This window comes from Cryptomeria japonica, chromosome 7 (genome assembly GCF_030272615.1).
Source record: "Cryptomeria japonica chromosome 7, Sugi_1.0, whole genome shotgun sequence".
In the NCBI taxonomy this organism is placed as follows: domain Eukaryota; kingdom Viridiplantae; phylum Streptophyta; class Pinopsida; order Cupressales; family Cupressaceae; genus Cryptomeria; species Cryptomeria japonica.
The window spans coordinates 228,605,113-228,677,201 of NC_081411.1; the positions used below are offsets into that span (position 1 = coordinate 228,605,113).

Sequence of the window (72,089 nt, forward strand, 5' to 3'; positions counted from 1 at the left end):
CATGCTTACGAATTCATATTTTGTCCGCCCGGCCGGCGCAACGTCATGCCCGCTGTTTATGAAAGTCGTCAACGAGTCAGGTACTTTTCGAAGCAAAGCAGATTTACAGAACTACAGAAAAGATACGAAACATAGAAATTGGTGTCTTATTTGACGGTTTCGAAGTAATGTAACAAAAGCTTTGGAATTTACGAACAATGGATAAGACAAGCACAAAATGCAAGCAATACGCGTTAACTTGTCAGCAACACATTGCAGAATTCTTGTTCCTTTTAAAGAGCCTTATCAGAGATATTCGAAGTGATATACGTAAAGTTACTTTGCTTTGTCTGTTTATCACCATCGAAGTTCGTTGCGTGTTACATCCACGGTCGGCCACCGTCCAAATGCCCAACAAGATTGAAATGATTGATAAATTTATTGGATGTGTTTTTACGATTTGATGAAGTTATTAAATGGCATAAGTTCATTAAGCATCAAATCTTGTTGAGAGGAAAACTCTCATATCATAAAGGACGAGGTCACAATCATGTCTTAATAAATTTGATAGAATAGCTAATTCGCATTACTTTGCTTTGAGCTGAAGAGGTTTCAACCTAAACGCTTGTGCTCCTATATTGGATAGCTAAAAGTTCTTTGTGAATGATATAAAATCCCCCATCAAAAAAACTTAATCAATTGAATCAAACCAAACAAAATTTATTTCTATCAAATCATTTATTACAAAACATTCTTCATTTGAATATCAAGGCTAGAACTTGTATTGAATGGAGTCTTAATGGGTAAATTTATAAAACTTTATATGTGAATTGTATTTTTACATATTTGCTATAGGAAAGAACTAATTTGGAGCATTCAAAATAATATAATTCTACTATAATTTACATTATAAAATCCCATCTTGTTTCATGGTTTAATGAACAATTAATTATTATTAATGTCAAAATTATTAATTTAGGGCTATATTAATAGGGTTTGATTCTACACACAAGTCTTAATATGTAAGTTAGATTATCTTGCATCTTCTAATACCTAGTAATCCCTCTCTATAGTTGTGCCCAAATCATTGTCCTATTAGTTTATAAGGTGGTCAATCAAGTAGGTCAATTGGAATAGCCATGCATTAGTTGAGGTTTGTACTCATTCCTTAGTAGGGAGCCCTTTATGTTTTGTTTCCCTCAAGGTGTCCTTATCTAGTTAAGGTATGATATGGTGTACATTTGTTATGTTTTTTGTTCCAGTTTGGTTATACTCCCATGGTGCCCTATATGCATATTTCTTAAAAATCCATCATCTAATATTTTTACCCTTTCTTTATGAAAAATCTATATTCTATTTAGCATTAATTTTTAGGTGCTTTACACACATACTTGCCATTTCTGTACTTTATTTCTATTCCTTTCATAACTTTGCATAGATATTAATTGCATAATAAATAGAAAATGTCATTGTCCTTATCACATGGCATAGTTACCATAATTTACTATTATCTATTGCCCAATTAGACCCTTCATTCTAGATCATATTATTGTTACAAATTAAATCCTACTAACCCCCATATAGGTTACATGTTGCTACCACATTTTTAGTGAATACAATGTCTATGATTGTTAACTATATTATTGAGTGTCTTTTGTCATATGTTAGGTACCATCCAAAGATCTCATTTCGCATTTATCACACATGCCCTATTTAGTGGGGCCAATTTTTTATGTTATAGCATGAATTTTGAACATTTACCCATCATCCTTCACATGTATTCACTAACATTTTTTATATACAAGAATCCTCTCCAATATCATCATTGCTATTAGTCTCAAGAATTATTCAAACCCAATAATGCTCATGGCCCACTATAAGAATTTTCAAATGTTCAAATAGTAATTGTTATTGGTTATTTGACTTGTGTAATAATGTTATGTGATTAGTAAAAAACTAGGATGAAACTTTTAACATAATTTTTTTTTATCGGTGATCGCTTTTGACTGGAGCTATGAACCAGTGAGACCACATTGTTGAGGGGCCTCATCCTTAGTCTTGATGGCATTCTAACACCCTTATCTCTCCTTGGTGTCATCCTCAGCCTTATATCTCTGAGACGAATAGTGCACAACCATGACCATGGTAGCCTAGTAGGGATCATGAACCTATAGAGGTAAAAGACCTGTGAGGGCCTGAGATAGAACTGTCAAGCATGAAATACCCATGTGGGTCTAACAAAAGTCCACGAGAAACACACACCAACAAGAAACTGGATCTGCGAGAACATGCCTACGAGGAATAGGATCCGCAATCACACCAACCCAGCAAGGGTTGAGAATAGTCATCCAGTCCACATGTCCACCAGGATCACTTGTACGTGCTCCAAGATCAGCTGCCATCAATTTCTCCTACCAAGGTGGGATCAAACCAGTATATTAACATACCGCTTTGGTCTAGGCGGGGAGTTGAACCTAGGTTGCACACAAACAATGCAACCATTTCACCACTACATTGACAGGTGATCCCTTAAACGTTTAACTTATAAATGATCCCTTACAATACCTAGATATTTTTCTCACCCTTTTTCTAGGCCAATATTCTCTTCAAATTCATTCCTTATCTTGATTTTCTAATTCTCATTTTCATTACATGTTCATATAGCCTTAGTTATCTCTACATAAGTAACGTTAAATTAGTATTAAAGTAAATGGGTTAATCACCAAATAATTAATTAATCATCAATTAATTACTGAAGTCCTCTATTACTCTATTAACCTTAAGATAAACATAAAAAGTTGTCATGATCTGAATTAATCCTCATCGAGGGTTTTTATTTTAGAGTCATTCATTTGTGCATTGTAATCATCAAATTCATTCAACTTAATCTTAATATCAATTTTTTTTTGGATTAATTTTTCTCTCAAAGTTAAGTATCAAAATCATGGATTGTTTCTTTAGATGGATTAGGTTTTTTTGTTGCAAGTGACTGTTGGGACCTTTGTCTTTCACTATCAAATCAAACACTTAACATTGACTTACTAGTTTGCAATCACTCTTCATGGGATTTACTTTTGTTGTAGGTATAAAATATGTTTGTCAATAATATTTAATTATTGTAAGGGGTCATATGTGCTACATGAAGTTCTATCTCCATATAGTTATTATTAAATTTGAATTCACACATAATTCTAGACCTCACTCCTTTCTTGGTTAAGTTGAATGGTTTGTAAATGGATCCACAAATTTATCCTTTACTACTGCAAGCCTTTCCTTAATATTTCTACTTTAGTATAAGCCTCTTACTAATGTTAAAATGATACAATTTGTTTGCATTAATAAACATTACACTCCAAGGTTAACTTGACACCATGTTTGATGAATGAGGGGATATCTCTTGTTGATATAGATGAATGTATAGGTTGAATTTAATGCAAAAGGAAATTGCCTTATAACATATTGGCCATCGATTGAATTCAATGCTTGAATACTATCTTGTATGCCTAGAAGCCTTGGGATATTTGTGATTGACTTGTGATCAGTGGGAGGTATTTACCTTATCCATGGTACATGTTTGTGACCACAAGTAGATCTCCACATTTTTCCAAGTGCAATTTAGTTTGTCTCTATGTGCTAATAATCACTACTAATTATATAACATGATTTCTAATCATGAACTTTGATCTAATTTATGATATATGACCTCAAAACTAAAATTTATACTAAAATATTTATATGTATGAGTCTAAGATATTATTAAAAAATGATTGAACCAATTTAATTATAGATGTAAGTGTATTAAGTTGATTTAGGGCATTAGGTGATGCATGTCAAAATTTATAAGGCTTTGAACATAATTCATAGACAAATAGTAGGTAATTCAAGTAAAGTTTTATTTGCAAATGCATGTCAACATCACATGATATAATGTTTCAAGCAAATCTTTCGCCCTAGCTATTAGTTTTCATTTGTCACACCTAATAGCTTAATTGTAATAAAACCAAATGAATGTATATCAACATTATAATGGATTCAAAATTTCTATGTGATGGTCTTCCCTTGTCCCATGTGAGATTGTATAAACTTGAGATATATTTTTCAACTATTTCCATTTGTAGGTTTCCTTAAAATTGTTTTATTTTCATACATATCCAATTATGTTTCCTTGTGAATTTGTAAATATATTTTTATCATTCTTGTAAACCTTTACTCAATTCCCCAATAGAGTAGGCACTAGTTTAATTGGTTTGAGAGGACAAATACATTTTACTAATATCTTATATATAATTATTTAGATCGGGAGTAAATTAGATTTTTCCATGTCTTTATGATCTATTGATGTAAATAAAACTTACATTATATCTTATTCAATTTTAAATTTGATAAAATATTCAAAGATTAAGGTAGTGTGTTTCTCTCTTGTACGTTTATATGCATGGTTGAGGCATATGACTAAAGTATCAGGTACTGCATATACAATAATATGTTATTTTATTGGAGGTCTTCTAAGTCTATTTCTAGGTAATGCCGACATAAATGTATTCATAATATTGATGATTCATAACACTTATGATATAATTTTAATTGTTCTATAAGAAGATGTCAAGGTAGATACCTAAAAAGAGAGGATTTAACATTATCCAAACATTGTTAATGAGTTCTTGTCTTATCCCCTTGATGATAAATTCTCATATCCTTGAGGATTGATCTTGTTTCTATGTATATGAGAAGCTCACAACATTGAGAGAAAATATAAACTAGGTACGTCTTCTTATTATTTGCTAACATTTCATTATAACATAGATCTAATTCATCAAAGAGCTTAACTAAAAGAACAAGACCCTCACAACCCAATTAAGTTCTCTCAAAGTTCTTTAATCACCAATGGTTTTTATATGTCAATAGGTAGTAGTAATTAGAGAAAAGTATGTTGCCGATCAAATTAAAATGTCGTCTGAAAAGTCATTTTCATATTACTCAGTATTGCTCAAGGACTACATGGATTCAACCCATAACATTTTTTTGTGTTTCCTCAGATTAACTCACTTAGCATAAGAGTTTTCAGATTGTGGTCAATGTGCCAATTACATATGGTGGCTCATGTTGGCCATCGAATGAGCTTATGTATATGATAGTAAACTAAACAACAATCAAAATAAAATGGGCAAAATTGGCTAGCCTTAAACCACAAACATTAAGCAACATATTAAGTCTAGAGATTGTCAATCAACTATGAATGTTTAACACTTTTAAGTCTAAAAACCAAAATTTAATATATGATTTAAGTGGTATGGACAAACCGTTAGTAAAAATATATAAGGGTGTAGCGTAGTGCATAAGCTAATTGACTGGTTTAGATGAGGTCGACTGGTCCATCCTCACGAATGTATATTTTATATAGTCAGGTCGGTTTCGAAGCAATTCAGAAGTAGAGAGCTACCAAGAAGAAACGACAAAGAGAAATTGATGTGTTATTGCTTAAAGAATTAAATATCTGAAAGAGATATGACTTTCTCCAAAGAACCCCTACTTATCACAGCTTTTAAAATCAGATGTACAGAACATATCCAAAAAGGCTCGGCTTACCTTGAATGATGTGATAATTCGTACCAATTTATTATAACTATATAATAAATTATCAAATTTCACTCCTGACCAACTGAACCTAAACTACATTGCATTATTTCATTCAGTAAAATAAATAAGTAATCTATATAAAACGATTCGTTTTTACGTTTGTTAATACTTGTCAATTTATGAACATTACGAAACAAGTTTTGTAAAATAAAATATAAATAATTTGAGATTGAATAGAGAGAATTAAACATCTGGCACTTTGAGATTAACATAACCTGGATCCTTCGTAAATAACCAGGATGTACCAACAATACATCAATATTTCACAGAACTTGCAGTTCAATAAAAAATTTATTTATTGATAGAAAATAATAAATTACTTATCGTTAAACATACGAATGCTATTTTACTTTCCCTACATTTTCCATACGATAAGAGGGGCATCGAACATCGCGACGAGAAAGGAATCCTTTGAACGGGCTAACTCAAACACGGCGAAAGGCGGATTATCCAAGAATTTTCGATAGATTCAAGCGCTTACAGTGGGGTCATATCCATTGTAAGAAAAAATGGCACATTGACATTTTAAATTCTTAAAAGAATTGGGTAACTTCTCCGAAATGATCTACCTGTTAAAGATTATACAAACAATTGCTTTATATAAATTGTTGCGTTACATTTTGTTGTTCTCATTGAATCGGTTACTAAAGCTTTTTTAATGGGCGATCCATCAGAAGTTCCTTCCTCTTCATCTTCATCAGATCACACCGAAAGCCAGCAGCAACTTGACGCGTCCATCAAGCCGTACCATGTTTTCATCAATCATCGCGGACCAGATGTCAAGGACACTTTGGCCAGCGCCATTTACCATTCACTCTATCGCACTGGATTGCATGTGTTCTTCGATAGAACTGCGTTTCAACCGGGACAGGAATTATTCCCCACCATAAAAGAAGCGATTAGAACTGCTTTAATTCATATTGTCATTTTGTCCAAGAGATACGCGGAATCGAGCTGGTGTTTGGAGGAGCTTTGCTTGATACAGAAAACTGGTGCAAAAATTATTCCTGTTTTCTACCACGTTCTTCCGAGAGATCTAATGGTCCTCAGAAATGGGGAAGGAGTATATGCAGAATCATTCGTGAAGTTGCAAAGTAAGATGGATGGTAAGAAAAAGAGATACGATTCTAAACACATTGAGGAATGGCGAGATGCGCTTGGAAATGTTTGCAACATTTCAGGGCTGGTAGATCTGGATCATGGCCACAATGGGTATGGAATTATTCTTTCATAAACTGATTATTTAATTTCATTATTTTATTTACGATACTGTATATTATAATGGCGAAATAGTCAATAATTTTACATATTTAAATTTTGAATGAACTATCTAATCATAAAAAACTATTTATATGATTTTAAATCTGTAAAATTGGGATATATTTTATTTTATGATCATAGACTTCCTTGTGTATTTGATGGAAAAGAAAATAAAGGATTGGAAAACACAGAGCTTATGATAACTTCTTTGTTTACATTAACTTATTTGCAATTCACTATAATGTTATATAGAATGATCAGATGGAAAGGGAGGACTGCACAGAAAATGTGTGAACTAGTAGTATCTGCATATTAGAACCAGCACAATTCTATTCTAATAATATCTCATTGAATAGTGAATTAATAGTGATTTGACATCAAGATGTGATCTAATATTTACTATCATATATTACATCAATAATTAGATCTATAGCTTCATAATTAAAAATATATTAACTTAAAAATTAAAATAATGTCCAATGTACCTGAAACAATTATATAAACATTAAATTATTTTATAGGATGAAATATATTTATTAAACAAAGTAATGAAGCAGAATGCCATTTCATAGCATTTGTCCTAAAGTTAAACTGACATGTAAAAGATTTATAGTATTATCGTCACTGTAATTTTATTATATGAAGCTAAGGGAGGGAGAAAATAGGTGGGTAAATGAGAAAATCAGAGGGATGGTCAGTTTAGAAAAAAGACAGACAAGACTTGAATATCTAGAGTATATATACAAAAATGGAGGGAGTAAACAATAGATAAATGGATGTGCAATCAATTCATTAAAAAGTACTTTTAGATTAGTTTTGTACATAGGTATATTTTCATATAAAAGATTTATAATCTTTAATGTTATATCATAAAAAAGACCTTTTTAACATATAGTTTCTACTCCTGTAATTTCAGCATGTCAAATTTTAATTCATTAAAAAGTACTTTTAGATTAGTTTTGTATATAAGTATATTTTCATATAAAAGATTTATAATCTTTAATGTTATATCTTTAAGAAAAGATCTTTTTTTTTCAAAATTTGGTCACAAAATTTTCTGTGTTATATATTCTATACAATTTAATTTGTAAAGAAGAAGGTTGGAAGGATTTTCTAGGGATCATTTTCTTAGAGTTTTATTATAATTATGTTTCATTTCTTCATATCTAAAATATTATATGTTTTTTCATATTTTTCAACTCTAATAATTATCATGTTTTCTTTTTTGTTTTCATATGCAATAACCTTTTTGTTCCCTAATAATTTTATGTACTCTAAAATTATTACTATGCCTTATAAATGAATAATATAAAATTCATGAATTTTTTCCCCTCTTTTGCATTGTTTATTAGACTAGCCTTTTACTTTGTTTGTAAATTACTAATTTATTTTTCTATATACTATTGTTGTGCACAATTTAACTGTGTGAATAATCATTTAAACAGGTTCATTGAGAATTCTTTTAGATTTCCTACAATTGAAACCATTAGATCTCATTGAAAACCATATGAAGAGTCAACTTTGTCCAGACCAACCAAACCTTTAACTTTGGTTATATAATCTTCCTTTTTCCCGGCATCGCAAACAACACATCAACAAACTACAGTAAGAGGATATATTCATATGGAGGCAAACAAATATCGGGTTATGTTTATTTGGAGGAAACAAAAGCAAATTACGTCTGTGTCTTCTCCGTCTGTTTTACAGCAATATATAGAAACTTGTGCTAAAACACGGCTCTTAGTCATTCTAATAGAGGGCAAAAAGCTCTTTAAATGCAATAAAGATAATGAGTTGAACTGTTGAAAACTAAAGTGTGTTTTGGTTTAAATGGCTATTGAAGGGATGAAGGAAAGCTTGTGGAAACCATAGTCGATCTGGTGAAGGAACATGTGAGAAAGGAGCTGAAAAAGAGTGTGAAAGGCTTGGTGGGTCTGGACGAGGCAGTCGAGGATTTCCACTACTTTCTTTCAGAGCCAACGGATGAAGCTGTTAAGATTGTAGGAATAGTTGGACCAGAAGGGTCTGGTAAAACTACCTTAGCTGAAGAGTTTTACTATCGATACCGAAAACATTTCGATAGATCCAGTCTACTATTTGGTGTCAGAGAAGCCTCCAAACGAAATGGATTAGAAGCCTTGCAGAGACAGTTGCTTAATGACCTCACCAACACCATTTGGGAAATAAACAACAAGAGCGAAGGGCGAGAGATACTTGCAGAACGTTTACAGTGTCTAAGTCGGCAGAGATCGCTCAAGTTTCTCATTGTTATTGATGACGTTGATCATCATGATCAGCTAGATGCTCTACTGCTCGGGGAGAATGTGTTGGGAAATGGAAGTTTGGTTATACTGGCATCCCGTGATAAGGCGATCCTTAAACTTTCAGGAATCTCAATGCATTATGAAATGAAACCTCTGGCTAAGGAGCACGCTCGAGAGCTCTTGTGCATGCACGCCTTCAACCAGGAGAAACCGATTCGGGAATTGGAGAGTGTGGTGGAAACAGCTGTGAGAAAGTTCGGCGGCTTACCGTTGTTTCTGAAGCTTATTGGGAGGCATCTTCGTCTATACGGAGGGAACAATATAGAGTCTTGGAATTGCGAGTTGAGAATGTTTTGTGAACTCAATGATATAATGAAGGCTACATTCAATGCTCTGAGCGAAGAGGAACAACAAATATTCTTAGATATTGCTTGCTTTTTTCTGGGAATGGACAAGGAGTCAGCCATACGAATATGGGATGGATCAGGATGGAGGGGTGCTCGTGGTCTGCAAAAGCTGGAATATGGCTGTCTCGTGGAAATCGACGAGAACAATTGCCTGAAAATGCATGATGTTTTCCGTGATTTTGGGCGACAGAATGCAAAAGAGCAACTGTGCAACAGTCCAGAGCATCCTTGTCGTCTGTGGCTTCCAAATGATGCTGCAAATTTCCTCCAAGGAATATGGTCACTGCCGGTATGTATTGCTTCTCACAAGCTTTTACACATCAAAATACGAGCGATAGCTTCTAGAATCGATGAAAAAATATTATGGATAGGAATTGTGAGAATACTCGAGGACATGCAGACCAATAGCATTTTTTTTAATCTTTTTCTTACGTCTATTTTTCATTTTTAACTTGGCCGTAATCTCCTGGAGCCTGTTAATAATACCCTGACATCAACATCAGAATTTATATTTCGCCAAATTCGACACTGCCAATTAACAGTATGCAATCCCAATAACAAATAAAATGATGAAGACCATGTATATAATATGCATTAAAATTTGTGTGGCAACATGAATTCATTAGTACGGAAAATCAAAGTTAATTTCAATTGCTTGTTTTCCAGGAAAACACAAAAATTAGAGGAAGCACTGATGGCACAAAGGCCACCCATGGACAGAAAAGAAGCTACACCTTTTCTTCTGTGAAAATAGAGCTTCTTGATATCGATGGTGATATATCTGATGCCACAATTAGTGATCGGTCATTAAAACCTATGTGGTTTTGTTGGAAAATTTCTCCGAGTTTAAGCCTTAGCGATCAATTAGCATATTTGGTATGGTTTCGGTGGAGAAATTGCCCTCATGCGATCCTTCCTCCACTTGAAATGAACAACTTACGAGTTTTAGAACTCGTCAATGGAAATTTCAAAATACTTTGTGATCCTGCATTTAAGGTATAGGTCCACAAAATTCTAGGGCTTATGAATTATCTCTGCTCAGCTTTTTAAGATATATACACTGATATAGATATTTCTTTTGTCAATTGACATTTATGCATATAATGTTTTTGTTTAAGATGGATGCATTTATATAGATGATCTTTATATGAGAAGTCATGTATTACACTGGTTAAAATTCCGACATTTATACAGACAATGTTTCTTCAAGATGTTGTTTTAGCTCATGGACTTACTAAATAAATAAGTTTATCCTTGAAAAATGCAGCAAACGTCGCAATTAAGGGAGCTTAATATTATTAAATGCAGACAACTTGTAGCAATTTCCCCAAGCATAGGATCACTAAAACACCTGGAGAAGATGGTACTGAAAGGTGCACTTCATCTGCAAGATTTGCCGGAAGAGTTCTGCAATTTAAATGGCTTAAGGCACCTTGTGCTAAGACAGTGTGAGGACCTCACAAAGTTGCCTAATGATATTGGGCGATTGAAAAACCTGGAACACGTAGATCTTTCAGATTGTCAAATATTGTCAGCATTACCAAGGTCTTTTGGTCAGCTGACAAAACTTAGATATCTCAATCTAAGAAATTGCGTGAATCTGGATATCCATGCACAGATGTTTGAAGAAATCACCAGTCTTGAAGAGTTGATCTTTGAAAACTGTAAGAAGTTACTGAAGCTGCCAGCTCGAACCACTTGCCAAGAGTCTCTAAGAAAACTAAATTTGCTTGGTACGAGCTTGATGGAACTGCCACATGATATTGAGAATTTGGGAAACTTGCAATTTTTTTACTTAGAGAGTCCTTCCATGACCAGTATACCGTCTTCACTAGGCAATTTAGGCTGCTTGAGGGAGCTTGTGTTGTTTAATTGCACGATGCTGATCTCGTATCCTAAATTTGTACGGAGATTGGAACGTATGCATGTTCCTGAGAGACAAAGCAGGGAAGATGAAAGCACTCATAAAGCTTTATATGTTTACAGTTCACGTGGCCAGATCAGCGATTCAGATGTGAGGGACCACATAGGTTTAACATTCGAGATGTCATCTTTATTACCTCGGCAATAATCTCTCAAATTTTGTAAGCAACTTGCTTAGAGAATAAGCACCATAATGCAATGTTTTATTCGTGTCATTTGTGTTTGCTGCCTACTTTATGGCAAATGAGCCATTCCGAAAGGATGACTTAGTATTAGAGATTTTGATGAGAATCATAATCATATGCGAGATGAGAGCTTCCATACTGTATTATTTCAATGTTCATAGTAGATTACAATATAATTTATTTGGTGCTAGCTCACAAAGACTATTTGCACTTGTCCTTCTTGCGGTACATTACTGTTCCCTGCAAAACCTTAGGAATCTTTAATAGGCGAATAATTATAATTTATTAATGAGTATTATAATTAAATTGTGTATGTTAGTAGAGTATATATTTTGTATTTCTAGTTTTTTTTTTTATATTAAGATTGTGGGAAAATAAATAAAAACGTAACAACAGACCCAAGGAGGAGAGACCTCAGCCTGGCAAGTTCAGAGTAGCAGGTAGAGCAGCCAGTGACACATAGCGCAGCACAACATAACATCAAGAAAGAAGCCAAGATACAAAAGGGCAGATAGACAACAACAAAAAGGGCAGTTAAATAGCACGAATTACTGCAGGATGGAGTTGTGATCCTCCAGCCAAGTAGTCCAGCCAGACGGGCCTTCCATCCAAACAATTTTTTTCCTCTCCTGGATTTGGATCAGCATCTCAATCTGTTCATAGGAAGGGCCCCTATTGTCCTTGACTTCCTTAGTATGTTTGTTGAGGGCCTCCTCAAACAAGGAAATGTTCTTAGCACGCCTCATCCACTCATAGCCACACCTCATCTCATAAACAAACATGGAAGCAGACCCATCTTTTAGGAACCGAAAAAACTTGTCTCTCTCAACGTCCATGATAGCAGAGACCTGCACAAGAATGTTATAAAAGATGAGTCTTTTAAAAGACTCAGTAAGGATCCTGGTTCGATCCTGATATCTATCTGCATTCCTAATCTTCCAGATATACCAAAGAATGTTAGCAGAGAGAATAGACCAAAGAAGATTGGCATTCCTTTTAATGCCATGAATAAAACCAATAATAATCTCCATAATAGAAACACGGTGAGGAATCAAGAAACCAAACATTAAACAAATTTCTTTAGCAATAATACATTCAAAGAGAAATATGCCTGGAAGTGTCCAGAACTTTACAAATGGAGCATAGATCGATAGTATCTTTATTATTTCTTAGGGGAAGCCTATCAAGTAATAACAACAATTTAAAGCACTTAATTTTAGGAGAAATGGTAGATTTCCAGAGTCTGTTAAGAGCAGATTGCCAAAATGAGACATCCAAGTCATAATACCAAAGGCGATTAAGATGGTGCATAATAGAGTCATCATAATTGATAATAGTGTAGATACCATAGGCTTTAACTTTGTGGAGAGAAGTCCCCCCATGCCAGCTAAAGGTAAGGAAGCTATGGGAATCAACCATACAACTCTTGGGAAGATCAAGAGCGACACAGGCCATCTGGATGAATTTATAGGTTCTTTTCTGAGAGTGGGGGAGGTTGAACTTGGTGCTGATTTCTTCCCAAGGGACAAGAACATCCTCCTTCAAGATATCCATGAAGGAAGTGATTCCTTTTTGGGCCCAAATCCTAGCCAAGCAACCCCTAGTAAGAGAAAGAGGTTTAGAAGAGTGAAGAAGGTTCCATCATATGGATCTTCCACCATGAATTAGGTCATTGGAAAAAAAATCAGTTTTCATCAAAGACCCCCTAACAAATTCCTAGGCTTTCCATATAGATTAGAACAACGAGGTGCCTTGGATAGAGATAGGGAATTTGCCAACAATGATGTTAGCGAAGGGGAGAGATTTCCAGGTTTTGGCATGCTTCAGGACAACTCTCTCAATAGTGTTCCTAACTAAAATCTTCCAGAGTGCCTGGCCATCAAGGGCATGAAAAATCCATTTAGTAGCAAGGGAGATACCCTACAGTCTGAGCTCTTTAAGCCCAAGACCACCAAGTTTCTTCTCCATCGGGGCACCATTTCCAGTTAACAGCGTGCTTTTTTCCCCCCCCTGCCATCCGACCACAGGAAGCGTCTGATAACCTTCTATATTTCAAGGACTTGATAGTTGCTGAACATCCAAGCTGAGGAGTAGTAGATGCTGTAAGTGGATAGGATCTTTTGGCAAACTTGCACATAACCAGTGAGGTAGAGGAATTTGTTGTTCCATTTGTCTAATTTTTTGTCGATCTTTTCCCTAATCCAAAGCCACATATCTTTGAGGGAAGGGGACATGGAAAATGGTATACCAAGGTATCTAACAACTTTGTTACGGCCACCCCATTGATAGCCAAGGTGCAAGGCCCAATCGAGAGGCTCTTCCTACCACCCAAGAAGGATGGATTTAGTCTAGGAAATCCGAGCACTAGGGATTTCACAAAAGAGTCTAATTTTTTGACTAAGAGGTTCAAAGTTCTGTTTGGTGAGATCAAGGAAGAGAGAGGTATCGTCAGCAAATTGGATGTTTAGAAGTTTAGTGTCATCAAGGAGCCTCGAACCTTTAATGCTAGGGGAGATTGAATCATCCCTCAATAGATAAAAAAGGGAATTCGAAGCAATAACAAAAAGCACAAGAGCAAGGGGGCAGCCTTGCCTGATAGATCGGGTGAGCATGATAGGGGAGGAGAGAGAGTCATTGACTTCAATAAGGGCATATGCATCCTTAAGGAGAAATTTAACAATAACACAAAACTCTTTGGGGAAACCGAAGGCGTCAAGCATCATGAGGATAAAATCCCATTCGACTCTATCATAGGCCTTCTCGTAATCAAGGAGGAACATGGCAGAATTTTGCCCAAAGGTTTTAGCCAATTCCATGGCCTCCTAGCTAGTAATCAATTTTTCAAGAATATACCTACTCTTAATGAACCCAGTTTTAGTAGAGAATATGAATTTGGGGAGGATTGTCTCAAGTCTGAATGCAAGAGCCTTGGCAAGAATCTTGTAGGACACATTGAGGAGAGTAATGGGTCTCCAATTCTTCATGAGAGATTTGTCCCCCATCTTTAAGGATGAGCTTAATGATACCCTGATTAATGTCCTTACCCAAAGTCCCATTAGCAATGGCTTCATTATAGAGTTCATGTAGGTCTTACTGATCTAGCCAATGTGGGCTTTATAGAACTCAATGGGGAGGTCATCCGGTCCAAGGGATTTACCGTCGCTAAGAGAGAAGATAGCTCTCTCCATCTCACTAATGGAGATCCTTTGTCTTAGGAGTAGGGAGTCTTCATCGGAGATCCTAGAGGAGATGATGTCTTTACATTTCAGCCTCAGCCTCTTAGCATCAGCAGAGTCTTCAAAGGTGAAAAGATTCTGAAAGAATGAGAAAAAAGCCTCAGCAATCTCAGGGGTATCCAGAAGTTCTTTATTATCCACAACTAGTCTATCAACTCTCTCCCTAATGTTCTTATGTTTTAGGAGGTTGAAGAAGAATTTTGATCCCTTATTGCCAAATTTAAGCCAGTGATGTCAGGCTCTAACCATAGCCCCTCTAATCTTAACTTGTTCGTGTTACCTAAGAGCGTCCCTTGCCTTATCTAGTTGAGGAATTAGCTCATCGTTATCAGGAGAAAGTTGCATTTTTTCCTCAAGATTAAGAAGATTGCAGGAAAGGGCTTTCTCAAGGAGGCTGAAGTCCATAACCTTTTTTTGGCCAAAGGTTTGGAGGATTTTCTACCATACAGAAATGTTGTGGATCCATCTAGCAGTGGGCGAAAGGAGGTGCTGGTCATTGGACTTAAAGTATCTGATCATGTTGATAGCTGAGAGAACCATTGGATCCTTAAGAAGGGAGGTGTTAAGGAGGAACTTCCTACTTGAGCAAGCAGGGGTAGGGGAGGCATTGGTGATCTTAATCTGGGCAACAATAGGATGGTGATCCGAAATAGTAGTAGGCTGGACACAAAGAAAATTGCCACGATCATCAAGCATAAGGGAAAATAATTTCTTATTAATATAGAAGCGGTTGAGTCTAGAGTAGATTCTATTGACTCCTTTTTGATAATTACACTAGGTGTACCAAACACCATCATGGTTGCTTTTGTTGCCAATAAGAGGGTTGAGTAGGTCCTTGTGTTGAATGAGTCTATCCTAATGAGGTTTTTCAGAAGGTTTCCACTCAAAGGGGTTACCTCCGAACTTATTCTCTTGATGCTCGATCATATTGAAATCACCACCAATTAACCAGGGTACGTCCCTAAGAGATGCAAGATAATCCCAGAGGTTATTCCTATCCTTATAGTCATTGGGGGCATACACATCACATACCCCAAAGCAAAAATTATTAGAAGCGAAGTTGGCCCAAACAACCCTATTACATGGGGAGAGACCACTTTGGGTGAGGTGTTCTCTCCACTTATTATTGATAAGAAGACCAAGGCCACCCCTACCTTTGGGGTGGTCTAAGCAGATTTTAATTGAGTCTTTCCAGATGCAGTCCAAACAAATTTCAAGATTAAAATTAGTAGTTTTAAGCTCTTGCAACATAAAGAAATCAATATTTTTAATCAAGCTAAGATAGTCTCTATGACATACTTCCTGTCTAGGGCTTCCAGACCTCTAACATTCCAAGAGACACACTTCATCATCATAAATGGATAGGGGCTACTTACTGGTAGGATGACCCTTATTCTTGGATCCAATTGGGCATCCAAGTTTCTTGACTAGAGCCTCAGGGGGCTCTTCTCCATCCTCTCTGGAAGCAAGTTCCATTTGTGCTTCCACATGAGTAGGGGGAGTTCTTTTCTCAATGTGCAGGGTACTTGTGAATAGACAAAAGAGTCTTCCTCTATGGCAGGGATGACATGAATGTCAGAGTCATGTTCAATTTCATTAAGCCTATTAAGAATAGGGATCATACTTTGACTAATATTGATTACATTACTAGGGAAGGGATCAACGAGAACACCAAGTGTGGTTCCACATCCATTACAAGTGCAAATCATACTTGGAGGTCTAACTAATCCTTCATCAGTAATGTATCCAATATTAATCAGCTCTGGATTTTCAAAGACTTGAATGATGGTTTTGACCACAGAATTAGAATCAGTTTTGTTCACAGAGGATCAAGTGACCATTGTAAGGTCGACAATAGGCTCATTCTTCTTACTCTTGTTAACCTCAGGTTTTTTGAGTGCATTATTCTTTTGCGCACTTTTCCTTCTGCATTTTTTGACTTGCGAGTAACCATTTCGAATTCATCCTGCTCACTTTCGATTTGCTCCAAGGCTTGGACAATTGGGGAATGAGGAGGAGGGTCGGCATCAAACTTACCAAAATTAGGGTTGAGGTCTAAGTTCTTAGAGGCAGGAACAATGAATTTGGAGGAGGGGTGAATAGTATTAGTGGCATTGGTAGGGAAAGGGTCCATAGGGAAGGCATTATCACGGGAGACGAACAGACCAGAAGGAGTTGAGGCATCAACAGGGGTGGAGTTGATCATCTTAGGTTTGGTGTTTCTCTTGATGATATGACAACTACTTCTCAGGTTCCCTTCCCTTTTGCAGAGAAAAAATGCATTTAATCCCCCAAGAACTTTGATAGGACATGAAAAAACCTCGCCCTCAATGTTAAGATTCAGCACTTTAGGGATGTCTATACCAGGTTTAAGAGAGATCAAGATACAGGCATCTAAGTGTGGGATGAGTCTCAAGGACTCATTGATTCAAATAACCTTTCTAATAGGCTCCATAACTTGCGGGATAAACTTCTAGAGAAATGGTGGAATTTTTTTGAGTAAGACCCACCTAGGGCATGAAAGTGCTAAGACTTCTTCACATATGGCTTGAGGGGTCCATCCAAGGGCACGGAAGGAGGTTTTCCCAACTGCCCAGTATTGTTTTTTAAGAACCTCAGCTTGCATCTCATAGTTACCAAAAAAGATGACAAGCAAGCCTTTCTAAATTTGATGATAGAAAGAGATTTTAAAGCCTAACTTTAAATTCCAATAGTTATGAAACTAGTCATCCATAAATTTCCTTGGGGGACAATTTTCAATATCAACTGAAACAAAGAAAATAGCAGTCTCCTTAAGCCTATTCTTCTCCAACATAATTTCATTAATCATGGAGCTATTAGGAGAAATGAGAATAGCATCAGGCTCACAATCGGGATCCTTACCTTCACGATGGCCCCCTTTGTTGCCGTAGGACGCCACAAATCTGCCATGATCCGCAATTTCCTCAGAAGCCCTAGACATGGTGTCTCTAAATGATGATTTAATGGTAGGATTAGGGTTAGGGAAATCCATATTAGGGGTGGATTGATTGGCCCTAAGGGGTGCAATAAATGCACCATCCGACTTAGGCTCCATTAAGAGCCAGAGGGAGTACAGTTACAGTAAATGAAGTAAGCGGGAGGAAAGTAAACAAAAAAAAAAGGAAGAGTAGGGAGAGTTGTGAAATTAAAACCATGTGGAGGAGGGAGACGTCGTCCACAACACCACTTTGAGTCCTTTGTAGCATCGGGAGGTGATTCAAAGATGCCAGCCGTAAGCGCAGGACCGTCAGGCTCAGGACACCGACCGTCGGGAAAGTGCAGGGAGTTTCAATGAAGAGTTCGCATCTCGATAAATCTTTGTTCGATCAACTCTCCGTATTTCTAGTTTTTAGATTTTACATTGTCATGTTTAGAAAGTACCAATAAGTTGATTGTTATGGACTGTAATAAGAATCTTATGTTTTATCTTATTTTATTGTACAAAATAGAATTATATCCTTATAATAGATGATGTCATTAAATATTTTGTATCTTTAATCACTAATTTTATCATCTAGAATATCACAAGCATGCTGACTTTTCAATACTATACTAGTAGGTGATCCTTTCAAGAGACTGAAATCTCTGAAAGTCAGAAAAATAAAGGTTTCTAGAGAATGCATCAGCATCAACAATATTTTTTCCTTTGACAAACTCAATGTCAAAGTCATATACTTGAAGCGTACTCACCCAATTTTGTTGTCTCTCATTTAATCTTTTTTTTTTCATGAAATACTAGAGGCTATTATGATCATTCCTCACTATAAACTTGCTGCCCACAAGACATTGACGAAACTTTTCAAGTGCATGCATGATTGCCAATATTTCCTTGTCATATGTAGAGAACCTCCTTTCAACCCCATTAAATTATTGGCTCTCATAATAAATTGGATTCTTGTCTTGCATCAAAACAACCCCAATACCAATACTTGTTAATTAGACTCAAGCAGAAAGGGTTTAGATAAATTTTGTAAAGCCAAAATAGGATAGGTACTCAATACCTTCTTAAGATGATCTATGATCTTTTGAGTGTCATCCATCCCAACAAAGTCATCCTTCTTGGTCAAATTTTTCAAAGGAGTGGTTAATCAAGAAAACCCATTCACAAATAGTTTATAGTATATGCATAGATCAATGAAGCCCCATAGATGGGACACATTCTTTAGTGGTGGCCAATCAAGCATCTCTTGAATCTTCAAACCCTAGCCATTCTTACCAAAACACGTAGAAAATTAGAACTAGGTATGCACAACCTATTTCCACGTGTCCTTCTTGTTACTATCTTTATTGAAGCTTAGTACTAAGAAGACACCTTTCTATAGCTAACTCAAATCTAGACTTGACGCTTGAATTTCACCTTCATAAAATGGTCTCCAAACCTAATAAGAAATTTCAACTCAAAAAGTGATGTGCCAGAGAATCATAGACTAAGCCCTTCCACCAAACCCACCCTCCTAACTAGGAGGGCCCCACATGTCTCTCAAAAACTAGGCTACTCAAGGGTTTGAACCCTAAAGCCAAGGATTACAACAATAATAGATAAAATTTTGATAGTATAATGAGCTATTAAAGAACCATAGAATATTATATAATTACACTAGAAAGGATTATTTAACCTTAGCCCTTGATCCATTACCAACTCAATCCAATGCTCCACATTAAAAGCCTAAAAAAGAGCCAATAGACTCCTTGAAAATCCATGTCCTATTGGCCTTTGGTCATATGATAATTAAAATCACTTAAAGTACATATAAATGGGGGCAACTTAAGTCTTTAGGTTAAGAATCACTTGACATTCATTAAAGGACCTACCCATAGCTTAAATCACAAGTTCACTGAAGTTGTATAAAAAGACATGTCCACAACTAAAAAATAGAATATAATACAAGCCAAAGAGTCCACACTTAACAAACAATACTCTACATCCTCCTCCACTTGGGTAATTAGAGGAAAGGACATCAAATACATTGTTAAGCCTCATGGTTTTGAGTTGGCGACATCACAATAGATGATTTTGATTGCCTAAATATTTAGGCAGAGTCTAAGATGATGTGTATAACTCTAGAGAAATAAAATGTATTAGCTTCTTCAGTGCAAGTTATAAAAGAAAATTAAATACCAAAATTAATAATTTCTATTTCTCCATAATAGCTAATGGTGGTTATAGTTAACAAAGTTAAAATAGACTATTAACATCTATGCACATAGTATAAGAACCAAATATCCAATTTTCAATACTCCAATGTTCACACCATTGATTTTGTAAACTCGAAGGCTTCATGCCATTCCTCAACATTAACAAGGAAAAATATTTTCTCTAATACTAAATGATAAAAAGAGAATAATCACAAAATTGGAATGTAAACCATGACTACAAATAATTGAGTGTTATATAAATGTATTTGTAGGGATTTTTCATATCAATATTATATTTCAATACAATGGTTTTTTAAATCCTTATTTTTCCCTATAAAAAGTGGCTATGAAATCAAACTACCTTAAAAACAATAGTAAACCAATTTATTATTATCTAAAAACTAACATATATTTAATATAGTATCCAACATAGGAGCTAGCATGAAGATCATGGAGAGATAAATCTCATCTACCTCATTAATGGGGGCATGGATGCCCTTGTGCTTGATCACCATATTTACATTAGAATATGTAATTTTCATAAAAGTAGTTGTTTTTGGGAGGGGAAGATGTGATTGTGTAGTAACAAGATAAAATTTGATAATTAATGGTATTTCAAGATGTTTAGGGGACTAGACAAGGGACATACAAGAAATGTAGAGATTTAAATATGTGAAATTTAGAGATGCAAGGTTCAGTGCATGATTAGAAATTTGAATATGTTTAAAGTCACATTAAAATCCATAAAATAATGTTAAGGAATTGATGTAAAACATGAGAGAAAGTGAAAGAACTATTTAGAGGATTAGAAATCAATATGAGATGTATGAGTGTGATATTAAATGTTTTGAATTAAAATTAAAATTTGCAAACGAGAAATAACTACAAAATTCCATAGGAACATTTATAGAAATTTTAATCTATGAAATAAGATCTAGGTAGCAATAAAATAGAATAAGTGGAGTGAACGTAAGCTAGGAGTTCTAGAGGTGCAATAGAATTTTGTAGAAGTGGAATGGAAAGATATACAAGAAATGAGAATTGGGAAGGAAAATATATTGGGATGAGAAAGTAATAAATTAAAAATTCAAACAAGCCCTAGAAATCCATGAATGAAGAATAAGTAAAATAAGGAGAAAATCTACCATAGTGGATAGGGCAAAAACATTGGAGACAAATAGCTTAATATATACAAAAAATCTATAAAAATTGAATAGGAAATGAAATAAAAAAGAATGATGGAAATGGTATTATATTTCTATAGAAAAAAATATTTGGTATTCCCTAAAATTTCATAACTTCATAGAAGCACTAGAAAATAACTAAAAGGCACCCCATACATATAATTTCCTTCTCTTTTGGAAATCTTCAACACATGATATGAACTTTATTAATGGGAGGGACAATACTTTGGTTATTCTATCCAAGGCCATAAATTTAAAAGTTTGTTATATCAATTATAATTATGGGTACTCTAGACAAGATGCATGAAAGGTCGTTGTATTTAGAAAATTATACCATTATAAAGGTGAGCTTCAATAAGTACAACATTTTAGGAGATTATTTTAGACCATTCAAGGAACTAATAATTGATTATATTTATCAATTAAGTTCTACAACTATGTCGTATTTAAATCTCCTTCTTTGATTCCTTGTACACAAATTTTATTTTTATATCTTGATGAACCCATAATATTGTATTCCACTTCTAGCCTATGTTGTATATCAATTTTAACCAAACTATAACATTTTATCAGTTATAATAAGAAAACTATTTAGAGGGTGAAGATAATATAAACTTGTAATTTTCAAGATTTTACATGAATATTTCTTATAAATTATTCAAACAGAGATATTTATTTCACAACACTAAAACGTTTTAGAATTAAGATAAATTTATAGTTTGATAAATATTTTTCACTAACATGGATATCTAGTCCATCTATATTTTTATAGTATTTTATTACCAATCTATTAATTTATATTATTTATATTTTATAATATTTTCATTCCATAAGCCATAATTGTTTTGTGTAAAATACTATGTTATGTTAAAACATAATGTTTAGAGTTCATTTCACCTTTTTTAACTTTTCATTGTGCATCTTATATAAACCTTTGCAATTGGTAAGAAAACTTAGATTCTCTTATTCTCAATAGAGAATGAATATTATAATTAGATTATAATTTGTTAATTTATATTATTTATAGTTTAGAATAATTTTATTCCATAAGCTATAATTATTTTTTGTACATGTAAAATATTATTCTATGTTAAAACATAATTTTTAGAGTTTATTTTACATTACATTAACTTTTCATTGTGCATCTTATATAAACCTTTACATTTGGTTAAAAAAAATAGATTCTTTTGAGAATAGAGAATGAATGTTATTATTAAATAAAGTATATATGAACTAATATCTTTTATAAATCTTAATCCTATAAAATATCATGTCATTATGTCTTTGTTTAAGTTCCAATACTTGCTTCAAAAAAATTTTAACACAAAAATAATACTGGTATCTTAATTTGAATTTCACTTTTATAAAAAAATTTAAAAAATCAACTACCTTAATTTGATTATTTGTTATAATATCATGATGAAATCACCTTCAAATTATGTTGCTTCATTTGAAGGTATATGTTAATTCAAATGTGTTTTACACTTTTTTTTTTTACATTGGTCTCATTCATTTTCCCTATCCTACAACAAGGATACACTATTATGGGATCAACCATTCATTTTTTTTTCTATCTTTAAAATAAAATAATTTACTACAGACAATATGAACATGATAGGTGTTACTTGAGAAAAATAGATGAAAGTATCAACAAAGTTTATCCCATTAATGTGAAAATATATTTTTGCAACTAATATTACCCTATAATTATCACCCTATAATTATCTATTAAACTAATTTTTTATTTAACAATTATTGAGAACCAAACTATATTTTTTATTGGATAACTATACAAAGTCCCATTCAACATTGGAGAAAAAATATTTGGTCATTCCCTAAAATTTCACAACTTCATAGAAACACTGGAAAATAACTAAACGACACCCCATACATAGAATTTCCTTCTCTTTTGGAAATCTTCAACGCATTATACGAACTTTATTAATGGGAGGGAGAGTACTTTGGTTATTCTGACTAAGGTCATAAATTTAAAAGTTTGTTATATCAATTATAATTATGGGTACTCTAGACAAGATCCATGAAAAGTCATTATATTTATAAAATTACACCATTATAAAGGTGAGCTTCAATAAGTGTGACATTTTAGGAGATTATTTTAGACCATTCAAGAAGCTAATAATTAATTGTATTTATCAATTAAGTTCTACAACTTTGTTTTATTTAAATCTCCTTCTTTGATTCATCGTACGCAAATTTTATGTTTACGTCTTGATGAACTCATAATATTGTGTTCCACTTCTAGCCTATGTTGTATATTTAACCAAAATATAACATTTTATCACTTATAATCAGAAAACCGTTAAGAGTGTGAAGATAATGTAAACTAGTAATTTTCAAGTTTTTACATTAATATTTCTTATAAATTATTCAAACAGTGATATTTATTTCACAACACTAATAATTTTTAAAATTAAGATAAATTTATAGTTTGATAAATATTTTTGACTAATATGGATATCTAGTCCGTCTATATTTTTCATAGTATTTTATTACCAATTTATTAATTTATACTATTTATATTTTATAATAATTTTATTCCATAAGTCATAATTATTTTGTGTACATGTAAAATACTATGTTATATTAGAACATAATGTTTAGAGTTCATTTCACTTTTTTAACTTTTCATTGTGCATCTTATATAAACCTTTGCATTTGGTAAGAAAACTTAGATTCTCTTGAGAATAGAGGATAAATATTATAATTAAATTCAAATTTAATTTATATTATTTATATTTTAGAATAATTTTATTCCATAAGCCACAATTATTTTGTGTACATGTAAACTATTATTTTATGTTAAAAGATAATTTTTAGAGTTTATTTTACATTACATTAACTTTTCATTGTGAATCTTAATTTAAACCTTTACATTTGGTTAAAAAAATAGAATCTCTTGAGAATAGAGAATGAATGTTATAATTAAATAAAGTATATATAAACCAATATCTTTTATAAATCTTAATCGTATAAAATATCATGTAATTATGTCTTTTAATATGGTCCAATACTTGCTTCAAAGCAAAAAATTTAACACAAAAATAATACAAGTATCTTAATTTGAATTTCACTTCCATAAATTTTTTTAAAAATGAACTATCTTACTTTGATTATTCATTATAATTTAATGATGAAATCACCTTCAATTATGTTGCTTCATTTGAAGGTATATGTTAATTCAAATATGTTTTACACTTTTTTTTTTACCATGGTCTCATTCTTTTTTCCTATCCTACAACAAGGGTACGCTATTATGGGATCAACCATTCATTTTTTTTCTATCTTTAAAATAAAATAATTTACTACAGATAATATGAACATGATAGGTGTTACTTGAGAAAATACTTGAGAAAAATAGATGAAAGTATCAACAAATTTTATCCCATTAATGTGAAAATATCTGTTTGCAACCAATATTACCCTATAATTATCTATTAAACTAATTTTTTATTTAACAATTATTGAGAACCAATCTATATTTTTTATTGGATAACTATACAAAGTCCCATTCAACATTCATTTTATAATGAAGTTAAAATCTCATTCATATACACCATTGTACACTTATAATTATGCATACACCTAACCTACGTCATGATTATATCCTAATCAATGTTATTAACTGATAAAAAATATAGCTCCAATAATTTAGAATATACTTATTTTTTCCTAGTGTGAGTGAACCTCCTTAAGTGATAAGATTGAGGTTTTAACTTCTCTCTTAAACTATCAAAACTACTTGTAATCCCCATAACATGATATAATTTATGATATTTTTGTTCAACCTTCTTTGTCAATTGGGTTAGTTGAACCTCAAATTTCTTCCCATCCTTATCTAGTTACAACATTGTCAATAATTCACTCTAAAAATAATATTTCTCTATAGAACTCTTTGGATTATAAGTTCCCAAATCTTACACCCCTCAATATCAAAACCATAGCTAACAAATCTACATTGCATCATCCTATTATCTACCTTTTATAGCTTGTGCATATGAATTCAAATGTAAATCTATGATTTTTTAATAAAGTTTTTTTTCTTTTCAGTACAGCTCAACAAATAATAGTCATAGTCCTCTCTATTACCATTATATTTATTAATTATGTAAATTGATCTCATTAATGAATTAATTTTCTTTTCTTATGTATTAGTATTGTGATATTTTCAAAATATATCAAAACATAACATTTAAGAAAACTCATCACCATTATTAGTCCTCAAAATATTTATCTTTCCAAAAATATATCTAATGGGAATTCATAATAAAGGAAGCCTCCAAGTCTATCAACCATGCACCTTTTTTATATATGAGTTGCTAATTCCTGTCATGTACATAATGTTTAGAAAACTTTTCAAACTTATCATTTGAGTCACTATTATTTTCGTATTTATCTTTTTTATGGTCTCTATATTTAAGTGCTTAATATTAATTTCCTTGAAACACATAATTCAAGAGATTTCAACCTTCCACATTATTTTGATTTAGATGTTTCTTTCTTCTTCTTCCTTTTCTCCTTTGATCTTCCATGAATATCTAGGGACAAAATAGTATACTTACAATTTATTTGCTAAATTTTCTTTGAATAAAGTAGTCATTATTGCATCCACTTTTATTTTATAGGCAATGCCTCAAATTTTCTTATCCAAGTGGTCCCACAAATCTAGTAATGAACATACAATCATGACAAGCAATGATCATCTTTGATTTTTCTATAAAATAGTCCAACTTGATCATAGTTAAATTAAGAACACTTGAATATGTGAACACTAAAACACCATCGTCAATTTTCAAGGTGTACAACTTCTTTCTAATAGTTTATTTATTAACCAGGGATTTAGTCTAGTATTAGTCACTGAGCTTCTTTGAAGGAGATTTTGCAGTGTCTTAGAAATGTACAATTAACAAAGAAGAATCTTCTAAATAGAACCTAAGAAATCACTTAGTTCTTCTATATAGTAATTCCTATTTATTGTGAACCATTACAATGAATGTAGATGTATATATAAAAACTCATAGATCTCACATATAAGCATATCCTCCATCTTGTGCTTTCGCAACTCAAATTCAATGCTTCTGATCCTCTCCATCCATATCTTTTATGTGATTTCCATGTTCCTACAACAACATATCATTTAATGCAATCTCTCACTCAAAGAAACATTATAACAAAATCTCTTTATACTATCACATAGGATCCATGATGATCAAAATATAACAACAAATTAAAGGGAAATGAAGGTAAAAGTTATTTTTACAACACCAATCTATGAAAACATTATGTGCAAAAATTTAATTGATAATATAATTACATAGAAATAAACATAAAAATAATATAACATGATTTACAAAAAAGAATATTGTTTTGAGAGAAAAACTCTACTCTAAAACAATTCAATTTATGATTCAATAATTATGTAACATTTGTAGAACCTAAACTTTTGACTGAGATTGGACTGCTTAAATCACACACACTAAGCTTTGACTTCTAGACCTAAAGGTGTTAAACACTCAAAATTGATTGATATTCTCGAGACTTAATATATTACCTAATATATGATTTAAGACTGACACCAAGAAACAAAAAAACAATTCTCTCACTATAAACATGTACTTATGTCTATGATTGAAGAATGTGTGTTGATGAATATAATAAAATATTATCAGACGAAATGATTGTTTAATGGAGATAGTTTTATTGTACCATTAGCATATTCCAATAGGTTGTTGCGGGGAAACAAGCTTGAGTCGAGAATTATTCCTTGCAGTTGACGGTATTGGTTAACGACGAAATTATGCACCGGTCCACGAAGTTGAGTCGAGAATTATTTCTACTTTGGATTTTATTTCGATCTTGTTTCGTTTGTAGGCCTGATGGAGGTATTCTGGAAACACCATAGAAGGTGATAAACGGAAAAACCCAGGGTATTCTGGAAGCACCATAGATGGTGATAAACGGAAAAACCCAGGGTATGTTCCTTCGTATCTCTGCATTATCCTGCTTGTATATTGCTTCGATCGCCCTCTCCTGAATGTTTTCTGTGCTTACTCAATTCCAAAGCTCTGGCTATAAAATAAATTGTGAGCCTGCAAGCATACCTGCGTCACTTTCTTTTGCTTCTTCAATACCTTAATTGGCAACATGCGTAAGAGTTTAGTTGCTCAGGAACAAAGTAGGAAAGGAGTCGACTCAGTTGCGCGACAAAACTATGATGTGTTTATTAGTGATGTTGGAAACATGGTTAAGCACTCGTTCGGGTTCATTTTATATCAGAAGCTTCTTCTCATGGGACTACGAGTGTATTTTGACTCAGAAGAGGAGCTACATCTGTGGGATTCTTTACGAATTACTAAACAATACGCTATGCGCAGTTTGTCCGTTCATATTGCTATTTTTTCCAAGAAGTATGCCGAATGCCCTCGATGCCTCATGGAGCTGTCCTTCATGTTGACAATTGGTGCTAAAATTGTTCCTGTCTTCTATGGCGTTTCACCTGCTGACGTGCGGTGGGCGAGGAGAAAAGAAGGGATGTATGCAAAGGCTTTTGCGAATTATTACAGGGCACACACCAACTCAAAGAGATCGAAGGATGGATAAGAGCCTTAAACCAAGTTGGAAATATAAGTGACCGGATCATTTTTGATGGGTAAGGATGCCTTATGACCATTTTAATCGAAATTCGTATTTTTGTAAGTTATTTCTGACTGACAGGTGATGTAATCATTTTGTTGCAGTGATGGGGAGATACTGTTGAAGAGTATTGTGGAGAGAGTAAAGGAGAACGTTTCACTAGAGGTGGCTAAGCATTGCGTCGGACTTGATGAAGCAGTTGAGAACTTTGAAAAAGCTATGAACCAATCTTCATCAGAAAATGTCAAAATACTTGGGATTGTGGGCATGGGTGGCTGTGGTAAGACAACTCTGGCGAAAGAATTATACAACAGGAAAAGATGGGTCTTTGATATGTCCAGTTTTCTTTATGCTGTGGGAGAAGCGGCAAATGAATGTGAATTGCGTACGTTGCAGAGGAAGCTGGCGGATGAGTTGGTGCCTAATGTACTGAAAGATTTCAGACAGCAAAAGGATGTTTTTTCTTATCCTCTGAGATCTAACCGCCTTCTCATTGTTTTAGATGGTATCGATCATGTGGATCAAATACATGCCCTGTTGCCTACGAAGGACAGCGTTGGACCAGGAAGCTTGATTATAATCACAACACGTGACATTTCTGTCACTAAATGTTGTGGAATCCCGTTGATTTATGAAATGGGAAAGCTCGATCGCTCGCATGCCAAACAGCTTTTCTGTTGGCATGCTTTCTCTCAACAAAATTCAGCTCCAGGATTTGAAGATTTGGTTGAACGCTTCTTAGACGCCACCAATCTGATACCTCTTTTTCTTGAACGTTTAGCAGAGCAACTTTGTGGCAAGTCCAAGGATTACTGGGAATCTCATTTAGTTGACATCTCCAGTAATTGGATGACCACATCAAATACAATCTAATGTTAAAGTTTCTCTCACTTAACAAACAAGAGCAAGAGATATTGTCCGATATATCTTTCTTCTTCAACGGAGAGAAGCTAAGTATGGCAATCCAAATATGGGATGCATCAGGTTGGAACGGTCAACGCCATGTACACACATTGCAGAGTAAGTCAATAGTAGAGCTTGACAAGGAAAACAGCATCAGAATGAAGAGGGACCTCATAAATGTTGGGAAAGTAGCAGCATTCCAAAGGAAGCCTTGCCGTTTTTCTCTTCCGGGAGGAAAACAAGAGGCGGTGAGTTCAATACACTTTGACAAATGTTAACTCAATTAATGTGTTCAGAAATAGAAACCAATTTTCTTTTAGATCTTCCTTTGTATTGATATAAAATGCCTAGGTTTCATATATATGATACGTCCTAGTGGATTCCTTGATTCTTTTTGCATCTGTAGAATTACTCAGAAACATCAATCAGTAAGAACTTGAGATTATTGGTCAAGGACGACAGGCAAATTCCAAGGGTGAGCTACCTTACTTTGAAAAGAAAATTTTCAACAGAGGTTTATGTGCAAACAGATTTGCATTTGGGTTTTAAAATTTATTAGTCTGAGTGACAATTATATCTATTGGAAACAGGTACGTGTTCTTAATGGGGAGTTCTCAACTGGCGAAGGCTGGATTCAGACAGGAGACCTACTATGGCTTCGCTGGAACGACTGTCCACATACAACAATTCCACTAGGGATTTCGCTAGAAAAATTGAGAGTTCTCCAGCTTATTAATGGGGTCTTTAGTAAGTTATGGCTTCCTAATGCAAAGGAATAATTCCGTGAATATTCGTATGCAATTATTTTGGTTTCTTGAACTTGAAATGCAATTTGCTTTGTCTTTCCTAATTGCAGCAGCCGACGCAGTTGATAGAGCTGGATATATATGGTGGTATACGGAAGCTTCCAAAATCAATAAGTCATCTTCAACACCTTCAACCAATAGTAGTAGATGGTTGGCCAGACACTAATTTGAAGGCACTACCAGAGGAGTTTTGTGAGCTAAAATCTCTGAGTCACCTTACACTTCGATGGTGTAGGGCATTCACATTGTTACCCAAAGACTTTGGTAATCTGACAAAGTTTCAACATTTAGACCTTTCCTTTTGCAGCCAATTAAAGGAGTTGCCTCACTCTTTCAAGGAATTGGTGCTTCTCCAACATTTGGATTTGCAAGGTTGCATCAACATGGGCATTCCACCTCATTTTCTTGGCAATCTTACAGGTCTCAAGCACCTGAATTTTAAAGATTGTAGAAAGCTTAGAGTCTTGCCAGCTCAACTTGCATTGCAGGTGTCATTGAAGAGCTTATGTTTGGAAGGTACAAGTTTGCAAGAACTACCAAACGAAATGGGGAGGTTAACGAACTTGGAAGTTCTTGAAATAGGAAGCCTTTATCTTAGAATATTACCCCTCTCAATAGGTAATATCAGGAATCTCAAAAAATTGAATCTGGAAGGCTGCACAAGCCTCACATGTCTACCCAGCACCTTGGGGCTCTTGCAGGATTTGTCAATAAACAAGCCACACGTTCTGAAGGAAGCTGTAAAGAAGACAGAGTACATGAACAGATCTGTGTAGGAATATAAGGCAAACAGTCAAGTGGAAGTTCAGCATCAGCCCATGTTTTGTATTGGACAACCATTCGATTTATCTCGTATGCTTGTCGCTGGAATCACAATGTCGAATTTCTTTGTCGACTATGTTATCATGAGGGGAAGATATAATCTGATTTACGTCAAATTCATCTCCACTATTGAAGTTCATTAATAAGCACATAATGTAGCTAAATTTTTCTTGATTTCAGTAAATCTTCTTGTTATCTTTGTCCTAATGAGGAAATACTTTAGGAGAGGGATTAACAATATTTATCGATGCTTCATCTCTTCTAGAGATGTCAATTAAGTGCATGGAAGGTAAAGTAACATTAAGGAAATTGTTTATGACATCATCCTTTTATGTTAAAATATCTTTCATGAAGTCATAATTGAATGTAGGCTATTGTGCTCATATCTAAAATGGTTGAATGCTCTTGGGATCAATTGAAATTGTAAATTATAATGTATTGGATCTTATGAATGATAAAATATTTCTTTATAAGCTATTTTTGAGTTTAGACTAACATTAAAAAGTGAATTAAAAAATAGAGACTAGAATTCAAATTGTTAAGGTTGACAAAATCATTAGCTACAATTTTAAGAAGTTTTGATGGGATGTCTGTTGGGCACCCTAGTCCCACTCAAATATGGCCTCCAAAAAGGAGTCATGAGTGTCAAGTTTTATGATGTTAAATTAGGTCCTCATTTGAGCATTTGATGACAATTAAGTTATGAGATTGATAATTAAATCATTCAGGAAAATAGGGCCCAAATAGGCTTAAAATGATTTAGGAAAAGACACCATAAAGTAAGGACCCAAATAAAGTGTGAATTTGTAAAGTGATTCAATTTATGACACTACACTACCAAATATTTAAAAACTCATTTGAAACATAGTTAAATGAAGGAGGTTATTTTAATGCCAATGCAACTTTTAACCACATTGAAAGTTCTATCATTAGAAATATTTATTAAAAAAAGATAAAAATTAACCTGAACCTTATCTTCTTTTATTAAATAGATGAATTTGTGTAACAAAAGAAACCACTCCTTTACCCTGCAAGGGTTTATAATAGTAAGAAAAGGTGCTAATTTTTAGGTTTGATAATTCTTTAAATGAATAATATGTCTAATGGGGTATTATCTTGTGGGTTCCATTATTTTAATTTTATTGTTTTTGGTTATCATCATGTTTGATAAAACATAGATTTCAAAATTTATCCTCAAGTGAGGAGGGAGAAATATGTTCATCCATTCTTTTCATTATTCTTAAAACTAAGTTATGATTTATTTTATTTAAATTCTAGCTATTTGTTAAATAGTTCTAATATTTTTTTTTTATTTTCATATTTGTATAAGAATACCACGAGTTTTAACTTATTGATATCAATTTATAATTTTAATGCTTTAAATTATTTATAAAATATTTTATTAAATATATTATCTCTCATACTTCAGTTTGATAATATAATAATGGCAACATTTGGAGGAAAATTAAATTTAATGGTTAAAAACTTCAAATAACTAGAATATACACCTCCAAAGATATAATGGAGAAAGAAAAAAAATGATATTTATAGAAAATCCCCTCTAAGATGTAAATTAGGCTTAGGCTAGTATGGTACATGAATATAGTTAAATTAAATATAAGAAATATTAGTTTATTTCTATAATTTGGTTTACGTTTGAGATAGAGATATGGATAATCATTTATAATAATTTAAGGATGTATCCAAAACTAATTACAATTGGGTCATCACTATCTTCTAACTAGTTCTCACTGTAGGTGAGGAAGTTATTTTCTTCAAAATAAATCAATTATTGAGGTATATTTGATTCATTGATATGGTTAAAAATGTATTTCTTAAAACTTCACCATGAAATTATTTATAATTTAATATACAATCATTACTCTATAATGATCAAGTTATTAATTTATCTAAAAACAATCAAATTTTTCCATAAATTAAAAATGGAGCATAGAAAACTATTAAGGATTATTACTCTGCACTCATAGAAAGTAAACTATTCAATTGTGTGGCCGAAGATTTCTACTAGCTACTTTCTATTTGTCGATAGTATCCTCAATTAGGAAATATATCCATGATCTAGATGTATTTTTCAAGAAGATATGTGTTGAAGGCTCATCATATGATATTTGTGGGTTATTATAGCCTATGGATTGATACAACATGAGTGAAAATGATAATGAGCTTAAGCTCATTGTTGTATTTAAGAGTAAAACATCTAGAAGGGTATTTGTCTAGTAAACACCATCCTTCAAATCATTGATATTAGTAGTCACACTTCTTTAATATTGTATTGCACATTGAATTGTAAGTTCTTACTATTATATTATAAAATCGTATTTATATAATCTCTACATTTTAATGAATTGTGCTTTCTAAATACTTTGGAGAATTATTTTATTTAAATTCTTACATAACACCCAAATATTGTATTGTTAGTTATATAAACATGTCTACTTCTATAGCAAATTTGTCATAGACATTAAATATGACATCTCAACAATTAGTCATCTCATAAAACAAGGTGACATTGATTTACAAATCATTTATAAATGAAAATATCATGTATTGTGAGATTTTATATCATATATCTTCCAATTGATAAGACTTATGTGATAAATGAGACTATATCAGTAATTTCAACATCTTATTTTCCTTCGAATATTTAACTCTTGAAACTTAAATAACAAATACATTCATAATTGAAAAAAATTCAAACTGATTAAAATAATTAACAATCAATTATACAAGCACATAATTATTTTTATTAAAAATAAGCAATATTCTTTCATCTCAGTATAGCAACGTCTTTAATAAACCACAACCTTTTCTTAATTACCAAATTTGTTGCTATTCTTTTTCAAAGTTTTAAAAAACGTCCACTTTTATTCTAAGACAGAATTTTGGCATACCTTCCTGCTTAATAAATAGTAAAGCGAATGGTCGTTTGACTAAGTGGATGTAATAGATGCTTTAATAGTTAGAAAAGGCGGAAACACAGACCCACCTTATCTATATATTCTTGTGCCAATTTGACAAGGAACGGTCTTCTTTTACTGTTTTAGGAAAAAAGAGGATAACAGGAAAACTGTTAACGTAATTTCCAGAGATCTCGTTCTCTTCCTTTACAATGGAATTTACACTTTACGTAGCTCAATGGTCATTATGCTTGTAGCAAGATACATACATTTTGTATCTAATTTGAAGCGACACTAATTTTCCACTACCTTTTGAATTTTGGATGTGTAATCATTAGGTTGAGAAATGTTTACTATGGGAGTAAAGTATGAAGTGTTTATGTGACTATGTACATAAAACTCAAGATACTATTATTAATTATTATTAATATATAATAATATATAAATTAAAAATATTCATATATTTTTTAAAATAGAAATAAAATAAAAGAGATCATGCAAAGAATAGTGATTTTTAAAAAATTATTTTTTCTTAGAAAATAATAAGAATATAAATTTTAAAATTTAAAATATGATTTCAATTATTGATAGAATAAAGTTTCATGAATTTTGCTGTGGTTTCAATCTTATTCTTGTTTCATTTACTTTTCTCTTATCATATTATACTTCTTGTAGGAAACTTCCTTTGTCTTTTGTATCGATTTTAAGGGATTTAAAATTGTTGTTCTTATCATTATTTCCTTAGTCATTTAAGTAGCATCAAATATTATTATCCCAATAATTTATGTTTGCTTTAATGGTTTGATGGTTCTCTGTAATGGCTCTAGCAAACAACCATCCCAATAAGTTCATCACCAAGGTGTTCCACAAGAATATACTATAAATGTGGTGTTACCCATAATAGAGTTTTAAAGTGCCTATAAATGGCTATAACATTTATTTCTAATATGATAATTCATTGGGATTGTTCCCACTTAAAGCATGTTTAAATGTTGGATAAAAAATTCTCGTGCTTCTCATGGGGAACACCTTAATGTTTTGTGAAGCCCCAATAAAGGGTTTTTCTTGTTCTATTTCATTGAAGCAAACCATGCTAAAGGTATTGTTATAAAATGCCCTTACCTTTCTTGCTCTTTAAATTTAGACCCAAACACTTATTTACTCTAAAAAAAATGATCTTCATGTCCTTATTTGGGTGATATTCATTTTTTTTTTATATCATTCTAAGATATGATGACCAGTATCATGAAATTTGTTGGTAAATTAGTGTATTTCAATTTGAATAGGTTCTTTCTAATTCATTATAAAAATTTAGCTTGCGTTGAGCTTGACCTCTCCAAATATTTAAAAGAAGCTATAGACATTTATATTGAAGAAAGACATTATAACTAACTTGTCCTTTATCTTAGGCTACCAAACACTTGTTTTAGATGCCAATGATCACAATATCAATTATTGTTTCTTTGTCTCCCTATATAAAAATATTGCTTCTTGTAATTCTATTAAAACCACTCTTTTTTAAAAACAACAAGGGTTTATAATAGTTGAGAATTTTTAAAATAAGTAAGATCCTAGAAATAATAGAGCTCATGCTAGGAGTCTAGGTAATACTAGGAATTAAGTTATTGAGACAATACTTGACACAATTTCAAAGCCTGAGGACAATAAAATAGATCTAGGTCTCTCCAATGGAGGGTTATCTTGTGAGCTAAATAGGCCTAAGTTTACCAAAATACCTCCACTAGTTTTAGTTCTATCTTCTCAACTTAATAATCTTCTCACTCCCATATCTCTTTTCCTCAATGTTTTGTTATCACTCCCATAACCAGCCTAGTTCTTTAAAAGTAGAGGAATATATCCCAATTAAAATAATATTAAGAATCCCTATCCTTTAGTTTAACATTTTTTCACAAGATAATTGATGTATAATCATTACATCACTCTTAAATATTTTAAAAGTGAGGGAATGTCTCTTTGATAGTATTAATTAATTTTACCTCTTGGAATGTTCAAGATCGTTTACTTTTCTTTCTTTCAAAGAAATAAAAATGTTGTTTTTTACTTTCTTATCCTATCTATCTATAAAACCTTTTTGTGTAGAAACAATAATAAACATTATGGAGGAGTCATCACATTTATCTTTCATAGGTAGAATATGCATTTAGTTAATTATTAATGTGTTCCCACTAAGAACACATTTTGCATACTCTTCAATATTGATAATATAGCCTTCAATAATTTTATTAAAGATGGACTCCCTTTCACATAAACTTACTAATTACATTCTTTTCACCATTTTAAATCAATATAAAGATAATAAGATATTTGGGATGGTATCTCATAAAGATGGAAGTCTTCTAATGAACTAGACAATTGATAATAGTGAAGCTTGGTAGTTCAAGCATAACAAATTGGGACAATTTGATACCAAGATATGTCACCATCATAATAATTTACATGATATAGATGGAATAATTCTTTGTGAAGTTCTATGAATGTGTATACAATAGTTTATTGTGCTATGATTTGAGCACAATTATTTTTTTCCGTAAATTAATATTTTTTCCTCTTCAATTAAGCACTTATGAGATGTATTTTCTAGCAATTCTCAAATTCCATTTTATGTTCAATGACACCTTTCTAAATGTAAGGAGAGAAAGAGTTGGTATTTATCAACACATCCTTTTTGAATCATCGATTGATATTGGCTCACATTAAACATGTCTAAAACAAGGATCCTCAACCTAGTCATTAGATAAGTTGGTTTCACTATAGAAATACTACTATCAAATAAAAGTCAAATTTTAGTCAAGTTTATGTATATATTTTCAGTCCCTTACATACAAGAACACCACCATGCATCTTTATCGTGTAAATACTACATCGGAATCCCATCCATTTTCTCTTTCCTTTTCGTTACATATGGTTGAGATTTGTAAAAAGGGAATTAAAGATAGTCATATAACTAAATAGACTTAAATTAAAGCTCATTTACATTGGATCAAAATAAAAAAATTCAGACTCCCAATAGTTTTTCCAATCTACTCATGTTCACCATGCTTCCCAATTTATTACAAAACTAAAATATGGAAATCATAGCCTAATTAAATTATTGAAATTATTTAATATTTTATTTTAGGTTGCAAATAGATATTTCAAGGTAAAGATATTTGTCTTGAATAATATCATGTTTTATAAAAAAATATCAAGGCCATCCTCAATTATCCTTCTCATTCTCAACAAGCTCTTTATGAATAGGTACTTAGTATAGTTGATCTCTATGTAGTTGTATTATTCTATGGCCGATAGAAAATATCAATTTTGATTAATTTACTTGTGAGCTATACAAAAATCAATAAAAATTCTCTAAAGAAGATCTTGTTAAATTATACATTATTATCTTACAATCTAAATCCTTAGGTAAATTTATAAAATAGTGGAAATACTAAGCTCATACCTATTTCTAAGAATGTAATTGATGTCAAGAAGTGGTGAACAAATAATTTTCTTCTTGTCTCCTATAAGATCATTTATAAGACTATCATTGAATCTATATCATATTCTTCTAAAAATTGTATACCCTATATATTCCCATTGTCAGGTCTAAGTTAAATCTGAACGATATAACTATTTTCAAGGAAGGCATTGAATGGGCTCAAAGATTAGAAAATAAAGTTGTGTTCATTAATATTAGCTTTTTAAATTAATTCTAGAATATTGAATGACCTATTATCCAAATATGCTTCATGATTTTAGATTACGCCCCACATTTCGTAATCTATTAGTGTATTTTTTTTATTATTTTCTTATTTCACTATAAAGAAAAATTGATCCAGTTCCTTTGGGATATTTAAATCTATCTAAGAAAATTTTTGACCCCTATTCTTTGGCTATGTTCCTGAATGGAGAATAAAAATTGGATGAATAGTAGCTACATTGTTTTTTGAAATTAGCTAGAGTTAATCCAAGATGAGTAATTTGAGATGTGTATGTTTTAGATTTAAAGTTGTAATTAAAACAATAATTGTAGGAATTTAAATACTAAGTGTTCCCACAAAAGTAGTTTAAATTTATCACTAAAAAATACACAATATATAGTGTATGTGATGTGCCTTTTGATGTATAGAGACACACACACATGTGTGCATGTATGCGCACGTGCACAGACACATAACTCAAAACACACACCCTTTACTATATAACAACCAAATTATTTTTAAAAAATACCTAACACATATGAATATATAGGGGGTACACACTAAACATGATACACATGGGTGTTTCTTTGTGTGATTTCACAATAGTTCTTTCCACTTTTAGACCAATGTGACATGATGAAATAGGCATTGTTAGCTAATAATTTACTTTTTCACACCTATAATAACCAAGCCATTAATAATTCAAAGAATTTGTGAACTATAAATTTTTACAATTTAGTATAATAATTTAAATACTTTATTATTTTATTTTAATAAATGCTTTGGGGATTTCTATCTAACTTTCTATAAGTAAAGTTTTATAGTTAATAATATTTCTGAAAATTAATATTTATACCATAAAACATGACTTTATTTATAGGAAGGATTAAATAATATTTTTAAACTAGATACATGACAATAATATCTAGTGCATATGCTACAGTTTATCTTGTCAATTTGATACCATTTGATGATTCAAAAAGATGCTTGGACCAAAATATTCTAAGGAAAAAATGAGTTATACAGTGTGAGAGGCCATCTAAGGACCGATGTTCAAAGGTCCTTTTGGAAAAGTTATGACCTTCATTTGTTGGTAACTTTATTCATATATACCTTTATTCAAAGATTCCTTTTGGCTATAGATATTTTTTTTTAAATTCATGTCAAAAGACCTTAAAAGAATAACCTCTAGTTATATGTATTTTAAAATTTTGATCAAGAAAAACAATTTATTGATTTAACAAAGTGGAGTGTGAAACAAGGTTGTTAATAAAACAATAAATATTTATAGATAATGCAATACTCATAATCTATAATCAACTAAAACTAAGGCATGCAGATTTAGAGAAACAACATTCAATCTAATTCAAAATATACATTTTAGAGTTGAATTTGTTGGATTCGTAATATTTTAACAATAAATTGATAGCTTCATTCAAAGGTATTATTTTAATGTTTCCAATTCTATCAAATAATGCCTTTAAAATAAGATAATCATTGAATGAAGAAAAGATTCATTTGAACATGTTTGATGTAAAACCTTCAAAGAAAAGTACTTTCATTAAAAAAAATTTCTTTTAAACAAAGTTGTTTCCTACTCTGTATCTCCATCTAAATTGAAAAATATAATATTCAAAGTTTGGAACACAAAATTGTGTATGTATGTATGTATATATGTATGTATGTATGTATTGAATAATATTTTAAAGATCTTTATAAGATAACTAATCCTAAAAATTAAATCACTTATGATATTTATCATATAACTTAGATAAAAATAATTCAATTTTTTTCTTTTTTCTTTGAGCATACAAGGAAGGAATTGTAGATTAATCCTATATAATAAGTTTTCAATTTGGATAACTACATAAACTATTGTAAAAAATTATTACATATGTATTGTAGGATTGCAAATAAACTCTTCAAATAAAACAAATATAAATACCTTAAGAATTTAGAATATGGAAAAATATATTTCGAGAAATATAAGAAATAGATCTTTATTATGGTTGTGGTTTCATAAACTTTTGTTGTAAAACATGATGAGATTGAAGTATGAATTTAGATTGTCCTATTTTATAACTATAATTTCAAGAGAAAAAAGAAATATGTCATACTTAACCTTAGAAATACAAGCATAAGAAGATAGGGATTATTAAAAAGTTGAATTCAAGCCATTAAAATTATATGTACTTTAAAACACATTTGTGCTATATTTTTCAAATCATAAATAGATTTTTCTAAAAATATTCTAGATAGCCACTAATTTGATGACTATTTCCATGCCCCTACTTGTTAATATGCTTTTCCTTTAGATATTTGGATATTTTTAATTTACTTTTATTTCATATAATTTGATCAAATATATTTATTTTTCTAGTTCCTCAACAAAAGTAGTGAATTGGTTTCTTATTGATGAATAATCTTCTACTCAAGTAAAAGAAAAAGATAACACCAAAAAAAATTGTATTGCTTGAGTATTTTTTATAAATTATAGATTGTGACATTTAATTATTACAAAACTAAATTCTATAGATACTATTTCTCATCAAAGCCTCACTATCTTGATTCCTTTTGTTCCAAATGGATTGATCATGGGGAAGTTTTTTAGATTCATTAGAATTTATTTTTCTTTCTAAGATTCCCTATCCTCTCTGTGGCATGTTTTTATCGCTAAAACTCAAAAGAAGATAGTTTACTACATTACCAAGGCCCTCTCTCTAGTATGAAATTTTAGGTGTACTCAAATATCTTGGTGGTTACTTATGCCTAAATCTCTTCCTTCTAGGTTCCTTCTAAAGCATTGTACAATAGGACTAAAATAATTCATAGGGATTTTAGTTGGGCCTCCTCTAAAATTAAATAAAATTTCCATTGTGTGTCTAGGGAATTTTGATATACCCCATGTAGATTTAGAGGGTTTAGTTCTTTTTACTCAATTATAAGGATCAAATTGTTTTTGCAAATGAAATATTTAATATCTTGAAACAAATAAGGCTTGTAAAATGTTGGTGCATCATTGCATCTCTATGGGTTCCCTTGCAAGAAGAAAGATTGGGAGGGGATTATCATTAATACCCTTATTATCATGAAGAATATCATCTTTATTTATGATAATTTTGTGATGAAAATAATTTTGTAGGCTTAGGATGCCATCAAATCCTAGTTATTCTATAATAGTAATAAATTATGCTCAAGGATTTCCATTAATCAAATAGTCAATATAATAGCCTCTAGTCATCTCTTATAAATATAGTCATGTCACTAGGACTCCATGGGTCAATGATTTAATATTTTTCTAGAAGGAAATCAAGATGCTTCAATCTTTTTTCTAGAAAGATGAGGACTTTTTCTTTGTTGGATTAAAGAAAAAATTAAGTATCTATTGTCTAAGGAGAACCTCAAAATATTTAAGATCATTGTGACTATATGTCATGTTATATTACTCAAAGTATTATTTTTTAGTAGCCTCCTCTTTTTCTTCTAAAGGATTTTCACATTTGACTTTTGCAATCAGGACCTCTCAGACAATGAAAATTTTAGTGGCTAATATTCACCAATTAGCTATTTTTTGAAATTTGGGAATCAAAATTTGGCTAATAAGTTCAACTTATAAGGTGACCTAAATCACCACAATTTTATGAATTTTTATTTTAATGTCATTTAAATCACTAGATAATTTATTTTATAAATTTTTTTAACTCAAAGATTCGCCACATTATTTGATACATGATTGGATTAGATTCACCAACTTTTTATAATTTATTGTAGAAATCTAAATTAATTCGCTAATAACTTATCATAATTATTAGTTACTTTAGGGTTGTATCAACAATATTTAGTTGTCACCATTGATTTAAAATATAATCTAATGACCTTCATTGTATTCCATGAGGTAAATTTTACCTACAAGTTGTTATACTTGTGGGAAATGAAATTGCTTTTGAATTGTTGACCTAAATAAAAATCAATGGTCTAAAAGAATTTTTTGGCCCCATGAGTATTACAAATTTTTGGTACATTTTATCTCACAAAATACAAAGAGGGATATTATATTATTTTAAATTAATGGTAGAAACTAAATAAAATAGAGCCTACCACTTAAACTCATTAATGATTTCCACCTTCACCTCTCTACTTTCCTATAAAAAAACTATTTTTTAAATGAAAGGATTTGCAATAGTAAATAATGCATACTCTTATTATTTTACAATATTCACCAATATTTTCTACCCAAAAAAATTCATCAATAAAATTAATATTTTTTATTAAAAAAAAGAAATATTAGCCAATAAAAATTATTATTTTCTTTTAAAAAAATTAAATATTCGCCAAGATTTTATATAATTTTTGGAGAGGGGGTTTCTTAAATTTTTCCTTGCTCTCAGATGACTCAAGACAAGAAGAAAGGGTAGGCTTCTATTGAAGAAGTTGGTCCCTTCATGAAGATAACCCTAACCCTACTGATGTATGGGGTCTTAAGGACGACATAGATCCACCTCCTATGACCATTTCCCTAGCCGCTTAAGTGGTAGTTTTCTGTTTCTTGCTCTCTGGATTTGCACATGTTGTTCATTTGATTCTTGAGGGGTGATCTTGTATCCCCCTACGTTTTTGTGAATAGTGTACTTTATCTCTTTAAATAAAAATAGCTAATATTCATTAAAAATATTAGTTTTTTCTACTTCAATGTTGAGTGGATGTATTCGAAATAATATCCCGACCGACCTTTTTTTAACTACAAGTCTCATATGGGATGTTCTTGTCTCTCTCTACATTTATTGATGGTAACCATTTTTAACTATAAGTTATTTCAAAGCTCTTTGATTTGTTGAAAACGTAAGCTTCACACTACTTGGTCAACTATTCTAGATCTAGAGCTCACTCATTTTCTATAGTGTGGTGTTTTCAAACGACTTCCCATTTACTCCAAATTAAGTAATATTGGGTTCTAGGATCATCAATGCACATTTTGTGGCCTTCAATAAGCTCTTAAAAATATTTAATCTCTTTTTCAAGAGCTTAATCTATGTGGACTTAGATTCATGATATTTTTAGTCCCTTTGGACCTAACTTTCTCTCCTGTTATATTGTTTTATTGGAACACTGGCCTAGAATTCCATCTTGATATACCTAGATTCAACATCCTTTGAAAATGATTTTTTTTTCAACATACAAAAGCATAGTAATTTTTCTTTACTTTTTGGGTGTTTAGTAAATACCATATACTTGATTTACATTTAAGGGATACTTTATTCTACTGTATGGTTACAAATCTACATAGAAGCCAACAAGGTTTTAGTTGAGATTTAACATATTTATGTGCTTTTGGCTCATTATAGTAATGTCATGTACACTATTTCTATGGACTCTTTAACTCTTTCCTCTAGCCAAGGTCATTCTTTACCTTGTGGAAATCATCAAGGGAAAAATGCACTCCTTGTGGCGAACATGATGGTCATAGTCATGCATCTCAACCTCCTAGAAGAAGAGGCAAGGATAATCTAAACTCACCAATCACTACTCTATCTCTCCTTGTGTTCTTGTTCATGAGTTTGGTGGCTAGAAAGATTTTGGAAATGCCATAACATTAATCTTTCATATCACTTGCTCATAACACATGACCTCTTGATGAAGCTAAAAATGATGATAGTGACAATGCTAGTTTGGAAGCCTTTATGGATACTCAAGAGCACACTAATTTTTTTGGTAAATTAAATGCTCAAGACCCTCATCCTACTATTAGTGCATTAGCTCTTGCAATGTACCACCTTGTTCTTTTATTTTCTTCCAAATTTCATTCTCATTTGACCTTCCAAATGTAACTTATTCTACCCAATCTTTTTTCAAAATATATATAATATTATATAAATAATAATAAAGACACTTATTCATAAAAATATAAGAAAAGAGAAAACCAAAATTAAATTAAATTAAATTTTCATAAATAGAATAACTTGAGTAATACTTTTTAGCTATTTAGACATATAAGTGGAGTCGGAAAGCGTGTCATGCCAGCATCGCCGATCATTTTAAAAAGTTTCCCAGCATTATTTTAAAAAAACAAAAAAAAAACTATTTAGACATACATATTTAGTAAATACAGTATCGAATTATATCATTTTAGAGTCCATACCTTTGATAAAAGTTTGTATTGAATCATTTAATTCGCTCCATTGGGTACGTTTTCCAAGCTACATAGAAGAATCGCAGTCCCACATGTTTCCTTGATGCTCTGAGTTGGTTTAAAGCTGTGGGACATCCTCTTTTTCTTTTTAAAAATGAGAATCTACATGATCTGTTTCTTTATCTTTTATAGAAATGAGACTACACGCATTTAGGAAGTGGCATGTGAAACCTATCTTTCGACTTGTTTTGGTTTGTAAGTGATTTCTCTCATTGCCGGAGAAATGTTGCCGAGGTTTTCAAACGATTTCGTAATGGAAATAGTTTCCAAGGTGAAAAAGGCAGAAGAAGCGAGAGATAGTAAAGAGGCATGCATTCTTAAAGTGCCGATGGCCATAGTAGGCGAGAGCACCAAATTCTACCATCCCACCATGGTAACAATTGGCCCTTATCATAATTACTCTCATTCATATCATGGCAAGAAGGCAGAGGAGTCACTCACAGAGAAAGAAAAGGAGCGGCTGAAGCAACTTTGTGGAATGGAATCAAACAAATTATTAGCCACAAGAAGATTTTGAAAGCTTTCCGATGACCAGCTGCACAAGCGAAAGCTTCAGGCGATTGTAGAGGTATGTGAGCGGAAGAATGTAAGTGATAAATACGACACAGATTTATCACAGATCCCGAAAAATAAACTAGCTGAGATGTGCTTTGTATCAGGAAAAAGGAAATTCCTGAAATAAGCGATGAAAGGTATCTTCCGTACGGTGCAGACAAACTTAAAAAAGCCGGAGTAGTGTTCCAAGCAATGGAGAACAGCGGGATCCCTGATATCCATTTCGACAAGCAGACTGGCAAGCTGTTTCTTCCACAGATTGATGTTGGTGTATGGACGGAAGCAATTTTCAGAAACTTATTGGCATATGAGGCATGCTATAAAACTGGAAGCAGTGAGCTTTTGGAGACGAGTAGCGACGAGGATCAGAAATTAGTCACTCGATTCGTTCTGTTCATGTCCCAGTTGGTGGAAACGGAAAAGGATGCAGACGTTTTGAGAGAGGAGAAAATCATTCAGAACAATCTGGGTGACAGCAAAGAGGTGGCCAGGATGTGGAACGATATGAACAGTTCAAGATGGATACCGAAATGTAACCAATTTGATGAGATCACAAGGGAATTGAATGGGTACATCGGCCAACAATGGGTGGTCTGGTTCGCTGAATTATGGGAGCGGTACTGCTCAAAGCCATGGCTCGTCTTTGCCGTCATTGTAGCCGTTATTGTTTTTGCGGAAACCCTCGTAAGTCTCTGGACCACTCTGAAGAGCGACAATTAATTCATACACTAAGAAAAGTAAATAAAGTGTGCATTGTTTGTATTCCTATGTTTGTAAATTCCTTTGGCTATAGTCCACAATTTAATTTCTTTCAGATTTGGTTAGATTAAGTTTCCTATTTTTATTGTATGTTTTGATAACTTTCGATGGAGATTGTATACTAAGATTTATTCACAAGTGTACACATATTTATGAAAATTGAGTGTCAAAAGTATTATTTTTGGTCAAATTTCTTTGATTCAGGTGTGAAGTAAATTTTTTAACTATTCTTTTAAAAATACCTTTTTAATTTTTTTTTTTTAAATTAATAGTATAATACTATCTTTCACTCTTCTCTCTTTAATCTTCTAAATTATGAATGAAAAATTATTGATATATAGAACCGGATAGTGAAACGCTATGTGCATGGTTTGTAATTATAAAATTCTTAAAATAATGATTGTTTAATTCAATGATTACATTATTTGTGTCATCTTGATTAATGAATATATTGCATCTAAAGTATGTTTTTTTTGCATGAATAAATATCTAGTATTTTTAGTACAAAAATATGGTTGTGTAAAGTCTTTTTGATAAATGTGTTAAGATTAGGGAGAATTTTAAACATATAATGAGATTGAATTTTTCTCTTATAGATAAAATATTTTTTTAATGTATTACAAAAATTGATTATAGTAATTCTTACTTATCCAATCAATTAACTATCTCATATGCAACATTTATAGATTCTAAACAATTGCATAAAAAGTATCATTTATGCTTCACAATAAATTATAGAACAATTCAAAGAAAAATAATGATTATACAAATTCTTACTCATCCAATCAATTATCTATCTCATATGAATAATTTATAGATCTAAACAATTGCACAAAAAATATCATTTATGTTTTATAATAAATTATTGGACAATTCAAACATAAATAATTAAAAAATATATATTTATTATATCACGAAGCTAACTATTAACTAAATGATCAACACCCCTATCTATAAAAATGTTAAGATTGAATTATATTGTTATATTTAGCTTGATTATGACAGTGATGGAAAACTTGTTTTTGATTAAAGTAAATGGAGAATGGCCCTAACTAATTACAAATTAGAAAAAGACCATCATGACAACAAGTTCTTGAACAATAAAACAATAGGGTTACCCAAAAAGTAACAAAAAATCAACACAAAAAAGCTTTACCAAAGTGAAACTTTTTGAACCAAAGTAATGGAGATCAAAGTTGGACCTAGAAGTGGTTGAGAGGGATTGACACCATTTCTTATGGCATAGAATAGTCCAAGAAGAAACATTTTTATTGAGAGAACCTAAAGAGTGGTACTAGAGGATCCATCAAAGGAAGTAGATAAGTTTGACAGGTAATCCACCAAACCCAAAGGGGTGATTTGATAGCCTAGGGATAGAGAGTTAGGAACCATAGACAAAATAAGACCTAAACTCAAAGAAGAACCAAATAAATCCATAAGGGGGGGCACATGAGAAGGAACAAATTAATTCATCAAAATAGGGGCCATAGGAGCAGGGGTTGTAGGAGAAAGGATTGGATGAGCTACCAAAGTAGGTACAATATCCAGAAAGGGAGATGCAATGTCCATAAGCTATTCTAACCAAGAGTTTGATTCAACAAAAAAACATGTGAGATGACACCATTCAATGTCCTTCCACTAGGTAGGAGAGGAATGAAGGGGAGAACCATGGTTCTATAAAGAAACTGAATTCCCTATAGAAAATGAATGTATGTATGGGAAATAGATCCCTTTGTATTCCATCATCTATCTCCAAGGTAGCACACATATCTTAATTATAATCTCATTAGGATTCCACTCACAAAATTCCAAATCCACCAAAATCCTAGCATAGGAAGTATGGGAGAAAATACTAGTATCAGGGTAAAATTTCATGTAAAACTTGTTTTCTAGGAGAAAGTAATAAGTTATAAATAGATTAACTAGAAGAATATTGAACCATTACATAACCACAACAAAATAGGAAATGACAAAAACCAAGGGCTCACGAGGATTGAGGGCGAAAGACTACAATTCCTAGTGCCAAAAAAGAAACAAAACCCAGTAGGAATCCAACACCACAAACTAAACCCAAAAGACTAACAAGAAAAACCTTTAGACCAAAAAAATAAAACAAAACACACCCTACTGAAAGTAAACCAATGGCCTACCTGGTGGGGGTCATCAAGTTAGCTTCCAATCCTGACTCATAGCTTTAAATTTATCTAAAAAGGAGATTATCTTGTTAGATCCCTTCCCAAAAGAGATAGTCGGGGAATCCTGGTTTGCCTTTACCTTTGACATAGACGTCTCCAACCTAGTGGCATTGGAGGACTCCAAATGATGCCTATTTTTTTATTTCCTCCTCTTTCTTTCATCTTATATGGCTTGGAGAGTAGCGAAGTTCTTTGCTTTGATCTCCATATACTGAGAAAACATATTCTCCATCTTCCTTTTCATGGACACTTGATTTTCATGCAAAAGCCTCAACCACATTCGCCAAATCCTTGGTATCATTTTTCTACTTTATATTTTCATTGAATACCTTCACAACCTTCTCCAAGCCTTACCACTTGTCAAAAATTTTCAAAAATTTACTAGTAACCATTCAAAATATTTGGTCCTTGTCATACATTTCCCAACTTGAATCTCTTGGATCCACTTCAACGAAGGCCTCAAGTCTAGTTGATGAGTAGTTCATTTTTATTGAAACTCTCATAAATTTCATTAACCTTGGATACAAAGTTAGGGAATTCTTCCTTGTCCAAAAAGATCATAGGTGAAGATGTAGGGGAGACAGGGGGAGAAGGAGGGGTAGGAGGGGTGGCATCATTACTCACAAAGTTTTTAGGGGCCCATTCAAACCCATTGTACCTAGAGTTAGCCATCTCCTTAGAGTCTTGATCAACAATATCTAGCTTTTTAGTAGAACATTCACCAATAGGGGGGGGGGGGCAAAAAGGTTTTTATATTTAGTTGTCCTAGAGGGGTTAATCCAGGACAACTTCCATAATATTGTGGCCTAGCACCCATAGAATTCATAAGCATGTATAAAAGAGGGTGAATATGTGGAGTATATTATATGCAATTTTCATATGGGAGATTTCCCCTATTATAGCATATAATAATTTATTTACCAGCATTTACATTGCCTAAGATGGGTCTATAGATGGTGAAAATGGAATGTTAAACAATTGTAAAACCAACAAAGATCCAACCACATAAAACCCTGATTCTACAACTAATAATACACCATACACCATTGAACAACCTAAAACATGCAAAACATAAAAAATATGAAATATTATACCATTCACATGCTTATTAGTTTTTGATCTCCATTGATCTTGCTTGGTATGATTTCTCTCAGATTTTGTATTGTGTAGAAGAGCTCAACAAAAAAACTGGTTATGGTTGTGTATACGCTTGATTGCTTGATCGCTTGAAAGTGATTAGATGCATTAGTTAGTTATGGAGGAAAATATCCTCTTATATAGAGAACACTTTAGAAATGGAGGGATAGGATTAAGAGGTGAAAAGATAAATGATCAGCTAGGACTAAAGGTTAGATAGAGGAAATAATAAATATTAGAGAGGTGGTTAGAGGCAAATTAAGAGATGAATGACAAGTGTCATGGAGGGAAAAGGCCAATGAATTAATGAAATAAAATATTATTTAATTTAGGGAAAGGATAATTTAAATAAATACAAATATTTATCTAAATGAGGAGAGAGTAGATGAGTATTAATAAATTAATTAAATAAATAAATTAGTTATTTAATTAGGCTAGGACAATTTTAGGTGTCTATAGGGTCAAATGAAGATAATTTATGTTGCTTAATTCTAGATAGTAATTTATTGTAGAATAATTTGTAAGATAAAAAATCTTATGATGGTTTTTCATTCATTCTCTCACAAAATAATTCTTTGTTTAAATGAATTTAGAATCATTAATTTTTTTTTTTCTTATTTTTAGTGAATTAATGTCTGGTAAAATTTTTAACATGACCAGTGATGCTGTCATGACATGCCCTTTGGCTCCACGTGCAATTCTTTTGATCTAGAGATATGAACTATTGAGGCCACAAATGGGGGACCTCATCCCCATACTTCACTTGTTCAAACCCACGAGCATAATGGCATAGCAAAGACACAAGGCGTGCAAGCAGAATGACTCAACAGGGGTTTGAACCTTGGTGGCTACTTCACCAACGAAGTGTTTTACCATGACACTACAAGTCCAAAGATGATTTATAACCATTAATGTTTTTTATTAGGATAAACAAGTTTTGAGGGGAACAGAAACCTCCAGATAGCACAGGGATCCGGAGCCAACAATAGGACACTGCAAGCAAATAGATCAAAGACACCCAACAACCAACACTAAACATAAGCCAACAAGATTATAAAGATAGGACAATATAAACCAAGTTGGTAGATCCAACAGATCTAAAACACCTAGTAGACCATGAAGATAGAGAACAAGGGTTTGTCTGGCACCCACAACTAGTAGAAACATGAGGATTTTGGAAGGATTCCCTAACCTCATCTCTGGGTTTTGAAAAGGCATCGAAAACCACAAAAAAGGGTTTTGTAGTGGCTCCCTCAACCACATTGAGCTGAAATAGAGGCCAAAGCATAACAACATCCAAGCCAACAAGCATCCCAAAAATCCCCACCTCAATAGGGAAAGACATAAAATAACTTGAAAGAAAGGATCCAGCACCCAAAAAATGAACCTCCAAAACCGAAGACATCTAATGCGAAAACCTAGAAATAGACCACCAACAACCAGGGTAATCCATAGTCTTCCTCTTACTCCTTCCAAGACAACCACCAAATAAACCTCCATAGGATAACCATTCTTACCAAACCCCACCATCTCAACCTCAATAAAAGATGTGGCCACCTCAATAGGACTGGAAGGAAACAACCCATCAGGTTGAGATATGAGAGACAGAAGCCAGAACAAGGGGATAGACAATGAAAGACCCACAATAGGGCATACAACTCCCTTTAGAAGAACCAGATCCAAAACCAATGGTACAAGACATCCCAAAGGGAAAACCTAAGATATACCACTAGTGTCCCAGATAAGAGGAACCACCACCACACCCCAAGGGAAAGGAACAAAGGTATCAACAAAGACCTCAACCCCAATGATCAAAGCATAGACAGGTGCAACACCAAACATAGAAATCATGGAGACCTTCCCGCACCACCTCACACTCCCACTAGGACCAATGCTAGGAAGAAAAAAGGAAAACATCGACAAGAAAAAGACTCTGTCGACAACGAAATAGAGGACCAGTAGCCTGCAAAACAACAAATGACCCACAAGGGCCAAACCCCCTCCAAAGATCTTCCATGCAGGAAGAAGCCTCCACAAGACAGCCACAAGAAGCTCCATCTGCAAAAACAAGGGACACAATACTCCAAAATCAAGGATCGACAAGGAGAAAGCGATCCCCACATAGAGGAACCGTCACATCTCTTCTGCAGTAGGAAAAGCCTTCAAGGGCTGTAGGAAGGTAGCATGCCGAAAGGAATCAAAGAAAGAAACCAACCCACAAGGGGAAGAGATCTTCCTCCCCATTGCCATCATCATCTATAGATTCCTATGCCTCCTCTGACAAAACCCTCACTCCGCTCCCGCTCCCGCTCTCACACATCGCTCAAAATTGAATTAAGCTATTTTAATTTGTTAATTGAATACAACTCAAAATATTATTTAGAACCATTGATGTTAACATTTAGATGAAAAATATTTTGTTTTTGTTGGATTGTGTGACACATTTTATTTATGAAGCTGATTTTTTTGGTTTAGTACAAATCATTTATTTACTACACTATTAATTAGTTTTTTAATCTATCTAATAACTATCATTCAATAAAATTTAATATTGATTTCAAGGATTTTAATGTGGAACATATACTTGTAGTGATATGTTAGTGGTGTTTTATATATTCTTCAATTGATTCTCATTGATATTTATGGAGGGGTATACTAATGAAATCTTCATAATTTCACATATATTAAGGTGTTTAGTGTGGAAGGAATTGTTAGATTAGTTCTAGATTAAAAAATATTGGATGTAAAAACAAGAGTCATGATGTCTCTAAAGAAAAGGTATTTTTTGTCAAGGAATTGGTTTAATTTCAGATTGATGATTTAATCTTTCATACTTGAAATATGAATATTCTCAAGAAATGTTTGTTTGGATACTTCACTTTGTTGACATAAGATTGAGAAACTTCTCAAGGGAAAATTGTATAGGGTTTGATGAGATGATTGAATTGGATTTGATTTAATTGAATAGCTACTTAAGATAAGAAAATTAATTAGGTGAATAAGATATTAGGATAATGTTTAAGAGTGATAGTGGTATTGACTTTAAGAAATATTTATTTTAGATTGGATGAAAGGTGATTTGTTACTAAATGAATGTGGATGAGATTGAATAAGATTTTATAATAATGTTTGGGTTTTTAATAGTGAAAAATTAGGGTTTCATCATAAGAATATAGTTGAACCACTAATTTTTTCCTAATTACCATCACATTAGGGAGAGATAGGAATTTGATAGATCTAAGCTTAATAGACCAAGATTCTGATCAAATTCTAGGCCTCCTAAATGGAGCTCTTCTTTCCCTAAGATTAGAATTGTATTTTTGAATTGTAAAGGATTATGATGAAATAGTTAATTATTCAAGAGATCAGGAATAAATAGTGAGCTATAGTCATCGCATGGAGCCACAAACTTGGATTTGAGTAAAGAAATATGATTCAGATTTGCTCGATGAAATTTGGCTTGACTTGTTAGGATAATGGTGGTGGTCACCTTGGTCCTCCTAACTTATTTTTGTACAAAGAGAAAAAATTTCATCTCTATGAATCCTATTGTTCCTTTGGAATGTAGCTTTGTACTTGTTCCTACACATAGTGAAAAGGAGAAAATTGTTGGGAATACAAGTTTTCCTAAGTTAAACCCTGGTTTAGGAATTAACCTTGAATGAATAAATGCAAATAAAAAAATAAATATTGGAAAGATATACCTCAAATTTGCAATTATTAATGATGATTATTTGTTCTTGAATGTAATCACATATGTTGTGTATTAAATGACATGAACATGACAAAACCCTAATAACACATGCTTGCATATGAATGTGTAGTGTCATAAAATTGTGACCCCTACAATTTTAACCATATTTGGGGTACTCACCTTGGTGATAGCATCTCCTTCCTTAACTGAGACCTACTTCTGCATTTCTAATGCTTCTCCTTTTTTTCTTTATGTCTTGTGGCTATTCTGTATCCTGTCTGGGGCCCAAAATAGGGTAGGACAGGGGTGTGGTGCCCTTGTCCCCCCTAGGACAAGGGCGTGGAACCCCTAATGTACTATGACAATGGCATGGCACCCCTGTCCCCACCTCCTAGGGTGGTCCTATTTGTGGGTTTCTCAATCTCCTATGCACTTCTTGTCTCCAGGGTTTGTCATTCCGCTTTGTCGGCCTTCGGTGGTTGAAAGTTAATCCTTGAGGCATGTATAAAACGGAATTCAATATCCTCATTCAAGGGAGGATTGAGGATAGATGGATGGATAGAACATAGATGGATAGAGAGAATAAGGAGAAGATACCAGATTTCAAGGTCATCATCAAGCATTTAAGTCTTCTTCATTCATCCATGGGGAAAACATTCCAACATTCATTTGCAAGCATGTGTATGTATTAGGGTTTTTGTCATGTTACATGCCATTTCATACAACATCCATGGTTACATTCAAGAAGGAAATAAATCATCATCAACAAGTTGTAGATCTACAAGGTATACATCTCCATTGTTTACATTCAAGCATTTGCAATTACTTTCTTTCTAGGTTGATTCCTCAACTGGGGTTTGACTGAGGCAAACCCCTATCCACAACACTCCTTTCTTCTCTTTTCGGTGTGTAGGTTGCAGGTGCACAACTATAATTGCAGGTTTGGGCTTCATTTGCAGAGATGGAATAACCCTTTTTGTTTTGTGGATTTTGTGGCAGACCATGTACATTCCCGCCACAGTCCTGACAAGTTTTCTCCAAATTTGTAGGGAAAATCTGTATCATTTTAATTAGCTCAGATCCAAAGTTATAGCATGACCCCAAACTGGTAGCACCTCATTTCACTCATTTCATCTCTCTTTTCAACATAGTCAAATGTTTCATTTACAAAAGAGGGTAAATCACATTTCAACTACTTGCAATCCACTTAGTGTTCAGATCCTTGCCTCTCTTAGATTTGGATCTAGTGGATTCAACCCCTCTTTTCAATGTAAAGTTTATCCCAGTGAAAATCATCCTACTGGCTTCCTTTCTCTCTCCTAGATGGGGAGTCACTAGGATCTAATTTTCCACTTTAGATTTTGGTGAACCTGACATCTCACACATTAATTCTAATTTTTCATTCTCAGACCTGATTAATTGCAGTTTTAATTTCAAATTTTCATTTTCAAGTTTGATCTATTTGCAAATTTTAGAGCTTAATTGCATAAAAACCCTAATTTTTCATTTTGTGAAAATGAAACTTGTGCAGTGTAAAATTTTCATTGCTTGTTTCAGTTCTGATTTCTATTTCAAAATTGCAATTCAAATCCATCTCTTTATTTTGAAAATTTAGTGGTTAAATCATAAAACCCTAATTCTTAATCTTTTCATTTTTGACCTTTGACTGTATTTTTTACCAAACTAGACATCTCCAAATTGACTATTTTTTTGTATTCTGCATTAAAATCATAATCTCTATCATCCCTGAAAAGTTTGAGAAAAGTTGATCGGACTATGTGCATTCCTGCCACAGTCCTCGGCCTTTTTCTCAAAATTTTGGGAGACAGAATTGACTATGTTTTTCTACTTATATCTAGAAAATCAATGTACTTTACATGTTTTAACACTCTCTAAGGTCAAACACAAATTCAAATCTTAAAATTAAATTTCATAGAAGGTCCTAATTTTAGATCTTCTTTTTCAACAAATTCAGATTTCAATTAAGAGACTTTTAATGACAATTAATAAGTTGGATTTACTTGCTCTTTCACATGTGATTACATTAATTTTTGCATATATTTATCATGTGTCAGAGAATATTTTCTTCCATTTCTTGTTGCTTCTCTTTCTTCATAACACTTGGTCATATTGCATTGTTAGGATTTCTAAATTATTTTCTTTTCAATTAGAGCTCAAAAGTTTCATGTATCATTTATGTTGTGTTATTGTGATGTTGTTAACAAAATGTATTTCCTATGTTAATCATCTTAAAGCTTTTGTTAATCCTAAACCTAGAGATCCTAATCTTTGTACCTCTCCTAAGTATCTTGTGTGAAAGAAATGAGATCTAATGCTTTACTGAATGATCTTTCTACAAGAGAGAAAGTATTGGAAAATATATGGATCCTTCTTCTTCTTCTACACATACCCTTGAGCAAGTGGGGAAATATGACAACATCAACATTCTTACATCTTTAGATCCTCTCTATTCTCCTAGAAACTATGTTCAACACCAAAGTCTATGTAGGGAGGATTATGTCATGCATTTTATTCATGACCTTTCTCCTCACATAGAAATCACTAACAATGAGCTTTTGAATGGTGACTATATTCCTCCCCAATCTTTCAAAAAGGATAATCTTGATAAAGGCAAAGAGATTCTCATTCCACATGATACTCCTCATTCATCTATAAATCCTTTTCTACCTCCTTACACATCAGATTTCAAAGAAATTTATGATCTTGTTCCTCCATCTAGTCAATTGCAACACTCTTATAGTCATGGCTTTCATATAATTACAAAACAAGGTTTTAAAGGACAAGGAACTCAGAAATTTGAGCATGGAATTCGTGTCCCTATAAAACATCCTAAACAAACTACTACAAGAGGCCTAGGAAGTGGTACCCCTCTTTCTATGGATGAATTCCTTAGACTTCAAAACTTTTAATGTTACCTTCAAACACAACAAATCAAGAGAGCCTGTAAGACTTCTTCTTCCTCCAACCATCCTTTTTGTTAATTTCATGAAACTCATGACCATAATGTTGATGATTGCCCTGATTTTCAAAAATCTATTGAAGATGGCATAGATAGTGGCAAAATTAGAATTGTGGATAATGAAACTCCCTCTAACAAACCTTCTTCTTCATGGGAAGATGATATTTACCATCCTGGTAGATTACCTGCAAGAATATATTGGAGATTTAAATATGAGAGGAACATTTTCCTCAAAATAAAAACAAAAATATTAGGCAAGTGAAAGGTATTGAATATTGCATTTTTTATGATTTATATTCACATTGTATTGGAAAATGTTATGCATTTAAGAAATTTGTTCAACTACAATATGATCTTGCACAAAATTGTCTCATGTAAGATCTAGCTGTCTTTCTTGGTAAAAACATCATACCTTAGCACTTCCTTTTCCCTTGATGTTCCTCTTCACCCTATGGAATAATTAGTCCATTTAATGGGGGCTCTTTATCAGTAGTGGTGGTAGTATTCTACTTTAACATACTTTGGGGCAGCAACATCAAGTCCTTTTTCTCTTCTTTCTAAAGACACCTAAAATTGTCCTGTCTAATTAAATAAATATATATATTTATTTAATTATTTAAGCCTAATTTTTCTATTTATTGATTAAATATTTATTTATTTAATTAATTCATTTATCCTCTTCTAGCCTTATTTCTCATTTAAATAAATACTTTTATTTAACTAATTTATCCCACTTCCTCTATTAATTAAATAAAACGTTATTTATTTAATTAATTCATTAACCTTTTCTACTCATGATACATGTTATTCGTCTCTTAATTCCTACACTACCTACCCTCTCATTATTTTCTTATTTCCTCTACCTACCCTCTAATCGTAGTCGACCCTTTTATGTTTTACACCTCTCAATCTTATCCCTTCATTTCTTATAGTGTCTTCTATATAAGGAGATGCTTCCTTCATTATCAATCCTATTCAATCAACTAATCAATCCTTGAAGCATTCTAGCATTCAAACTTTCATATGTGATCTAGCTATCAACCACATTTCCATTCTTTGTTGAGCTCTTGTGCACACATAAAATATGAGAGAAAATATATGAAGCAAGATCAATGGAGATAGGAATAATGGATATTCAAACCCTATTAGACATGTGATGGTGTAGTCTTTGTGATTTTGTTGATTTACATTGTCTTAGGTAATATTCATATGTTATGGTGGATCTTTGTTGTTGTTAGGCTAGGGTTTTATGGTTGAATCTATTCAGTCTTTCAATACTGTTGTTTAAATATTGGGTGTGAAGCACCTGGTGTTGTGGCTACTAATTTTGAATGCAAATATCCTCTAGTGGTGCAAGCATCTCTTGATATCAATAGTCCTAAGAGTGGTTCCAATGAATAATCTATTGAGTGTATCGCCAACCTTCTTGAGAAATCACATAGCTTTACCATTTCATGCAATCATTCCATTTCCACTCCTCTCCCAAACTTGGATCAACAAGAATCACAAAATCCCTTACTAATGGGGGATCAAAAATCAAACTTTGAAAAGAAAAATCTAAAAGTAAAAAATAAAGAAAAGGCCTTTAGTCCAAATCAAAATCAAAAGCTATTGGACTCTGCAAAAGTCAAAGTCAAGGATAAAAATCCTATGAAGGAAAAATAACAAGAGTTGGTCTCCCCTAATATCAAAATAACTGGGGGCAAAAGTTCTATAATTTTAAGTCAAAAATAATACTTGTTGATCCTAAGTCTCCATCATGCCATCATACTTTCACTTCTTTTCACAAGCCTTCATAACCCATCCACTTCTTTCACACATCCATTCCCTTTTGGTATTACATCACATCAGTGGACCTTTAATGGATCTTCCTTGAGGGACTTTGTTATTAGGAATGACCAAACTTCTTTAGGTGACATGCATATGGGCCTACGTAGTATAAACACTAGTAATTTTATCTCAGTTCCTTCATCAAGGAAGATAGTCACTCGAGCTACACATCATTCATTCAAGAAAAAATGTAGCTACAATCATAAGATAAAGCCTCACACATTTGAGGTGGGTGACTTAGTTCTTAGAGAAAATCCTAAGAATCAACAAGACAGACAAAAGAAGGACAAGTTCGAACCAATTGGCTTGGTCTCTACAGCTTCACAATAGTCTATGGATCAGGTGCATATCAACTTCCAACACTAGATGGAGAACCTTTGGAAGATATGATTAACAACATGCACCTTTGTAGGTTTTACACATAGCTCTTCAAAATATCCTAATTCCAAAATTCAAAAATACAAAAAGAAATATCATTAAAAAAAAAAAAAGAAAAAATTAAATAGATACTTTTCTCCAATGGTGAAAACCACTTTGGTGGTGCCCTAGGAAAGTACCATGGTGACAACCAGGTCACCGACACCATGCATAGAGGCATTTCTCATCCCTCCTTCAGGATTCCATTTCATTCCTTTACTTTGCAAACACTCACAACTTATCCATCCATAATAAGACTTACCCATTCCCATCATGCCTTGTTATTGATCTACCTAAGATTGGTTAGCCATTCATAATAATCCTTCCTTTTCACCCCTTTCCATTCATAATAAATCAGCTCCTATCTGTGGCTAAGGAAAATCCCAAGTCTAGTGATGGGTGTGGAACTAAGAGCATCACACATTTTGAGGAGTATAGTTTCTTCCAGTTTTCTTCAGTCTATCTATGCACAATCCACAATAAAGTAACATTTGCATCGCCAATCCGCAATAAAGTTATGTTTTCTCTGCAATAAAGTATCAAATTCATGGATTCAATCAGTTTCAGATGAGACACAGTAGCAGTGGGGTTCAACAAATTAAATATTTCAATAGATTTAGACAACATTATGGTTCAGTGTTATCTATCCTTTTGTGAATGAAAACATTTTGACCACAATCAAATAGAATTATACAAGTGACAAGAGACACTAAACTTGAGGACTCCAGTGGATTTTGGTGTCGAGTCTTGGTTTTCTTTTTCATTTTATCTTTTTGGTGACATGTCTTTTAGCTTTTCCAAGATGTCTCTAACTAGTGATTTTATCTGCAAGATGTCTTTGACTAGAAAGGCGAGGATTGGGTATCATCTCCTATTTTTATTTACTGTATGTGGATTGTCTCTTAGTAATTCTATGACTTGTCCAAGGATATGAGGACACTGTGAGTCTAGTATGAACTGGGGCATTCCTTGTTTGTGACTATTTGATCTTCATGCAAATGGGTACAATGACTTTCTGGGTCGAACATATACCTCAATTTTCATAACCTATTTTCCATAATAAAGCTCAATGATGATAATAGCACAAGAATCTCTTTCACTACCATGTTTGTTGTCTCTCATTTCCCTTTCTTGATTGACCTCCATCGTCCTTCTTGAATCCATGTAGACTTGCTACCACATGACTGAGTATAATCACACACCAAAAAATATCTGCATTTCATGTAGTATTGAACTTGCATTACCACATATTAGCATTTCATACATACATATAGATATCACAATTGCATCATATCCTACACACAACACATGTTAGCACATTTTACATTCTCATCATGTAAATAGTTAGGTACATTATCATATTCATCTTCATTTCATACATTGTACATTATCATATTCATCTTCATTTCATACATTCACATTTACATAACATATTAAAAACATAAAAGAACAAAAAATATATTGTATTTCATCATGTACATATTTGCATCCATATCATAATCATCTATATCATGTGAATTACACACAAAAAGCATCACATAGGTACACATGCATATAGTTGCCATAAGGATGAATCATCTTATATATATAATCATAAGTGTCATGATACAATGATGTCAAAATCATATGGCTACAATCACCCGAAGGTATCATCATACAAAATGGTACAAAAACTGATACATAGGGAGCCCTCTAAGGCAATGTTGAACTCCCTCCCTCGGAGCTAGTGGGCCTTGATGGATTTTGAGCCATGGAAGGACCTGCCCCAGGATCATCTCTCCTGCCCCCTCTATCTAGTGGTGGTGGAGGACCCATAACCCCACCACTAGATGCCTGTCTCCTGTCTATCCCTCTAGTGGTCGTCACACTCCACGATGGTCTTTAGAAGCTCCTAGCCCGCTGATCTGGTGGCACCACTCCATAGTACAGGTCTCTCTAGTAGGCTACCTCCTCCCCTACCCACATAAAATAGGCATATCCGACCCCTGGGTCCTCTTCTTCTTATCACCCTGCCCTTAGTGCTGACTAGCTTGATCCCTCTCCCACTCAGTATGCCTCAATTGTCACTTGAGTCTAGTTGTATCTCACTCTAGATCTTGGAGCTCATCTTCCTATCCCTAAAAGACCTCCCTCTAGGATAGTAGCTCATCCTCCTCCTCTCTCCCCTCACCCTATCCCTATGGTTGCTCTTGTGGCTATCCCCATCCCTATACCTATCTCAAAACCTGTGCTGCTGGCACCTGTAATGACAATCCACCTCTACCCCTCACTACATTCATCTATCTCTCCTCTCTGCCCTCTCTCCTCTAAGCCACTCTCCTCTGTACCAATGCGCCCCACCTCCACTACTGACCTCTACCTCTATCATCTCCATAACCTCCACCATCTCCCTCTATCAGCTCCCTTGGATCCATAAGCCATGGAAATGGATGCTCTCTCCAATATGTAGTATACTCTACATCCATCCTTTCATCCTCTACATCTTCCCATATGTCCTAAGGAATAGGAACTATCTCTAGCCTCTGTGTCACTACTTGATCATACGACAATAATGGCCCTGAATGCACCTAATCCCTCATGGTTCGCGCATACATCCCCGACCCCCATGGAATTTTTTGTATCCTTCCGAACTACCTGCATACCCTATCTATCAACTACCTTTCAATAATATAGGGTATCCTCCCTATCAGATACCTGCTCCTAAATACATAGATAGCTCCACTACATCATCCTCCCACTCCTCATAGTCTAAGTAAGGCCTCCATACTACAGTGTCTATCTCATCAATAATCCAACGCCAATACTCTAGCCTCCCAATTTGTGCTTGAGAAGTAATAATATCATATAGGTGCACATAGCTATGCATATGTCCTCTGCCTCTAAAGTGCATCAGATGTGTAACTAGCAGATGCTCATATGCCCATACCTGCAATAGTGTCACTCTGCATCCCAATCCTGTTTATCCATAATATACAAACTGATGCAGCTCATAATACAAGTGTGCTAGCAGATACGACCCCCATGAAAACCTTGTGTGCTCAGTCACCAATGTCTCCAGAGTCCTCCCCCATCCCACTGCCAACTCTCATGTCGCCCTATCCAAATAGAGGAACCCATTGATCATGCCTACCAGGATCATCGATAGTGCCAAACCTGTTGTTGTCATGGTGTCCCATGCCACATGTCCTGCCCTCATCTCTAGTCTTGGATCCTAAAACACTCATCTCAGTGCATCCCTATCTCCATCTCGATCATAAGGAACTAACTCCCCAATGATTGGTATCCTCAATATCCTATATATCCTCTAAGGTGACTACCATCTCACCCATCGGCAAATGAAAAGTGCAAGTCTCTGAGTGCCATCTCTCAACTAATGCATTCAACAATCTTTTGTTTGCTTGAAACTCGGGCACATACATAATGTCACAATCCCATAGCCTAAACTCTTGCTCTATCCTTGAGTGTCAGCTCTGGTTGTAAACTCCAAGTCAAAGAGAATCTCTCCCGTGACTCCATCATAGGTAGGTCCTCCTATAGTCAAGCAAATCAACTGTGTCAATCCTAGTGGTACTCCCTATTCATCACAAAGTGATGCTTTTTATCCTAGTAGTACTCCCTTTTCATCATAGAGTGTTTCTTTTTATCCTAGTAGTACTCCTTGTTCATCACAAAGTGCCTCTTTTTATCCTAGTAGTACTCCATGTTCATCACAAAGTGCTTCTTTTTATCCTAGTAGTACTCCCTGCTCATCATAAAGTGTTTCTTTTTATCCTAGTAGTACTCCCTATTCATCAGAAAGTGTTGCTTTTTATCCTAGTCGTACTCCCTGTTTATCACAAAGTGCTACTTTGATCCTATCTTTTAGGGAACCTACTTGAGTGTATCCTCTTGAGTAGCTTATCCAATTAACAATGTATGTTCTATTACAAAATTGTCAATTTTAGCCTAATCCAATTGGCAACGTATGTTCTATCACAGAATTGTCAATTTCTTTGGTACTCCCTATTCATCACAAAGTGCCTTGATATATTCTGTCCTAGGGCCTTTGGTTGGTGTATCCTCTTGAGTATTTTCTTGATTGGAAATGTATGTTCTATCACAGAATTGTCAATCCTAGCCCTATCTATTATCCTAGTCTTCCCTAGAGGAACTGCTTGAGTGTATCCTCTCAGTAGCTTATCCAATCGAGAGCGTATGTTTATCACAAAACTATCGATTCGACCCCGAAGACACAAATGCGCCTATCCTACCCAGACGTGCATGGCACCAACGCAAACTATCCAAAGGTTATTAGCTGTCGGTATCTCTATCTTTGTAGGTTTTATAGTGCTAGTATCAATACTACCAGTATTCATTCCACTGTCCAAAGGTTGCTCTGAATGCTTTGTTTTCTTTGTTTGTATTTCAACCTTAATATTTTCTGCCAATTGCTCAATAATGTTTCCACTATCAGTAATATCACCCTATATCTTTATGTTGTCCTTATCCACAACAATGTTCACTTCTTGAGTATCAACATTCATGGTGGATAGAATTTCTGACTCAGGGTTAGTGTCATCATGTGTTATGTCTATTTTTTTAGTAGCCGGTGTATCATCAGTCTGTATCAGTGTAGTATCCAAGGGTGGTGGTAAGTTGTCAGTTATTTTGATATTAGATATTCCACCAATTTTGTCTTTCCCTTTGTCCTTGTCCTTTTGATCAACCTTGAATGTTTTCTTAGGCTGGTTTAATTCTTCCTATTTTTCCTTTTCTACAAAAATGATATCCCATTTGTCAGCTATTTCTTCTACAATTTCATTAACTCTTCCAGCCATTAGGCTCACATGCCAGTGATCACTAGCAAAAACCGATATGTTAGCCTCACAAATTAATTCATCAATCTCCTCTTTAGAGTTAACTGGATGTATAGCTAGAAGTTTTTCAATCTTAAGTTTCTTGTCTAACTTGATTAGTGCAATCATTTTTGCATCTAACCTTCTATACAATTCATTTGGTAAGTCATCTGCAACTTGAATTAACACTTTCTTGTATATGTCCAAATGTAGAATTACATTGTTTTCAATACTTTCCTTTTTTGTATCAGTGAATGTGTTATACAATTTTCTCACATTTGCTAAGTTACCATCATCAGTGATTTCTCAATAAATTATCCAAAGGTGGTATAACCTATTTTTATTTCTTCTTGGGTGTTAGATTCTTTGTTGGTTGTCTTACCGCTTGTTGCTTCTTTCTCAAGGTTCTTGTTTTCTTGAGTGAAGGAGAGGGTACCGATGAGGGTTTTCTCTTCCTATCAACTCTCTTGAATTCAGCAAGTATCTCACTGTGAGATGATGTACCAACTTGTGAAATGTGTGCCTCTGGTTGTAATCCTTCTAGTTCACTTTCTTTTATTCCAGTAATGTTCATGATGTTTTCTTTTATTTCCTTTACTTGTTTTGATGCACTCCTTATATACTTTTCGCTTTTCTTTCTTTGTTTTATTGTTTGAACATCACTCTCAATTGTATCTGCATTCCAAAAAAAAATTTTGTTGGTTCCCCAGGTGCTTCTAATAGGGCTTTGGCATAAGTCTCAATAATATTCACATCTTCCTCATACCCCATTTCAGTTACCCATACATTTCTAGGAAGAACTGCTTCCATCCATATTTCATCCTTTTTAATCACCAAACATATTTCTTTTTCATATTTATCTACTATACTCTGAGGTAGTCTCTCTCTGGTTTTCATTTTGGCTTGGAAATCTTTGAAATACTTAGTTATAATATTTTCTTTAGCAGTACCCATGATGGTGAAAGCTTCTTGCAATTATTTACTTACTGGTGTGTCATATCCAAAATCTTTCCATCTAATACCAGGAATCTCTTATGAGAAATACAACATAAGGCATACCAAAAGATTACCAAAATGAAATGTCCCTTTCTTATGACGTTTTATCTTTTTCAAGTTATCTATTAGTTCATCCTTCAACCATTCACATACATCTATTTTTGCATCATTAATTACCATATTATAAGCACTTTTAATGCAAAGACTAGAAATTGAATTAAGTTTATTTGCATGTGTAGTCTTGTAGCCTAAAATCATACTTATGAACCTCACATTGATATACTTTATGTCATTTATTCTCAGAGATCTACTATCAGATGTTGCTCCAGTTAAGGTCATGACTATGTTGTTAGGTACCTTCTTTGTCTTGTCTGGTCATCTACCGATGGAGGGTAAATCTGTCACTTCCCTAATTGCTTCCTTGGTGAGTTTGCAAACTGAATCTAACCAAATAAATTCTCCATGTACCTTACTAAGGACAATTCTCACTACTTCCTTTGGAAATTCAGGGATGTCCAAGATTTCCATAAAACCTAAAGTCTCAATTATCTTGTGTTCGGGTTTGACATTGCCATTTGCATCGCAAATTATGGTTCTAAACATCTTTACCACTTCCTCAGAACCTAATTCTTCAATATTGCAGTGAATATAAATCCTAGGGTCTTCAACATAAGCTACACCTTTAGGAATTTTTGAGAATGCGCCTATGGAATCATCTTGCTTAGCTATCTCAGGAATAATTTTGAAAACAAACCTAGAGCATTTTACAATTTCCACAACAGTAGGGTTTGCAATAAATTTGGGAGCAGAAGACGAAGCCATTTGAAAAATACCTTTTCAAAATACCTTAAGCAAAAAAATAAAGTTTGAGTGCTTACTTCTTTGCCTTGAATGCCTTCACTCAGATTTTTGCGCTCTCTGGTAGTTGAATGCTCAGTGAATAAAAAAAGATGGAAAACTGATGATTTATAATAACTTTTCTTTCAACAATCGCATTAAATGCTCGCTGGTTAAGTGACACTTAACATATTTGTTGGTAGAGAAGAAATCTATCTTCTTACCATCAACTGAGGGTAGTATGCATGATATTCAATTTGTTGCAATACCCCCAAAGGATTACTTCTTAGTGGGATGAAGAGTCTCCTGCCAGTGGAGTAATACTCTATTCCATCAGTGAAGGAATAGTCTCATCAACATTCTGATCTCTCTTTCTAATTCATTGTTTTGAAAATTCTTGCTTTACCTCATCTACCTTCTCTTTGACTTTCATACTGGGTCCTTAATTATTTGTTGGTGAAGTCTTGCTACTACAAAATTTTGCAATATGTCCAATCTTGTTACAAGCATAACAAGTCACATTATTTTTCTGAATAGTCTTTCCATATCCTATGCCGGTTTGTGTCTGCATTGATTAGATAAGTGCCCAAATCTTCCACAAACATAACATCTCACATTCATTCTACAGTTTTGTGAATTATGACCAATTTTTTTGCATTTGGAACATTGATCGGTGGGTGCATTAATGTTTTGATTGTTTCTAGATCTACACTAATTTTCTCTATGACCATACTTGTTACAGTCAAAGCATTTCCCATTAAATTTGTAAGCATTAGGTTGCCTTATCGGTTTATCATGATCATGATTGTTTGCAGTACTAGAACTTTCTCCAACTTCAAATCCAAGTCCATTAGTATCTCCATTAGGTTTTTTACTTTTGAGCATATCATCATGTTCTTCTGAACTTGTCTTGAATTTCTATTTATGTTGATTTGTAGTAGCCAACTCATTTTCTAGAATTCCCATTTTTCTCATAAGTTCAGTTTTATCATATTGCATGTGAATCAGATCTGTCTTCAACATATCATTTTCATGACTGAGTCTTAGATTTTCATTTCTAGCATCATTGAGTCTCCTAGTCAAGTCATATTCATTCTTCTTTCTATCTTCAATGTCTCTAAAAAATTTCATAGTACTATTTTGTTGCCTCGATTTGTTCACAAGATCATTAAGAGTTTCCTTTTCATCATTAACAATCTGCGTCTTCTCATGAATTTCTTTTCTTTTATTTCTAGCAATAGTAAGATTCTCCTAAAGTCCTTGAATGAATTCTTGTGCAATCCTCAAATCATCTTCTAGTTTGATATTCTTCAACTTCTTTGCATCATAGTCCACAAGAGATCCTTCTAATTGTTTTCTTAAGTTCTCCATCTCTACCGGTGTTAGAATCTTCCTCAAGCTATTAGGCTTTTGAAAATAGAGGACTAGGCTCTGATACCAATTGTTAGGACTAAAGACAGTGCTAAAGATACTAAGAGGGGGGGTGAATCAGTATATAACTAGTATGTTGAACATTTAACCTTATTAAATATTTTGCATTCCAAAATAGTGTACCGGTAAAGAAGAGTTAATGCAGTAAAGAGGAACAATAAAGACAACATAGAAAATACACCATACCACAAGATGTTTAATGAGGAAACCCTGTGTGTGAAAAACCTCGGTGGGAATTGTGACCCACAATATTCACTCACTGGCACATGAACAAATATTACTTACAATGAGGTGCCTGCACATGTAGGAAGGTCAACTACCTAGAGCTCACTACTCAATCTACAAAATAGAAGTCTGATTGACTTACAAAATGGATTATGAAAATCCAATACAATGTACTGCTACAATTCAACATCTACTATGCTAGGTTCAGTACTGGTTTAAGCTCATACTACAACAAGGAAACTTATATAGAATCTGCATTATGCATTCACATATATCTTCCTTAATATTCTCTCATTCCTATGTCATCTGTCATCTTCTTGCTTAAAAAATTATTTACAAGATCTCATACATTTATGAGTCTATTACAATATGCCATGTCGGCTTTACAAAAGATAATTACAATTAAATACAATAAACAAAACTTTGTTCCTGTCGGATGGGTTGTCAGTATGCATTATTGTCATTGTCGGTGAAGTGATTATTGGTGCGAGTGCCTGCCGCTGGTTTACTAGATCAATGCCACAAAGTTCCCTGAAGGTTGTCACAAGGTTTCCATTAAGGACAACACCATCAATTCTCATTAGAGTGTATAGTTCCAACAATGAGAAGATCTATGATTATCTCAAATACAATACTCTATTGCCCAACCTATCTCGCAACCAAAAACATAGCTTCATCTGGCAAGCCGCCTGCTATACCTTAACCACTGACTCACTTTACCATTGAGGTCTAAATTTTACTCTTCTTTAATGCCTTGATCATAATGAATTTGACTCTGACTTACATGAGCATCATGAGGGTATCTATGGTACGCATTCAAGTGGTCCTACTCTCGCCAAGAAACTTCTAAGAACAGGATAATACTGGGTGACAATGGAAAGAGATTCATATCAATTTGCTAAGAAATATCTTAAATGTCAAATTCACGACAACCTTATCCATGTACCAGTGTAGGAGCTATAGCCGTTCACCACATCTTGGCATTTCTACCAATGGGGACTTGATTTGGTAGGGAAAATCCACCCTTCTTATTCAAATGGGCATAAGTTCATTATCACCACAATGGAGTATTTCACCAAATGGATTAAAACAGCCCCAATGACCACTATAACTAGAAAACAAATCTCATCATTCATTCTCAACTATCTCATTTGTAGATATGGCATTCCCAGTTTTATTATCATAGACAATGGGCATCATTTGAAAAATCAAGATGTGCGAGAGCTACGTGAATGATTCAAAATCCAACATCTCTTCTCCACACCATACTACCCGGAGGGGAATGGTCAAGCTAAAGCGTCAAATAAAACAATCCTAAAGATCCTCAAGAATATAATAAATGATGTTTGCAAGGATTGGCATGTACAACTCAATCTGACACTTTGGGCCTACAGAACAAGCATCTGCACACCTACAGGGGCTACACCATATTCATTGGTGTATGGTTCAGAAGTAATTCTACCTCTTGAGGTAGAAATCCCATCTCTCCGAGCATGTTTGAAGAGCCTCATACGAGATGAGGAATATCGAGTAAATAGGTTGCATGAACTGGAGCTTCTTGATGAAGAATGACAACATGTCTATGACCATCTCAAGGCATATGAGCAAAAAATGTGCAAAATCTATAATTACAAAGTCATCCCAATATCTTTCGAATTCGGTGATCTCCTCTTAAAGGAAAATCGCATAAATCAACAAGATCAAGAAGACAAGGGGAAGTTTGAACCTAATTGGGTGAGTCCCTTTGTTATCATATCAACTTATGGATCAGGAGCATATCAGTTGTCAACTTTAGAAGGGGTGGTGCTTGATAAAACAACCAACAACATACATATAAAAAATCTATACACGAGTCATCTAATGCATGAATCAAGAAAAAGAAACAAAAAACAAAAAAAACAAAAAAAATACAAAAAAATAAAAAACAAATCAAAGAGTGCAATAAAAGAAAGTGGTGGAAACTTGGAAGAAAACACTATTTGTGAGAGAAAATCTCCTCTATCTATCAATACTCATATCTTTGATCCATCTAGTCTCATTCAATAGCCATCGCCAAACACTTATACACGTAGCATTATCCCGGGCATACTTAGTGCAATCATTGTCCTTAATTATGTAAATAGTTATCCACATCATATCCCACCATGAATTGGTGATCAACGTATATATCCACATAAAATATTATCCATAACTAGGAGAAGAATTCATCTCGCTTTAGCATTTAGACAACAAACAAGGATTGCAACATACTAGGGAACCATTGTCAAAACTACTCATTAGGCCAAAAAATAGGATCATTGTCCAACTGCAACTTTAACACACACACGATGGATGATTTTTTGCATTATGATTTGTTTTTATTTTAGCATGAAGTTTTTACTATTTATATTTTAATTTTTGAATCATTAGATCTCCTAAGCTACTCAAGGATGCACTGAGCTAGAGAAGTGATCAAGGAATCTAACATTTCCTTTGGTTTTCTATCTATGTGGTGATCATTTGTATGATGCAAAATTTATTGAGACATGATTGGAAACATATCATTGAAGGAATTTTCCACTTTGCACATACAAATGGTTAACTCTTGTTTGTTTTACACAAGCAACACTCAAGTTGTCTTGGTTCAATTATAGCTCGATGCTTGTACCATCTTGCAATTTCAAACATCCATATAATTTTTACTTCAGTGGCTATGGTTTAATTATACCATGATGCTTGTATTAAACTTTCAACATATCAAAAGCTCAATAATGACAAAAAGAGCACAACAAGTTACTAAACAAAATGAAAATGATAGAATTAAAGTGATCATTTAATTACATATCATCTTAATATTGCATTTAGTTGCATATCATCTTAAATCTTGCATTTAGTTGCATATCATCTTAATCTTGCATTTAGTTACATATCATTTTAATATTGTATTAGTATCACATCATTATCATTATCATACATCTCATTTTCAAAATGCATCTCGTATCATTATCATACATCTCATTTTCAAAATACATCTCATTTTCAAGATACATCTCATATCATTATCATACATCTCATTTTCAATATACATCTAATATCATTATCATTATCATACTTCTCTTTTTCAAGATGCATCTCACAAATAATAACATTCAAATAACATTACATCTCACATCAAAGTAATCAATGCAATACATCATCACATTATCACTCATTCCATCATGAATCATACATTCAGATTGTCATATAATAATCAAAATCAAAAAAATAAAGAGAATCATTATCTAAGCATCAAATAATCCTCATTATATCATCATATCAAAATATCATGCATCATAAATCAATCATCATCAATAACACATCACATGTACATCAAAGGAAATCAATGCCATATACATATATTTAAAAAATGGTCGAAATATACAAGGGATATGATGTTTGTAAAAATACAACAACGTGATAAAAAATAACAGAGATAAGTCTCTTTGGTATGACTATCTCCTGAGGCAGATGGTCTGACAGTAGATATCCTAGCACCTAGATCTCCACTAGGTGGATCACATTAGGCAGACCTCATAACACCTCTGCTCATATGACTGCGACTGGATCGACTGGATGCCAATGTAGCATAGCGAGGATCTCTATGATCTCGAGGGACCACCTCCTCATATAGACACCTATAATAGTCGACATTCTTGGCCAAGTACTATATCTCTCTCAATGTGTCTTGAACTGGGGTACCAGTCATGGCTCTCTCTAACCTATTAGCAAGGGCCTCTAATCAACCCTGATTCTCTATCTTTGTATCCTTCTTTACAATAACCTCCATAATCTGGCATTGTTGCACTAACACCTATGGTTGTAGTTGTTGCACCAAAACTTGTAGTGCTCTAATCGGCAAATCTTGTCAATGAGTGGTCACCCCGATCTGAACGGGTACCTGTGTCATGATCCCACCTATACCTATCCCTGTCTGAGGCATCGATATAGGTAAAAAATCATATCTCCTCCTTTGTGAAAGTTCCCTATCATCCTCTATCCTTCCCACCGCATCTAGCATTGCGCCTACCCTACCAACCCCGCCAGCACCAAGAATGAGACCTCTCCCTCTATCTCCATCTCCTATCCCTCTATCTCCACCCCGTCTCCCTCTATCTCCTCCTCTCCCTCCATCTCCTCTCCCTCCATCTCCTCTACCTCCTCCACCTCCACCTCCTCCACCTCCACCTCCTCCACCTCCACCTCCTCCACCATCTCCACTTGCCTCTCCTACCTCCTCTCCCTCCTCATCTCTCCATCTGGCTCCACCTCACCTCTGTGGATACTCATCCTCATCTTCATCAAATGCGGATAGCAGCTCTGTTGAATCAGATATATGTGCCACGAAGTAGGCTGAAATATCTTCCATCATCCCAGCATCAACAACCCAAGCCTGATAATCCCAGATCTGTCTTGCCAGCGACATATACTCCTCAACAAATGCTGCACTATCTAGAGTAGGTCTCCACTTTGGTGCATCCTATCATCGACAAGCATATAAACAGGCTCCATGTGGAATCCCCTATTGTCTACCATCCTATCATTGAACATATCACTTAATAATGAAGAGCATTCACACAATCAGGTACCTCAACATATATACATAAGGCATCTCTAGCCCATCCTCTGCCCACACTTCATAATCCATATACGATCTCTAGATGACCATATCGATATCATCTAGTGCTCTCCGCCAATGCTCTAATTTTACCAGCTTACACTAGACAACTACACCTATATACCCATAAACATAGGCCCAACCAACTGGCCTATCCCTATTTGCTAGCAGTCTTGACACTGGTATATGCTCCTAGGCCCACACCTGTAACAATGTCACCTTGAATGATAAACTAGTATATCCCAAATATACCACCTGGTGAAGCTCCCTGTATAGATGGGCCAACATATAGGATCCCCATGCAAACCTGTGTCCCTGAGTCACCATATCCTCCAACACCAATCTCCATCCAACAGCTAGTCCCTTCGACCTACGGTCACGACATAGAAGCCTACCAATAAAACCTGCTAATATTGATGGTAGTGAAGTGTAACCTAAATCCAAAAACTCTTGCCATAGGATCTCATAACCACTGATCTCATCATCCTAGAAGATGAGACATAGAGCTTCTATCCCACCCTCCTCAGTCTTCTCATAAGGCAACAGAGCCCCAACAATAGGAATCCATAGAATCTGATAATAGTCCTCTAGTGTGATTGTCATCTCCCCCATCGCCAAGTGAAAGGTGTTCGTGTCACTGTGCCACCTCTCAAACAACACTGTCAATAAACCCCAATTAATGATATACTGAGGCATCTTTAATAAGGAGCACAACCCACATCTATCAATAATATCTTTGTTAGCCTGTGACAAATGTTGAATCAGTGTCCATGGCCTTGGAAATCACTCTCGAGACTGAAGCACACCAAGCTCTACTTACAAATCAACAAGTATCCATCATCAGTTCTCACATCCATCCAATATATCATCAATCAAAGAAAATTAAATTGAAAAAGCAAAATCAATGACCCATATCAAAAATCAATCAAGACCCATATCAAAAATTAAACCCATATCAAAATCAATCCAGACTCATATCGAAAATCACTCAGGAACCATATCAAAAGCAACATTAGACTCATCAAAAATCAAAGTCTCATATCAAAATCAATCTAGACCCATAATAAAATCAAAGAATCATATCGAAAATCACTCAGGACCCATATTGAAAACCAATCAGGACCCATATCAAAAATCAAACCCATATCGAAATCAATCCAGACCCATATCAAAAATCACTTAGGAACCATATCGACAACAACATTAGAGTCATATCAAAAATCAAAGTCTCATATCGAAACCAATCCAGACCCATAACAAAATCAAGAACTCATATCAAAAATCACTGAGGACCCATATCAAAAATCAATTAGGACCCATATCGAAAATCAAGGACCCATATTGAAAGTCAAGATCCATATTGCAATTAATTCAGACCCATATCAAAAATCACTTAGGAACCATATCAAAAGAAAAATCAGACTCATATCAAAAGTCAAGATCCATATTGCAATCAATCTGGACCCATATCAAAAATCACTCAAGGACAATATTAAAAGAAAAATCAAGGACCCATATTGAAAATCAATTAGGACTCATATCAAAAATCAAAGACCCATATTGAAAGTCAAGATCCATATCGAAAGCAAAATCAAACTCATATAAAAAATCACTCTAGACCCATATCAAAAGCAAAATCAAGACTCATCGAAAAGAAACATATGGACCCATATCAAAAGCAACATCAAGATCCATATCAAAATCAAAATCAAGATCCATATTGAAATCAAGACTCAAATTAACTTAGCAACTCATATCGAAAGCAATTCATATCAACAATAACAGGATCCATATCAAACCCAGACTCAGATCATAATACAACAACATATCAAAATCAGACATCATCACAAAGAAGGACTCACATTAGATCATGAACCATATCCAAGCAATTAATGGACCTATCTCGACATCTACACAAACTATCTAATCTATTTGACTCATGACATAGTCTTCACAAATACTTTTTACGAACTTTGGATCCTACGCGCTACCTAGCCTACCCATTGTGCTTCTATGCAGACCCCATGCGTTAAATCATCATATGTTCTATCCTACCCCCGACTGTGCTACAATGTGACCCTCAGACATTAAAACTCCTAGGGTTTTTCTACATCCTAACACTCCTATTTTATGTGTTGAAAAACTTAACTGACATGCTAAACTAGCAAAAACCAACCCAAAATTTGAAAAATGTGACTAAAATCAATAAAAAATGAAGATGGATTTTGGCCACTTACTAGTGGACCATAGGCAATGGCTCTCTTATGTCGCCTGACATTCTTAAATTGATGTGAGGAGTATGGAATCAACATCATTGTCAAAGCTCCAAATGTTGTAGTCGCAAAGAG

The 72,089-nt window shown here is 33.5% G+C and overlaps 3 protein-coding genes across 3 annotated transcripts; all 3 read left to right on the forward strand.

The window, feature by feature from the left end:
- Positions 1 to 6,274: 6,274 nt before the first annotated feature.
- LOC131028359 (disease resistance protein RPV1-like) lies at positions 6,275 to 11,618 on the forward strand. The gene is made up of 4 exons (XM_057958626.2): positions 6,275 to 6,828; positions 8,720 to 9,836; positions 10,214 to 10,543; positions 10,815 to 11,618. The coding sequence occupies exons 1-4, from the start codon at positions 6,275 to 6,277 to the stop codon at positions 11,616 to 11,618; spliced, it is 2,805 nt and encodes a 934-aa protein (XP_057814609.2).
- Positions 11,619 to 27,394: 15,776 nt separating this feature from the next.
- Positions 27,395 to 28,756, forward strand: LOC131028358 (disease resistance protein Roq1-like). Its single transcript, XM_057958625.2, has 2 exons — positions 27,395 to 27,783; positions 27,988 to 28,756. Exons 1-2 carry the CDS (start codon positions 27,395 to 27,397, stop codon positions 28,754 to 28,756), a joined length of 1,158 nt encoding a protein of 385 aa, XP_057814608.2.
- Positions 28,757 to 43,440: 14,684 nt separating this feature from the next.
- On the forward strand, positions 43,441 to 44,492 carry LOC131028357 (putative UPF0481 protein At3g02645). Its single transcript, XM_057958624.2, has 2 exons — positions 43,441 to 43,682; positions 43,877 to 44,492. Exons 1-2 carry the CDS (start codon positions 43,441 to 43,443, stop codon positions 44,490 to 44,492), a joined length of 858 nt encoding a protein of 285 aa, XP_057814607.2.
- The last annotated feature ends 27,597 nt before the right edge of the window (positions 44,493 to 72,089 follow it).

Bases quoted from the DNA above. Each gene is read 5' to 3' on its own strand.
- LOC131028357 (XM_057958624.2), top strand. From the start codon at position 43,441: ATGTTGCCGAGGTTTTCAAACGATTTCGTAATGGAAATAGTTTCCAAG. The intron at 43,683-43,876 runs GCAACTTTGTGG...GCTTTGTATCAG, and splicing joins AAAGAAAAGGAGCGGCTGAA to GAAAAAGGAAATTCCTGAAA.
- LOC131028358 (XM_057958625.2), top strand. From the start codon at position 27,395: ATGCGTAAGAGTTTAGTTGCTCAGGAACAAAGTAGGAAAGGAGTCGAC. The intron at 27,784-27,987 runs GTATGCAAAGGC...ATTTTGTTGCAG, and splicing joins GCGAGGAGAAAAGAAGGGAT to TGATGGGGAGATACTGTTGA.
- LOC131028359 (XM_057958626.2), top strand. From the start codon at position 6,275: ATGGGCGATCCATCAGAAGTTCCTTCCTCTTCATCTTCATCAGATCAC. The intron at 6,829-8,719 runs GTATGGAATTAT...TGGCTATTGAAG, and splicing joins CTGGATCATGGCCACAATGG to GGATGAAGGAAAGCTTGTGG. The intron at 10,544-10,814 runs GTATAGGTCCAC...TGAAAAATGCAG, and splicing joins TTTGTGATCCTGCATTTAAG to CAAACGTCGCAATTAAGGGA.